The 72089-nt window shown below is 42.7% G+C and overlaps 2 protein-coding genes and 1 non-coding gene across 4 annotated transcripts; 1 reads left to right on the top strand and 2 right to left on the bottom strand.

The window, feature by feature from the left end:
* Nucleotides 1-21349: 21349 nt before the first annotated feature.
* Nucleotides 21350-52089, bottom strand: Dcaf13 (DDB1 and CUL4 associated factor 13). 2 transcript variants are annotated; one of them, XM_037197745.1, is made up of 11 exons: nucleotides 48613-49175; nucleotides 46318-46517; nucleotides 45743-45850; nucleotides 41802-41891; nucleotides 39589-39744; nucleotides 35653-35730; nucleotides 33668-33750; nucleotides 29400-29564; nucleotides 24617-24752; nucleotides 23368-23531; nucleotides 21350-21533 (listed from the first exon to the last, which is right to left on the bottom strand). In XM_037197745.1, the coding sequence occupies exons 1-11, from the start codon at nucleotides 48644-48646 to the stop codon at nucleotides 21446-21448; spliced, it is 1302 nt and encodes a 433-aa protein (XP_037053640.1). In that variant the 5' UTR covers nucleotides 48647-49175; the 3' UTR covers nucleotides 21350-21445. The 2 variants fall into 2 exon arrangements, with proteins under 2 accessions (XP_037053640.1, XP_028735070.1); XM_028879237.2 differs by lacking the exon at nucleotides 48613-49175 and adding an exon at nucleotides 51890-52089 and having other exon boundaries at nucleotides 21355-21533.
* LOC114699937 lies at nucleotides 32787-32916 on the bottom strand. Its single transcript, XR_003735619.1, has one exon.
* A 148-nt stretch (nucleotides 52090-52237) lies between the features above and the next one.
* Slc25a32 (solute carrier family 25 member 32) lies at nucleotides 52238-69467 on the top strand. Its single transcript, XM_028879236.2, has 7 exons — nucleotides 52238-52599; nucleotides 60819-60969; nucleotides 64063-64148; nucleotides 64508-64668; nucleotides 66669-66782; nucleotides 67055-67200; nucleotides 68327-69467. The coding sequence occupies exons 1-7, from the start codon at nucleotides 52446-52448 to the stop codon at nucleotides 68463-68465; spliced, it is 951 nt and encodes a 316-aa protein (XP_028735069.1). The 5' UTR covers nucleotides 52238-52445; the 3' UTR covers nucleotides 68466-69467.
* The last annotated feature ends 2622 nt before the right edge of the window (nucleotides 69468-72089 follow it).

The raw sequence follows: 72089 nt of genomic DNA, 5'->3' as shown, positions 1-72089 counted from the left end.
TATCCACTAACAGAGGTGCGTGACTTTCACAATAAAAGCATTTGATATGTGTAACAGCTGAACTCAGTCTGAGTATTACTGGAGATGCATACATACATGCCTTGCTGAGAACTGCAACACATACTTGTGACTTGCTTTCCTTTAGGCTCTTGCTTGATTTAAAAAAAAAAAAAGTGTGTGTGTGTGTGTGTGTGTGTAAGAGAGAGCGAGCACACAAGCACACTAGTATACAACCTCGGGTGTTATTCTACAGTTGTTCACCTTGGTTTAAGACAGGATCTTCATAGGCCTGGAACTAGCCATTTTGGCTTGGCTAGCTGGCCAGCAAGCCCGAGCATCTGCCTGCTCTGTCCTCCCCGCACTGGGATTACAAGTACGTGTCCCTCTGCTCATGCTGTTTCCCCATGGATGCCAAGGAGAAAACTTGGGTCCTTATGCTTGCAGGCCAAGCTCTTTTCTGACAGGCTACCTTACCAACCTCCTTGCTCTTTAAGAAAAAGAAACAGGGAAAATAAGGTGCCATTAACCTTCTACTGCTTGGGTAGTTCTAGGTGTTAATGTCAGTCATTGAACCTTCTGGACAGCTGGAGGTGTAACAAACCCAAAGGGTAGCCATCCAGTAAAGGAGCTTTGCATTAACAGAACAAGATCTTTTTAGACATGTAACTACAACTCTCCTATAAGACAGATGCTCCTGGCTATTTGGAAAACACTTTTATCCGGGTTTTAAAAGAGAAAAGGGATATATATAAATGATCAACGTACAGACCCTCTATGTGGAAATCAACTAATATTTATGGGAGTATTGTCATAAAATTGGCAGAGAAAAGCATACGATGGCCCTTACTATCTGGTCTCATCACAAAGACACGCCTGCTGAGTTCCTACCATGTAGCAGCAGCAACAACTGCTCCTTTCAAGTAGCTGAGGCACCAAGAGAGAAGTTGATGTAAATAGCCAGTGTTGTAGACACGTTCTGAGCTTGGCCTCCTAGCTTACAAAGCAGTCATTTGTGACTTAACTTTGTACTGGATAAGTGTCAACTAAACTGGAACAATTTTGTAAGAAGCGAAAAAGAAAATATTTCTCAACTCACAAAGATACTCTACTGAGAAAATTACATGTGGGACTCAGTTTAGACAAAAGACTTTCATTTCTTTGAAACCTTAGTAGGTTCATCAGGTACTAAAGGCAGCTAAATCTCTATATTCCCAAGTCCTGGCTTCATTTATTAGATAGAATTTCGAGAGGGCCCCACTGCTCATTTCAAAGTTTTATCTTACATCTTACTAATAAAGACTCTGCCAGTGAACGATATGTACTCAAACAGAAAAGAAACTAAACTCGTTCATGTGGTAATGTGTTAGTTTTCTGTTCCTATAAAACTATCTGATATATCAGCTTATGAGGAGAAAGGGCTTATGTTGGCTCATTTCAGACATTCCAGTCCTTAACCAGTCGGCACCACTCTTTTAGGGTTTATGGTAAAATGACACTTTGTAGCAGGAACATTTAACAGAGAAAAACCATTCACATTTGAGACAGGAAGCAAGGTAAACAGGCACAGTGGTGACCACAGCCCCACAATCGCCAGTGAAGGTGCGGTCACAGCGACTTACCCTTCAGGTGCCACCTCTACAGGATCTAAAGTGTCCTCACAGTGTTACCCTGAGGACCAAGCCTTCAACACACGACGAGTCTTGGGGGCACATTTGAGATCTAAACTATATGGAAAGTATCACAATGTTTTCAGACACAGCAAAGGGTGATGTGGCTACAAGCCTTCATCTGAGGAAAGTGGGACCTTGTCACTACACCACCCGCCTGCCTTCCAAGCGCTTTGCTGGCCTTATTATTTTGTCTTTTTCTCACTTAGATCATCAGCTAATCATGTCTGTTAATTAGCTGTTAAGAGAGCAACGTGATGTCTAGGAAGCCGAATCCAGGACCAACTTCTAATTATACTCTACTGGAAACAGAAAGGTTTTGTGTCAGGTGATCTCTAGAGAACATCAGTACATAAATTGTACTCCTTTTACTCTTCTTTTTAAAAAAATAATATTTCTTTACTTATTTACTCTGAGTGTATATGTGTGTGCATAGTTGTGTGTGTGCATGTACATGTGTGTGCATGTACATGTGTGTGCATGTTTGCAAGCATGCGTACACACACACACACACACACACACACACACACACACACACACACGCAAGCACACAAAGATCCACCTGCCGGGTCTGGTGTGTTCTTCTCACACCTCCTGAGGCCCAGGTTTTGAACTCAGGTAGTCAGGTTTGGGAACAAGCTCCCTCACCTGCTACGTCATTGTGTCCCAGCTCCCTGTTTACTTTTCTAAGTCTTTCATGTTGTGCTAACTTCATAAAAAATTATTTTATGTTATAAAATCTTAGAAGAAAGCAGTGATTAGCCTTCATGACCTTGAATTTGGCAATGCATTCTTAGATGGCACCAAATGTATGAACAAGAGCAAAAAATAGATACATTGGATTTCCTCCAAATTTGAAGCTTTTATATATCAAAAGACATTATCAAGAAACTAAAAAGGCATAACATCCTTGCAAAGCTGTGTCCAATAAAGGACTTGGACCCAATAATTCATAAAAAAATTTTCAACAGCCTAACTTTAAGTAATGAGCAAAAAATTCTTGTAGACATTTCTTAAGGAAGATTGCTAAATGGTCAGCAAGCACATGACAAGAAGCTTACTATCACCAACCACTAGGAAAGCAGAAGTCAAGATCCCATTAAGACGCCAGTTTATGCGCACAATGATGGCTCTCATTCTTTATCAAACAAACAGGTGTTCATACATATATAAACACATAGGAACCCTTGTATATTGCTCGTGTGTGTGTGTGTGTGTGTGTGTGTGTGTGTGTGTGTGTGTAAAATAGTGCAACTGCTGTGGAAGGCAATGTGGTGGTTTCTCAAAAAGCTCAATATAAACTACTATATATGATCCAACAATTCCACTCTTGGGAACACAGCTGAAAGAATTTAAAACAGGTAAGAAAACAAATGCTTGCACATGAATGTCTATAGCAGCAGTATTCCCAAGTGAATGTTATAAATGGGTAAACAAAATGTAGCATTTGAAGACAATGGAATATTATTTACCAAAAAAGAAATGAAAGCCGGGCAGTGGTGGCACACACCTTTAATCCCAGCACTTGGGAGGCAGAGGCAGGTGAATCTCTGTGAGTTCGAGGCCAGCCTGAGCTACAGAGTGAGATCCAGGAAAGACACAAAGCTACACAGAGAAACCCTGTCTTGAAAAAAAAAAAAAAAAAGATAGAAAAGAAACGAAAAGAGAAAGGCAGTGGGGCTGGAGAGATGGTTCAACAGTTAAGAGCACTGACTGCTCTTCCAGAGGACCCAGAGTTTGACTCCCAATACCTACAGGATAGCTTATGTTTACAATTGTCTGTAACTTACAACTGTCTTGAGAGGTGCAGGACAAAAGTTGGTAAGTAAAATTTATACAGAGGGGAGTGAGGGGTAGCTCAGCAGTTGTATTGGATAGTGTCATGTCAACTTGGCACAAGCTACGTCATCTGAGAGGAAAGAACCTCAGTTAAGAAAATTATCACATAAGGTTGGTTTGTATGAAGGCCTGTAAGGCATTTTCTTAGTTAGTGATGGATGGAGGAGGGCCCAACCCATTATGGGTGGTGCCATCCATAGGCTGGTGGCCCTGGGTTCTATAAGCACCCTGAGCAAGCTGGTAAGCAGCAGCCCTCCATCCCTCTCCATCAGCTCCTGCCTCCAGGTTCCTGCCCTGTTTGAGTTCCTGTCTTGAAGTCCTTCAGTGATGAACAGTGATGTGGAAGTGTAAGCAGAATAAACCCTTTCCTCCCCACGTGATAGTGTTAGATGTTGACGTTGAGAGATGCAGTACATTGGACAAACTAGAAACCAGATAGATGTACCAGAAGTACATCTAATCCTGTGGTGCACAAATCAGGGGGAATCCACAGGAGAGGTGCTTGAGAAGACTTCAACATCTTTCTACTAAAACAGATGTGTCTGTCAAGAGAATGAGTTCTATTTTGGAGATACAGAATGAGGGTAGGAGATTCAGGAAGTATCCCCAGGGGGGTATACTTTCCATTTTATGAAAGTCAATTTCATTAACTTCTACAGAGAATGCCTTGATGCATGACATGGGCACAAACTACTCAGACCCCTAATTAAAGGGATTTGCTGTAAACTTCCTTCTTCCTGGTGTGTGACTCACCTCATTTCCAAACTGGTTCAAAGCTATCATCACCCTAAGGATGACTCTTGAACTTGGGTGCACATGCATTTTGATATATTACTAATACATAATTACATAATACCAATTACATAAGATCAAACTAGGGTTTCTCTTCCAATTATTAGAAAAGTCTAGCTTATTTTAATTTTTGGTCATGAGCCTAACCTCTAGCCCCTAGCTTATTTTTAAATGGGAAAAAAAGAAATGTTTAATGATGATTACATATGGAACAGTTCCATCTAATATAGACAAAAAATAAAATAAAAAACATTCATATAGCCTTGGGAGTGGGGGTGGGGTTCTCAGACTGAAAAATCCAGCACATCTTCCATTAGGATGTTGTCTTGACTTTGAGTGTACAGAAAAGTCAAACTAACAGCAGATTAAATGTGCAGGTTTGTTTAATATAATTTGAAGAGGTGACAAGAGGTTATCGCTCTTGCTTAATCATGCCAAAACTCCCCTGGTGTTTTCTATATCTCCTTTCTAACAAAAGAATATTAGAAGATATGGGACATTAGAATAAGGATATGAACAATAATATACTATATTATATATTATTATATGTAATATAATAACATTTAATATTATAGATAATATATGATATATCATAACACATATATTATTAATGTAATATATTATAACATATTAGTATTATATAACATATAATAAATAGTATACTATATTATATACAGCATAATAGATAATATATTCTACTAATATATTACGTAATATATAATATATAAATAATATAAAATAAGGATATTTTAAAGTCTCATACTTCTGGATGCAGGGTCACCACATGCCACCAGGGTGGCAGATAGCCTGCATACATTTAAGATATAAAGAAGTGGGGGTGGGGGAGAGGAAACACCAACCACGCTGTTCCTCCATCAGGCATGGTAAGCCAATGTCACAATAGACATCTGCCTCTGCCTCTGCCTCTGCCAGAACATATTTGCATGCCCACCTCAGGACACAGGGGAGGCAGAAAGAAAACTTTTAGCATTTCCACCCTTTAACAAGTAGAAGGCTGGTAGCTGGGTGGTGGTGGCGGCGGCGGCGGCGCACGCCTTTAATCCCAGCACTTGGGAGGCAGAGGCAGGCAGATCTTTGTGAGTTCGAGGCCAGCCTGGTCTACAGAGTAAGATCCAGGAAAGGCACAAAACTACACAGAGAAAGCCTGTCTCAAAAAAAAAAAAAAAAAAGAAAAAAGTAGAAGGCTGGGAACAGAGGGAAGGCCTGGGAATGGAGTTTTAGGTTAGTCAATTTAAATTTGAGCAGTTTGCCACTTTTTCTTGTAAAATGTTAAAGGTGTTCTTAGATGAGACACTCTGTTAAAAAAGACTTTATTTGTATAGAATTTTAAGTGTGTGTGTGTGTGTGTGCACGTGTGTGTGTGTGTGTGTGTGTGTGTGTGTGTGTGTGTGTGACTGCACATGCCCTTGGAGACCAGAAGAAGGTGTCAGATAGCCTGAAGCTTGAGTTACACATGGCTGTGAGTCACTAGCTGTGGGTGCTGGGAATCAAACTCATGTCCTCTGGAAGCATAACCTCTCTTAACCTGTGAGTCCCCTCTCCAGTCCCAGGTGAGACCTTCCCAGTTATCAGGCGTAGCTGAGTTTTTGCCTGATAAACAAGAACACTAGAAAGGTGTCAGTTCTAAGTCAATCTCATAACCTGGGAAGTACATAGTTGCTTAATTTTCACACTATCACATGTACCAGGCTTTCTCTTGGCCACCAACCCGCTCCCAAATCATGACACGGAGACTTCTTATTAGTTATGAATGCTTGCCCTTATCTTAGCTCTTATTTTAATCTGTTTCTCTTTATCTGCATTTTGCCTCAGGGCTTTTTACCTTTCTGTCTGTCTGTCTTACTTTCCTACTTCTCATGTCCGGCTGGCTGGTGACTGCCTGGCTTCTGGCCCTGGGCCTGTCCCTCTCTTTCTCCCTCGTTCTCTCCTCCCTCTTCTTTCTCAAACTTAGACTCCTCCTCCTCCTCCTTATTCTCTCTGCCTGCCAGCCCCGCCTATCCCTCTACTGCCGAGCTATTGGCCAGTCAGCTTTTTATCAGACCAATCAGGTGCCTTAGGCAGGCAAAGTGAAACCAATGTAACACACATCTTTACACAGTTAAACAAATGCAGCACAAGCGAATGTAACACACCTTTACACAGTAATTTCCACAACAATCACAGAAAAAAATCTGTTACTTTACCCTTTATGACTTGAGTCATTTCTATTTAAAACATCCAAATATATATTGATTTGTTTGATTTTAGTTCATTTAAAGACCTTGAGGGCGCGGGATGTAAGAGATCAAACAAGCTACAAAATGATCTATTTGCCCTGATGTAGTAATTCAAGGAGTTTGAATTAGAGCTCAGGAGATATGACAATAACTTTTAATTTGAAATTATATTTCCTCTACTACCCTCCTTTCCTTTAAACACTCAATTAGTCACAAGTACTTATGTGGACACACACACACACACACACACACACACACACACGTAGAATCAGATGAGCAAAGGGGAGGGAAACCATTTTTTAAACCGTGGCCTGGGTGAGAGAAGGTCATAACTAAATGTCTAAATCCCAGGAAATTATTATTTTCCTAGGGAATACAAATCTATTTTAACTTCTTACACCTGAAAAACTGATTTATGCAGCAATATTTCAGGGACGAGTGGTCAGATTTATGATGACAAAAAAAAATCAGTTTACAAACAAATCCAACTTCCTCTTTGTTACTCACCAACCCTATCTCAGCCAACCAGGCAAAAGAAGTCTAAGCGTGACCAGCTCTCCCCCTGCAGAAACGCTTTGTCAGCCGGCAGAGATTCCCGGCTGAGGATCTGTAATTACTTCCTGAATTTCGAAGAACAGATTAAATGGCTATGCACAGAACCGAATATTACCATCTACAAATCTTCCTGCCAACTGATTACCATGAGTTATTAAATGAGTTTCCCGTGTTCCAAAAGATTTCCTGTGCTAGCACATCCTTTGTGAGAGTGTGTATTGCCTCTGACAAATGATTCAAAAAATTAATTATGAGCGCCAAACAAAATGAAGCCAAGGATGTGGTAGAAGAGATTTCAAGGAAGATGCAGATCTATCTCGTGGGGAAGAACTTTATAATACATTTTCTAAGGCATAAAGGGCATCTTTTCACATTTACTTATAAATATTAAAATTCATTTGCCAAAAGAACAAAAGTCTTCATAATGTATAATGTTTATAGTTTTGAGCTTTAATAACCTGGGCTACAACTGTGATAAAAAAAATAATCTGAAAATATCACTCCAGGGAAAATGCAGTCTCTTCTATTTGGTTGAAATGGACTTCTAATTTGCTGGCCAAAGGACATAGTTTAACTATCTCTATGGCAACCATCTTTTCCATTTATTACAGCATCTGGAGAAGGAGCATGCTGTGTATGACTGCATAATGCAGTCGTTCTAAGCGTTAATAAATTTTCTCTGATATGCTGTTTTACAGATTGCCATCACATCTACAGTCTTAGTCATGAAGGTTACAAGATACACTGCGTCTTATAATGTTCTTCTACAGACATCTGGTTGTATCAATCCCCTTTGGCAGACTCCTCCAATACAATGTGTTGTGTTTGGAAAGTACATTCACTTCCACGTATCTTCTCAATATCCATTATGGATGGAGTCACCTCTAGACAGGTTAAGTGATGGTTATTATGGAAGGGAGAGGAATCTGCTGGCCTCTCGTAGAGACTCTACAACAGTTCAAGGCAGAGAGAACAAGTTGCCCTGTTGCAAATGTCAGGCAGACTTCAGAACCTAGAATTAGAACTCAAGGAAAGAGTTAGACCCGAGTCCTACCAGCCTGCACTTTGGTGAATGTGGTGTCTGGGCATTGGGATGGTAGTCGACATACTCTACAACAGTCCAGCGGAAAAGATATAATTATCTCCATTAAATATGTGTAACATGAATCTAAAAATGACTGAGTAAATGATGACCTTTCACTGAATATTGTCACAGTGGGGAGTAGCAGAGACAGTATCTACTATTGGTATTGACCCTTATTGGCATAATCTTGTTTTAATTTGGAAAAAGGAGTAATCATATTTTCTTTGTAGGACTATTGTGGAAATGCATTGACAGAAAGTCATAAAATACTAAGCCCTCACCTTACAGAACTATCTCTGTGCTATGGTTTGACTCTGCAAATTCCCCCCAGGCTCATTTTGAATGTTTGCGTCCTGACTGGTGGTGCTGTTTTGGAAGGTTCTAAAAATGTTGGGAGGTAAAGGCCCAGCTAGAGAGCCTTTAAAGATTACAGCCCACCCCTGGCTCCTTCTTGGTCTACAGTGACATGATCAGCTTTTCTCAGCCATACGAAGTTGTTTCTCCCAGGTATTTTGGTCACAAGGCAAAATTAAGCAGCACCTTGTAGCACAAGGCCCGTGTTCAGGGAATGACGGCACCCAAGGCTCCCATGCAGTGGGTTGTGTACAAAGGCTGTCCTGTGACAGATTGAAGTATCGTGTGACTTGCCCGACACCTCTATAAGGCAGGCACTACCATTATAACATGAGAAAACTAAGTCATGGGTAAATGCTGGGAATTTACTACATAGGAGGACTTGTCTCAGAAGAAGAAGGAGGGGGCAGCAAGATGGCTGAGCAGAGAAAGAGGACTTAAGTTTGATCCATGAAACCCTTGATGGAAGGAGAGAACACCCAAAAGTTGTCCTCTGACACACACACAACCACCAATAATAAAATCCTTAAAAGGAAAGGGGGAAATGTAAAGATATTCAGGATGTTACGACTAATATAAAGACCAAGCCAATGGAATGTAAAGGCAGAAGTCTAACACCAGAATGAACTGGTGGACTGACGCCATCCTGTTGCTGGACCAGCAGGATTCAGGATGAAGGAATGGCGGCTGAAGGAGAAGGTCGGAATGCTGGGGTCGCATCCAAAGGAGGCACCATGCGCGTGAGCAGAGTCTTCAAGAAGAGGAGCTCTCTGGAGCACCTTTGGTACTTTCAAAAATAGTTCTGGACCATTTTACTAAATTTCACCACATCTGTCTGGGACTTACTGCTCAGAACAGAATTTGAGGAAATAGAGTTGGTCCCCATACCCATGGCCTTTCCATCTGTGGGTTCCACCAACTGTGAACTGAAAATATTTTTTAAAGGTACTTCTACAGAATGTGTATGACTTTTTAAAAATGTCATTCCCTAAACAATACAACACAGTAAATATCCACACAGTGCTTGCATTGAGGTAAGTATTGTGAGTAATTCTATCGATGGATTACAGCATATGAGAGGAGAGATGTAGGTCAAACGCAAATCCTGTGCCATTTGTTACAGAGGACATGAGCATCCATGGAGTGGGAACTAATCCCTTGTGGATAATAAAGGGCGCCTGTGTATTAGAACAGAGAAGAGTAACTGTTAAATGTATCTATTAAAGACATATTAAGCCGGGTAGTGGTGGTGCACGCCTTTAATCCCAGCACTCGGGAGGCAGAGGCAGGTGGATCTCTGTGAGTTCAAGGCCAGCCTGGGCTCCAGAGTGAGTTTCAGGAAAGGTGCAAAGCTACACAGAGAAACCCTGTCTCAGAAAAAAAAAAAGAAAGAAAGAAAGAAAGGAAGGAAGGAAGGAAGGAAGGAAGGAAGGAAGGAAGGAAGAAAGAAAGAAAGAAAGAAAGAAAGAAAGAAAGAAAGAAAGAAAGAAAGAAAAAGAAATATTAAGTTAGAGCCTTCTTTAATAGCTCAAGTTTGAGATGAAATCTCTTCTACTTGAACCATTTTGCAAGCAGTCCACAGCACCCCTGAAACTGTCTGACAAAAGGTCATTTGTGGAACTAGGGACTTGGTCGTTAAAGTGCTTGTGCAAGCATTGAGGACCCAAATTTGAGTCCCAGGATCCATGTAAAAAGCCAGATGTCAGCCAGGCAGTGATGGCGCACACCTTTAATCCCAGTACTTGGGAGGCAGAGCCAGGCAGATCTCTGTGAGTTCAAGTCCAGCCTGGTCCACAGAGCGAGTTCCAGGAAAGGCTCCAAAGCTACACAGAGAAACCCTGTCTCAAAAAACAAAACAAAACAGAAAACAAGTCAGGTGTCACCATACACACCTATAATCCCAGTGTTGTAGAGCTAGGGACAGGGGGTGGGGGTGGGGATGGGAGGGTTGTCTCCGGGGCTTACCTGAGACCCTGTCTTAAAAAACTAAAGCAGGCCATGAAGATGGTCAGTGGTAAAAGTACTTGCCACACAAGGTTAACAGCCTCAGCTTGATCCCAGAGCCTGAAATTCCAGCACTCCAGTGGAGAGATGGGAGGTGGGGTCCGGAGCATCATCCGGGAGCTCAAGGGAAAGCCTGCCTGCAGCACACAGAGCAGCAGCAGAAACCAAGGAAAATGTGCCTCAAAACAAACAGAAGGAGAGAATCAACTCCTGTCCCCCAAATTGTTTCCCGACATCCATGCATGCGCTATACCTGCACAAGCACACACAATAACACACACAATTAAACTAATTAATTAAAAAATAATGTGGACAGTGAGTGAGGAAAATACTTGATGTGAACTTCTAGCCTACACAAGCATGGGTACACAAATGCATACACACTCACTCACATACACACACACACACACACACACACACACAATAAGGGAGAGAAAGAGAGAGATTATTTGTAAGATTACTGTTCCCATTCTTGAATCTTTTTCTTTTCTTTTCTTTTTTTTTTTTTTTTTTTTTCGAGACAGGGTTTCTCTGAGTAGTTTTGCGCCTTTCCTGGAACTCACTTGGTAGCCCAGGCTGGCCTGAAACTCACAGCGATCCGCCTGCCTCTGCCTCCCGAGTGCTGGGGTTAAAGGTGTGCGCCACCACTGCCCAGCTTCTTGAATCTTTTTCTAATGGAAAATCAAATTATAAACAATGGATAAATTCCCAGAGTGGCTTATAAGAACTTACTTTAAACTTTAGTGCTGCTAGAATAGAAATATATACAAATCATCTTGAACAGATACATCATAATTCTTCAACAAACTCACCCAAGCACCTACAATACAGCAGACGTGGCGTATGTACTGAGAAACCAGCTATTGAAGTGCAAAGTTCCTTGCAGTCTGTTGGGTAGCGCTCCTCTTTAATCCCAGCACTCGGGAGGCAGGTGGATCTCTGTGAGTTCGAGGCCAGCCTGGTCTACACAGCAAGCTCCAGGACAGAAGAGAGTGCAGTTTACTAAATAGAAATGGTTGGGAGGAGTAGAGTCCCGTGTGTTTTTAAGGTGTCTGTGGCCCTGGGTTCCAGACCCAACACTGAAAATTAAAAAGTAAAACAGAAATGTGGTAGGGTTTCCTTCTCTCCCTTCTTGGCTTCCCACTTGTCCAAAGAGTCCCTTCCTTTGTTCTCATTTTCCCTACACACCTTCATCCTTAGTCAACTGAGGCTAACTAGTAGTCTGTCAATAAAGGAATGTAAGGTACAGCGGGCTTAGGACCCGAGATAAAAAGGTCTTGAGAAGAACAGGGCAAGTGACAAAGATAAAGGATGTGCACGGCCCTAACAGGAGAAAAAAATTCCACCCAAGCCAGAGCGAGGCAGTTGCTACCCAAGATATTTAGATACTAAATTACACAGGGCTTCCCCTTCTGTATAGAGTCACGTAGTATATTAATTACCTTTCTGCTTGCTGCATCAAAATCCCTGACACAAGCAACTTAAAGAAGAGATTTAGTTTAGTTTAGTTTAAAGCCCATCGCGCTGGCAGGAGAGTGAAGCATTGGTTGTGTTGTATCTGTAGTTAGGAAGCAGCAAAAGATAAACGTTGGGTTTGGCACCACTAGGACCCAACAGGCAGAGACGGACACACATATGCTAGCCCAGGGCCGTTTGCCTTGGGTGGGGAAAAGAGGCGCGGAGGCCGCCTTGCGGTGCCTGGTGGTCGGGCACCGTTATGGTGAACAAGTATGTGACGGGGTGTGGGAGAGAGGCGGATCTGGGGAGGAGAAGGCAGTGAAGGACGGGGCGGAGGCCTGCTTGCCACCCTGGGCCACGGTGATGTCCGGTTCTGGGTGTCTGAGTCTGTGGCCCTGCCGCCTGCAGCCTGTGTGGAGGATGTCCGTGACTGCTGTTGCCACCGTGGGTTGTGGGGATGCCCGGGTCTGGGCTGCCACGTGTGACCACATTGTTCCCCAAGGGCCATGCCATCACAGGAACCTGGTCTGAGTGGCCTGAGCCGTCACCTAGAGCCATGGAGATGTCCTGGCTGAGCAGCAGCAGAAGGCCATGTATGGTCTGTGGCCCTAGCGCAGCCAAGGTCTGTGTTAATATCCATGGCGCCTATCAGCATCGAGGGTCGTGTGGATGCCCTGGGGTCTGGACCCCCATGTGGGACGGTGTTGGTATTTGAGGACCACCCTGCAGCCAGAGTGATGCCAATCTGAGTGGCCTGCACTGCCACTGGTGTTGTCCAGCCCCGAGCTGCTGTGGAGGACCATGTGTGGGTCCATGGCCCCAGTGTACCCAAGGCCTGTGTTCACGGTTCCGGTTACCACCAAAGACAGTGCAGATGCCCGGGGTCTGAGCCGACACCTGAGGCCATGTTGGTGCCTGAGGGTCATGTTGTCACCAGTGCCATACAGATCGGTGTGGCCTACACTGCCACCCGGGGCCATGCTGACATATGGCGGGACTGTGGATGGGGGCCACATCTGGGTCCGTGGCCCTTCCGAAGCCAGGGTCTGTACTGAGGTCTGTGGCTCCTGTTTCCATTGCAGGCTATACAACTGGTCTGAGCTACCATCTGAGGCCAATGGGACCACATTGTTACTGGACCCATGCTGATCTGAGAGGCCTGCACAGGGTCATGGTGACATCCGGGCACAAGCTGCTGCTGCTGGCCATGTCTGGGTCTGTGGTCCTCCTGAAGCTGGGGTCTATGTCCATGTCCGTTGCCTGTGTTGTCACAGGGGTCCATGCAAAACGTGTGTTGAATTATGTGCTAGACCACGTGTTGAGGTGGGAAGACTGTGCACAGCTGACCCTACCCCTCACTGGTCTGGGGAAAACTGCCCCCCCCTACATCCGAGAGCTGACCCCTGCCCCTTGTGGGCCCTGAGATAGCAACCTTGATGACCCCAGAAAGGGAGATCTGGCCCCACCCCAATAGGAGAGCCCTCATACATGTGGGAGAGCTGACTCCACCCCTTACCATGGGTGTGGGAAAAATGGCTCTGCCCCTCATCTGAGGGGGGTTCTCCCAGCAGCCAGGTCAGACCAACTCAGCTACCAACCAGGCACACATCTAGGACTTTGAATTGGCTTACCCCAACATCTACCCCATCTATGACGCACATGAAGGGACTGGTCCTGTTGAACCATAGCCACAGGATCTCGATGACTCTGAGCAACTGCAGGATGTCCAAGAGGAGTTTCAGTCAGGGTCCAGCACTGATGGTATAGCGGAAGCCAGAGGCCGTGAACCAGACCAACAACACATGACAATGAACATTTGCAAGCAAAGCTGGCAAAGAATGTATGACACACTGCAGCTCCCAATGCCAGTAAGATGAGGGGAATGAGAAGTAGGAAAGATGGAAGACTGCTGTGGGATGTCTTTCTGTACACTGTGAATATGTGTTGCTCTCATTGGTTGATAATTAAAGCTGTTTGGCCAGTGGCAAGACAGAATAAGGTTAGGTGGGGCATTCAAACTGAAGATGGAGATGAAGGGCAGAGTCAGAGCAGACACTGCTCAGCAGCCCAAGAAGCAAGATGTGAAAGGACCAGGAAGCCATGGACCACATGGTGGTACATAGATTAGTAGAAATGGCTTGACTTAAATATAAGAGCTGGCTAGTAATAAGCCTGAGCCATCGCCCAAAGATTTATAATCAATATAAGTCTCTGAGTGGTTATTTTAAAAGTGGCTGTGGAACCAAGCGGGACACAAAAGCTTCTGAATACAGAGGAGGGAAGTGTTGTTTTTAATTAATATTCTTGTTTTTATGTTTTAACCTTATTTTTATTATTTAGTTAGTTAGTTAGTTTTCTGTTGTTGAATAGTCTTTCTGCACACTATGAAGAGGTGTCATTCTGACTGGAGTCACTAGCCAGATGGAGAGGAAGCTGCATGGACAGTATAGAGTAAAGATAATAAAACCACAAGACAAAAAGTAGATTGAGCCGGGCGTTGGTGGCGCACGCCTTTAATCCCAGCACTCGGGAGGCAGAGCCAGGCGGATCTCTGTGAGTTCGAGGCCAGCCTGGGCTACCAAGTGAGTTCCAGGAAAGGCGCAAAGCTACATAGAGAAACCCTGTCTCGAAAAACAAAAAAAAAACAACAACAACAAAAAAAAAAGTAGATTGATAAAAATGAGTTAATTTAAGTTGTAAGAGCTAGTTAGTAACAAGCCTAAGCTATCAGCTGAGCTTTTATAATTAATAGGAAGTCTCCATGTTGTGATTTGGGAGCTGACTGGCAGGACAGAAAAACCTGCCTACACCTGTGAGCATGTAAGAGGCCCTGGACTGGATCTCTGGTACTGGGGAAAAAAAAAAAAAAACAGAACAAAAAATGCTCATAATTAGAATCCTTTCTGATGTAACTAATAAACTATAAGGCTATATGCTTGGTTATACCACAGAAACGTTTTCTAGCTTCAGAAGAAAGGGATTTGTTGGAAAGGTATACAATAATTCACAACGGACTGACTGGGATTGAATTCCAAGACTGGTAACTGCATAGGAGATGCATAGGGAAGATAAGGGACTAGGAATCAGGCCAAAGTCTCCTTGCAGCCATGGTGGCTGGAAGGTCTCCATGACTGCCCACACTCAGCTCTGGCTAGATGCTCAAGTGTTTGAAAACTGGCCCTATACAAAAGCTTTCCTAAACTCAAATTCAAATTCTTCAGCAGGAACATCCAACTGCTTTTGTCCAGAGGAAGTCTTTAAGCTCCATCATTTCTAAGAATCACACAGCATGGATTCCATCAGAATAGATTCTGGGTCATCAAGACAAATACAAATGTTTACTGTATACTGCTGTGACAGTTTATCAAAGTATTATTGTAATGAAGACAGAATTTCAATGGAAGTTTTCAGAACTGTTTGTAAGGGCAACAGCAAAGGTCTGCTCAAGAACTACCTCCTTTGGAACAAGTGGCTGTGTGCTGTTTCCCAGGCCCAGTGACGTCTATAACACCTCCTGCACTGAAGCTCAGGGGCCACTGAGGAAGAGGGGTAGTAGAGTGATTGGAAGAGCTAGAGGAATAGGAAGCTTGCTATGAGATTGAGTCTCCTAGAAATGTAGCCACACCCATGAAGTTTCATCAGCATGGCTGCCTAAACAACACCTGAGCAGGGACAAAACCAATTGACATCCAAATTTGGAAACGGGGGAAGGGGGGGGGCACAAATCAAGTGTTTCAGCTTCAGGCAAAAACTATAGGGGCATCTAAGAGGGAGAAATAGTCTTTCCCATGGCAGAGCACACCAATAAGTTATTATGTTCAGGCCTGAAAATATACATACAACTACATTATACATACTGGGCAGAGTGTTCATATATATATATATATATATATATATATATATATATATATATATAATATGTGTGTGTGTGTAACAACAATTTAAAAAAAAGAGGCCATGAATTTGAAGGAGAGCAAGGTGGGGGAGGTCCATGTGAAGAGTTGAAGGGAGAGAGGGAGGGAGGAAAGGAAAGGAGGGAAATGATTTTTAATTTAAAAAAGAAGTATCATCATTGGTCAATTCATACACTGCTCTAGACATCCTTGATTTGTTTCTTATATCCTGAAGCAAGCATCTTCATCAAGATTTCTACTTACTGGGAGAATTTCATTTTTTAACCATCTATGTAAAGATGTAGGAATAACCACATTGACACACCCACATGTCATGTGACATGTCAGTCTCAAAGGAGGTACTACAGGCAACTTGGTTATTATGGAGTACAAACAGATTTGGAACAATTAGTTTCTTCTGTTTTATTTACTCTACTTAATCAAAACTTAAGTAAAAATTATCAAAGATATAATTTCCTGTAGGAAATTCTTGATGCTTATTTTTATGAGTGATAGCAATTTGAAAGACACAGATGGCTGACTAGAAGATTTACTATAAATGAAACTGAATTCATTCATTATAAACCAGGTTGCATAATGCTATTCAAAGCTTTACATTTCACTTGGAAAGAAAACTAATTATTAAGATTGCTTCTTACAAATCAGTCTTCTGGCCTGTTTCTTTACAGAATTGAGACTAGACTCACAGATATTTGTTCTGACTTAAGTTATATCTGAGCTTGAAAATTTTATATCTGGGCTTCTGCACATACTTTGATAATACTTTTAAATCCAAATGCATTTTTAAAGTAAGATTATAAAATTTAAGAACAATAATTTTAGAGGAACACCTTTACCATTATGCCAAACTCAGTGTTACTCCCTGGCATTTCTAATTATTTAAAGGAATTTTCATATTACCTAACATTTTCATTTCTCCAGCACTTCCATTTTATCCCTGCAAAGGCAAAGATAAAATTCTCCATCAGATAATTATGAAGTCTGCAAAATTTGTGTCCTTATTGGGTGTATAGAATGTCAGACTCAGTTTGGGTCTGGTAAAATGGGCTTTGGTAGTTGAGAAAACTAGTGAGGTCAGCATTCAATGGCTTCACAGACTTGGTCAGAATTGCAAGGCTCATCAGTGGGAAGGTAGATGGCACAAGGGTTGTCAGTGTGGTTGTTTGGTTCAGCATTAGATGAGGCAATTACAGAGCCTATTATTCAAATGACCAGTGTATGGCCAACTGCCACGATGAAGCTGATTTAGGATAGAGGGTCTCAGATGGCATAAAATGAAGAGAGGATGGAAATAGAGGTCTACTCCTCGAGTGGAAGACACTGAGCATCTGGGAACTTACCTGATCCCAGACTCTCATATCTTCCCCATCTCTTAGGAAGAACAGAGACCAGAATGCACCCAGGAGAGTATTTAAGGGTGCACATCCAGAGACCTCAGGTAATGAGCTAGAAAAATAGGCAATCAAAATGAACTAATGTTGACATTCGGTCTCCTTTCCCCATGACCTTTCATCAGCTGAGCAATGACCTGTCCCAAGATATTTGGAATGACATGTCAGTATCAGAGGAGGTACTGAGGACAAGTCATTCCAAATATCTTTACATTTTCCTTCATGATATAATGATGTTGCTATTATTCTGATGATTAGGTAAAATGTACTGGGCTAGTGCCACTTTGAGATCTTTGGCAGCAGTTAACTCTGCAGCTCACACACGATTGAGCCTGTATGATAATGAGTATTCAGAGACAGGTAATTCCTGGGGGCGCTCACCAACCTAAGACAGAGTGCCTATGTGGCCTGGGCAGGCGTCTCTATGACGGGTAAGGTGACCTGCTGATGTCCCACACTATCTCAGTCAGAAGCTCATTTTTTAGTAAAAGGGGGACCTGTAGGGCCCTGGCCCCTGTTTTGGGTAGCTGTTGCCTTGCTTGCTGACCTTGACCTTGATATCCTCCCTATGCTAATTCCTTGCCAGGTTCCACCCTCCTGAATGCTTAACAGAAGATCCTTGTTTGTGTATCTTAAATAATGGACGTTAACAGCTTAGATGCAAGATTGTAAAACATCGGTAGCAGAACTTCTGCCCTCCGGGGTTCTCCCATTGTGCTGTAAGCCTGTATTTAAGACCTCCTCCCTCCTTCAATAAACTGCATTCAGTATTAAAAAAAAGAATGTACTGGGCTTGTTTACCCAGGTATAGCCAGCTTTTCTCAAGGTCCTCACTTCTAGATCACACTAAGCCAGTGGCCAAAACCAGACATCTTAGCTGGTTATTGAGGTTGCTCTGCTTTAAGGACCCAATTCCAAATAGCAGTTCCTTCCGTAAGCACTGAAATGGAAGCCAGTTAGAGAGCCTATGAGTCACTAGAACTAGAAAGTGACATCAAGTCAGGCTAAGGCAACTGCTTTGAGACATGGAGAGCTGAACTTACAAAAGGCCAGAAGTCAGTGTATGGAGATCCCAGGCTGTGCAGGACTCAGCTCAGTCGGGGATGTCTGCTCCAGTGTATGGAAATCCTGTCCCCAGGATTCTGCCACTCCTCCCCAGACTTCAACTGCCTTGTGGCAAATACTCATGGAAACAAAATGATCCCCGTGTATTAACTAGGGATTGTTTTATCTTTATGTTGTCATAGATGTTTTATTCCAGTCCCTCTCTCTGTGTGTATGTGAGAGACTCACTAATTGTCCTTAATCACCTGATTCTCTTACCTCAGCTTCCCTCCAGCAAGCAAGCTGATTCATGAAGTATGTGCCACCATATGTGGTGGTATTGTGTTCCCCAAAATATTGTGTACTCTAATAAATTTATCTGGGGTCAGAGAACAGACAGCCACTAAATACAAAGGCTAGAAAATGGTGGCGCTCACACCTTTAATCCTAGCATTCCAGAGATAGAAATCCCTCTGGATCTCTGTGAGTTCAAGGCCACATTGGAAATAGCCAAGCATGGTGACACGCCTTTAATCCCAGAAAGCCAGCCTTTAATCCCAGGGAGTGGTGGTAGAAAGCAAAAAGATATATAAGGCGTGAGGACCAGAAACTAGATGGTTTTGGCTGGTTAAGCATTCGGGCTTTTGAGCAGTAATTCAGCTGAGACCCATTCCGGATGAGGACTCAGAGGCCTCCAGTCTGAGGAAACAAGACCACCTGAGGATCCGGCGAGGTGAGATAGCTGTGGCTTGTTCTGTCTCTCTGACCTTCCAGTACTCACCCCAATAACTGGCCACAGGTTTGATTTTATTAATAAGAACTTTTAAGATTCCTGCTACAACCATAGCCATCTTCCATCAAGCTTCTGAGTCTCCTGTACCACCTGGAATTCCAGGCATGCACCATCACACTTAGTTTATGTGGTGGGGATCAACCTAGGGCCTCCTATATGGAGGCCAAATTCTACCAACTGAGCCACCACATCTCCAGCTTACTCTGAAAGCTGGCCCTGCAGCTGATTTTCTCCTCTAGCGGTGTGCACTATGGGATAACGCTCCAAAGGCATGGCTCCCTCCCTCTTTCCGCGGCTGGGCTTCTCTGCTCCTTTGCAAAGGATGAACATGTGTATACACACACTAGAGACTCGGCTCGCTGTCTCCACTTTTTACCACACCACGTGTGCTGTCCACCCTCTGCTCTAGGCTCCTGGATGTGTAAGTTGAGCTTTGTGATCCATTCCTCTCTACTACCTAACAAATCACTTATCCTCCAACCCCCTTCTCTCTCGAAGCAAGACTATTCACCCTAGCTTTACACATAGACCTGGAACAGAACGTGTCTAACACAACATTGCTGAAACACGTGTCTTCCTTTCCTCAATGAACAGTAGCACACGGAGGTCTTGAGTTGACTTCCAAAACATCCCTCTTCCACTTCTACTCCTCCTGACAACAGGCCAGAATGGGCCGGCATTGAGAAACGCTGCTCTTCTCTGGAGGTCTAGCCTTCTCCAGCAAGCAGCCTTTCCCATTGTGCTACTGTATTATCCTACTGAGACATCATAGTGCTCTGCAATTACCTATCCCCTTCGAGACTGACCCCTTCAGATTATGTAGATTGAGTACAGATCACAAATCGTAGTAAGGCCTCCTCCCTTTGGGAGTTCTTATGAGAATTCAAGGAAAATTAATTTCAATTACGTGCATGCAAGACACACTGTTTAGTAAACAGCAGGGCAGCAGCTACTATGCTACAATTATTAATAAAGCCTGTGTCTTAGAGAGAACTTTTTCCTGAGAATCTCTGTAGGTGGTAGGCATGCTATGCAAACAGAATGCAAGAGATGACACTGAGGGTTTGGAGCAAAAGAACGAGTTCGTTTCCTGACACTGGCTTAAGTGCTAGGAAGAAAATCAGCCAGAGCTGTTCCTGCCCTTGACTTAAAAGGCTCATGTGTGGGAGTGCATGCATGCGCACGCGCGCCGCTCACGAGCACACACACACACACACACACACACACACACACACACACACACAGTGTTGGGGGTACAAGAGCATATGCACAGTGAGCCCCTGCCTGATAGGGATCAACACAGGTTGATGAAATCCAAGATTATTCATTCAATAAATAACCCATCCACTCATAATACCCAAATACTAGCAGACACCGATTCATCATGCTCCAAAGTCCCTGCCATCAAATACCTTGGTACTTTATATGTGCCTTTAAGGTCTCCTGTGAAGGAATCAACAGTGTTCCCTGGGCTGCAATTCATTTTGAATTCACTACTCGAAAGACCCAAGCTGACCAGGACAGGACTGCTCTCTAGACACCTGATTACCTTAGCCTTTCTTGCCCATGACACAGTAAGACAAAGGGAATTATAAACAAGCTCAGGAGCAACCTGCTTTGTTTCCATCAAAAAGGTCGCAGTGGCCAGGTGGCAAGACTGAATAACAAGGCATTTGATACACACCCTTTCTTCCCCGGGGGCTCCTCTGTGCTTACTTACTTATGTTCTTCTGGCTCTTACGCAGGTTCTCATTACCACCATCCTTACTTCCTTGGAGTTCTACCCTGACAACCTCACTTGTGAAAAGCTATCTATGCATCTTCTTACAAGAGACTGCGAACCCCCAAAGTGACATTTCAAAGTGGTCAGAAACATGCTGTGTCTGGATCAGTCTAGGCTCCAATTACAGGAAATTGCTCACATCTCTGACTAGTCAGGCTCTGTAAAGTGTGGGACACTGAACCATCACCATGGAAACCAGGTGGTGGCAGGAGGTAGTGCCAGTGACTCAGCAGGTGTCACTTCTCTTCATCGCTGGAGCTCCCGATGCTCTGACAGGACACCGGGCACACACCACAGTGGCTTCATTCACTACACAGTGAACTGAGAGTTGACTGTGTGGTACAGCAGTCCTTACAGCAGCCTGAACATGAGTGCGGACGCAGAGGAAGCGGAGTCAGGCAGTGGAAGGGAGAGAAAAACACACGACTGCAGTGTTTACTACTAAACCAGAACCAGGACTTTTATTTACAGAGTTTCCAAATCAGAAGTAGCAAATAATTATAGATCAAGCTCGGTAGGAAGACAAAACATTATTTCACAACTGCCACTACGTGTTTCTTCCTCTCTGACACAACTGGCACAGATCCAGGCTTGCTATGTTTACGACGATTCATTTCCCTAGAAATAAACAAAATACATAAAATATGAGCAAGTACATAAGAAATCATCTCAGCCAACGGAAAAAAATTTAAATCATAAAGCGTTTTCTTTCACTAGAAAATCGACTGGAAAAAAGAATTCCTCAATGAGAATAAGGTAAAAAGTTCAATTCAACTTTTGTTATTTAGTTGCTTTGTATTTTATGAATGACCAGTGTCTAAGGCCATACCACCTTGAATGCACCCGATCTTGTCTCATCTTGGAAGCTAAGCAAGTACTTGGATGGGAAACCACCTGGGAATACATGGTACTGCAGGCTTTTAAACCAGGTGTGGTGACACACGCTTTTAATCCCAGCACTCAGGAGGCAGAGGCAGGCAGATCTCTGAGTTTAAGGCCAGCCTCGTCTACAGAGCGAGTTCCAGGACAGCCAGGTCACCACACTGTGAGACTGTTTCCAAAACAACAAAACAAAAACAAAAACAAACAAAAAACCCAGCATCCTTTACGAAGTTTAAAAATGTAGCACAGTTAGTTACTGAGACATAAATATGATTAAATCCCAACAAGTATCCACAGAGCAGAATAACAGTAACCTATACAGTTGAATAAAAAACAAACCCCAAGGCTCTAAGAACTCCAACACTGCATTAATCTACAGGCTCAAAGAGTGTATTCCACAGCAGGACGGGTGGCTGGGGAAGTTCTGCTTTGGACCACCTGAGCCCAGGAGCTGAAGACACTTTAGGAATCACAGTGAGTTCCTTACCTCAAGAAACAAGACATTAGATCTCGGATGTTATGATAAAACATATGAGAATGTTTTAAAGAAGTGATTGCTAAATATGAATTTTTAAAAAATTTTAAAATTCTTTGCAGTCCAGGCTTTGAACTCATGATCCCAAGTACTGGGATTATAGGTATTTGAGTTCATTTACAAAAAAAGACAAAGTTTTGTAATGACAGCTCCATTAGGACTGATTTTTTTTTTTTGGTTTTTCGAGACAGGGTGTCTCTGTGTAGCTTTGCGCCTTTCCTGGAACTCACTTGGTAGCCCAGGCTGGCCTTGAACTCACAGAGATCCGCCTGGCTCTGCCTCCCGAGTGCTGGGATTAAAGGCGTGCGCCACCACCGCCCGGCCTAGGACTGATTTTTAAAAGCATCTTGTGTCTGTAATTTTAGTACTGGAGAGGCAGAGACAGGAGGATCCCCGGAGCTCACTGTTCTAAGGCGGTCAGATGATGGCGATATGGTGGGACACCTGCCACGGGCCTCTGGCCGCATACTCACAGACATGTGCACATTCACTCACACATGCACAGACCCCACACACGCAAGAGAGAACTTGTCTGGGTGGACATTTCAAAATTTGCGCTCCACCCTCGAACAGGAGCTCGGCTAATGTTCTGTGTTGTTCCCATATTACAACACCTACCGCCACAAGCACGACAAACCAACTTCAACACCACTTGGATAGTTTAAAATGTGAGTTCTTCCTCCACTCCTCCCTTCCTCTCATCCACGCTGGTAACTGGACCAGAGTCTCACGCCCCAGGTTCTTACTCAACAACCGCACTATTCCCAACTGAGAAGAGTTTTCTTATTTTGAGAACTCATTTTTTCATCTGCCCTTTAAACATATTCTCAAAAGTAAACAATGGGGATTCTCATATTCTTAGATGACAGTTCCCCGTTTTGGTAAAAGAGGAGGAAAGCCGAGAGCAGCTGACAGAGGCATGTGCCACACGTTAGTACACAAACCACTCTACAAGAAAGCTTCCGTTTGGTTCTGTGAAGATAGAGAGGGAGGCACTGGAAGGACTGAGGTGAGGGTCAAATGTTCTACACGTACTTGCGGCGACGAGCCTCCTTCATGACGCGCTGCTCCTGAATCTGGCTGTAGATAGGTTTCGGGAGATGGCGATGGCGAGCAATTCGTTTTACTTGCGGATGATACTGGAACTTTTCCTTTAACTTCTGGTTATAATCATTCGCTGCTTTTTCTCGTGATGTAAGCTGAAAACAAAGTGCATTTGGTATCTTGAATTCCTTAGTTTTTTTGAGTATAAAAATCTAGGAAGCACTCCTTTCACATAAACATGCTGCGCGTTCCACACAGAAAAGTGGAACGTTAGAAATGTCATCACAACAAAAATAAAACCACAAGTCAAGCATTGTCGTACGACCAGCTGTAGCTGTATTTTCACGGCAGCCACTTTACATTTAGGTTTCAGGCCTCTGACATCAGACGGTCTCTCAGGACTTTCAGCCTTTGATGTGCTCAGTCACTGCTGCTCTAAGAGCAGAGGTGATCCTCCAGATCCTAAATTTCTAGTCTTTCTATCATCTCTCTCTCTCTCTCCCAACAAAGACGAATAAGAGCCAGGAACGCACAAGCAGGACCAGTCTGAACTGATAAAACCTTCCAACGCTGGGCGGTGGCGGCACACACCTTTAACCCTAGCACTCAGGAGACAGAGGCGGGTGGATCTCTGTGAGTTCGAGGCCAGCCTGGTCTACAGAGCGAGTTCCAGGACAGCCAGGGTTACACAGAGAAAGACTGTCTCGGAAAAACAAAAAAACAAAACAAAAAAACCCCCACAAAAAACAAAGACAACCCCCACAAAACAACACCCCCACCTTCTGAAAGTGCCTTTGTGTGCGTGCACTTCTCCAGCAGGTGCCTGTGAAGGCGGGCCTCCACATGGGGTCCTCCTCCACTGCTCTCTGCCTTGTTTGTTGAGACAAAGTCTGTCTCTGAACCTGGACTTGCCAATTCAACTAGCTGGCCAGCCAGCCTAGACAGTGAGCCCCCCTGGTCTTCTTGCCTCCTCCAGGACACTGAGTGTACTGGCCTGTTGCTATGTCTGGTTTTAAAAAAAGACAAAAGTATGCTCTGGGGATAAAACTCAGGCCCTCCAAACAAGCCATCGCCCAGCCTCGCATGAAAACAGTATCAGTAATTTGTCCGTTTTGCTGCTTAACTTCCCATCACACTGGTGTTCATCGGATTAATTATAAGTACCTCAAGAAGCTTTTACAATGATAGCCACTAAAACTGAACCCCGGTCTTGTGGCCATCAAAGGAAAAGGGGCCTTACCACACCCAGCTTTTCCGAAGCATTGGCCTTCCACAGGCGGATGTTCATTTCATCTGATCCACACATGATGTACTTGCTGTCAGAGGTCCACTTGACACATATGACGTGCTGCATTCGTTTTGTGTGGTACACTTCCCTGTAGAAAGGAATTAGGTGAACATCTTCAGGATTTTTACAAGACTTTTTTTTTTTTTTTAAATCACTGCCTACTGATGAACAGAAAACCAAGGAAAATTTAATTGCATTTCATTTAATTTTCATTGAACTTAACTAATAAGGTTCTACTCTAAGTACTTGGAATTAAAACAAACAAACAAAAATGGATGAACTAACAGACTATCTAGAATAATAATAATATATAATAATATATTTTATATATATATAATAATAGAAATAAATATAAATACTAAGAAAAACCAGACATAGAAAGCTTCATAAAACTGTTGAAAGCATAAGATATGAACAAAATTTCATTTTAATTCAGGGATAACTTTGACCCCCTCCCACACGTGTTTTCAAGACAGGGTTTCCCTGTGTAGCTCTGTAAACCAGGCGTGGTCTCAAAGTCAGAGACCAGCCTGCCTCTGCCTCCTGAGTGCTTGGGATTAAGGGAGTGAGTATGCTACCATGCCTGGCTAGAAATGGCTTATTCTTAGTAAATACTTTCTCATCCCCAATTTAACTTAGGTTAACAGCCACCATGCCCTCAATGACATTTTACTGGAAAATAACATGAATGCAATGGTCTCCAAAGAGCACACTCTAGCACACCGAACCTAGCTCTGACTTTTGCTTGGGCACGCTGTTTTAAATGCCTAATTGAAGTGAGAGTTTATTTCCATGTGTGAAAACAAGGGAGGGCTGCGAGAGTGTCTGATTAGCTGAGGTCAGAATCATCTAATAAATGGCGACGTCAACTCATACCTATTTGGAAATGCTGTGAAACACGCTAAGTGAATTCACAGAGATACTAAATTGGGGAGTGTTAAGAAGGGCATTTCAAAGCAAGTCAAAGGTCAAAGAAATTAAGATGAGACTTCTTAATTCCAAATATGGAAAAAATGAGTCAAAATGCAGACAGTATGATAAAAAAGAAGCAAGTCCAACAAATTATTCACAGTAAAATAAAAACCACAGACAACCAAATCAGACACAACTCACATTTACAGACTATCTCTAAAGTGCACTCACACACTAGCCTTGTTCACTGCTTTTGAGATATATACTAAACACTAAAACTGCAAGAGATTTATTTTTAAAGAGGACAATGGTTATTAACCGAAGCTTAGATGAGAGACTTCTTCTAAAATGCCCAGCTTTTTAAAAAACATGTTGATCTCTTATGATTTCCACTTTCTTAAAAGCCACCTGCCACACACACAAAATTCTTCAGGGGTGGCATGAGTTTATGTCTGGAATTTCAATTAAGTTTCAGTAACAATCACAAATAACTCGCTCAGGTCCATCAGTCAAATCTATGGCTAGGCATTGAAGCAACTCACAATCCTCTTTAGTGGTCAACTATGTGGCTTCAACCTCTTGTTTATAATATGCTAGATGTATTATTAAGTTCAGTAAAAGTTGTGTTAGGAGGCATTTTTAAAAACTTAAAATAGTCTAAATAAACCCATTTTCTCTTGTGAATGCTACTGAATTCATTTGTTTGCTTAGTAAAGACTGAATCGAATCTCACTCACATGAAAGCATCGAGATGTTTCAGTGGGTTAAAGAGCTTGCTGCCAGTCTGACAAATGAGTTCAGTCCCTGGGACCCACATTGTGGAAAGACTGAACTGAGTCCCACAAGCTGTTCTATGACCTCCACAGGCACACCATGGCAGATGCACAGGCATATATATATATATATATATACACACACACACAACAAATAAACAAATATTTTTAACTATTAAAATAAATTTCCTCTTTAAGGGCCAGCATGATCTATATACCCCATCCTGAATTACTCAGTGGGCTGGGGAGATAGCTTGTTTGGCATACATGAAGGGAATATTACAGGCATGGTGGTACATGCCTGTAATCCAGGATTTGGGAGGTAGGACTGGGGAGTTCAATATCATCTTTGGCTACATTGCAAGTTGAAGGCCAGCCTGGAACACAAGATTTTTTTTTTCTTCCCTTTTTTTCTGAGACAGGGTTTCTCTGTATAGCCTTCCCTGTCCTGCAACTCGCTCCATAGACCAGGCTTGAACTCAGAGATCTGCCTACCTCTGCTTCCTAAGTGCTGGGATTAAAGATGTGCCACCACTGCCAGGCACAAGAAACTCTTAATTTAATACAAGACAAAACTAAACCTCAGAGCTAAAGAGTGAACTTGGACCTCTTTAAAGTCTTTCAAATAAAGGCATTCAAAGTTGTCTAAGTGTGGTGACACATGCTCTGTAATGTCAGAAAGGAAGAACAGACCATGGAAAACGACCGGGGCTGCTCTCGAGCAGAAGGAGGAGGAGGAGCATGTATATCTAAACAACAGGAAGTGACACTCCCGAGACTGTAGCTTCACACGACACCAGGACAAAATCCTCCAGTAACAATTCCTGTTTACATTTCCTTCATCAGCTGAGCTTTCTAGCTAGACCTGCATTAGTTAGCCCACGGGGCTTTGAAGTAACTCATCCTGAGCCTGTGGGCTCCTGATCTACACCTAGTACCAGCCATTCCACTTCTCTGATTCTTTCCGTCCATTCTTTGCTTACACATCATATTAGCACAATCCTGCTACCTTTAAAGGCTAAATGCCAAACAAACAATGGAGTCTTCTGGTTCTTCATACTGTTACAAGTGTGAGAATCGTGTAGGAAATTGTGCAAACTGCGCAAGAATGTGGGGGAATTCCAAGGTCACTTAGGAGCCAACACCAGTAGTGTACAGGGGAAGTGTGCAATGGCAACGGAAACCCCCAGGACACTCTCATTCGTATGCATGACTAAGTCATACCTGGATCGCAATCATCTGCTGGTAATGAACACAAGCTAGAGTCATCTGGGAAGAGGGAACCTCACTGAGAAATGCCTCCATCAGATTAAGCTATAGGCAGATCTGTGGGGCATTTTCTTGATTAATGACTGATGTGTGACGGCCCATCCCCTTGTGGGTGGTGCCATCTCTGGATAGGTGGTTCTGGTGGTTAGAAAAAAAAAAAAAAGCAGGCTGATCAAGCCACTGGGAAGCAAGCCAGTAAGCAGCACTCCTCCATGGCCTCTGCTTTACTTTTTGCCTCCAGGTTTCTGCCTGAGTTCCCATCCTGACTCCCCTTCCTGCTAGACTGACTAGGATATATAAATCAAATTAACTCTCTCCTCCCCAAGTTGCTTTTGGTCATGGTGTTTCACCACAGCAATTGAAAGCAAATCCAAACATCCTGGAACCTACACTCTTCCTGCTTCTACCTCCTGAGTACCACCAAGCTCAGCTGTCCTAATTCTGATGGGATCGCTTGTTTCACTTTCCTTTGGTTTATGTGTCCTGACAGCACATGTCTAAGCATTACTAAAGAACCGTGAGAATGTACATTCAAGTTCTTTGTAAACCACAGCACACGAGTCAGGCTTTAAGGCGGAGTAAATGATCTAGGGAAGAACTCACTGGCACAGAACTCGCACAAGGGCCCAGGCTGAATCCTCAGCATCACAAAGTCAGCCAGCGAAGCAAAACATAAAGTCCAAAATTTCCCTGAAGTCTCTGAAAATGCCACACTTTTCTATAAATTACCTCAACATAAAAAAACATGCATATATAAATGCTATACTCAATTACATAAAACAAGTAGTAAAGTTAAGCTGTAGGAAACACTCAAATCTTAAACAGGAATCCTACTAAGCATGCTCACAGACCGCTCACATCTCCTACCTCTCAGTTCAACAGAGGATAGAGGTGACATGACCAAGTAAATGCCATCTTGTCCCCACTATATTTCATGTCTCCCTAGACTCTGCTTCTTAGCCTTCCACCCCCGTCAGCAGCCACAGCAGCCTTGGCAGCACTTTGGGGACTGTCCATGACCCTAACCGTGGTCTAGACATATTAAACAAAATATTTGGTATTTGTGCAAGCTTAAACATAAACCTAAAATAAATTAGAAATAACTGTCATGTAGTGTCTGGAATATACTGAGCTTCACAAGAGAGCAGGTGTTACTAGGTAATATACCCCCTGCCCCCAAAGGCACTCCCTACACACTGATGTAATTGGGATTTTGTCTTTTAAAATGCTGTACCTCTGAGCTTGGTCACCAAGAGATGTTTCAGAGACATAAGTCTGCTCTTGGTCTGGCCATTAGTAAAATGTCTCAAAACTTTTAACTGGTTTAATCAGCCTCGTAACTACCTTGTATGGACCTCTTCACGGGACCGAGTAGCCTAGAAAGGAAGGGAATGAGCCCAACAATCTAAACTGTTTCTTCCTCTCATCTTTGCCTGGTAGAGTAAGTTGGATTTGAATGTGTGGAAAACAATACCAGGGAGTATTATTCATTGCTTTTAAAACTACTTTCAGAAAAAAAAAAAAAAATCTGAGTTCTTAACCATCAAACTAAATTTTTTAGTAAATTTATGAACTATATGGAAATAATCTCCTAGTCAATAAAACAAAGCCCCTGATTTGCCCTGACATGACTCAGCAGATGTCCACACTCCATGTCACAATACTTGGGTGTAAGTCCTATCATATACACACAACCACCCACCTTCTAAGAAAAAAACCAATGATTATCAGGACTAAAGAAATACCATGCAAAAATAAGTGGCTTGCTGGCAGTCACATACCTGCTTCGGCTTTTGTCCACAGGAAAGATTCTAATAGATTTATCAAAACTGGCAGACACAAATTCTTTCCCAGTGGGTGAGTAGTCCACATCTAGTACCGCAGAGACGTGATCCATGTGGACCATAACAGGAGTGTCCAGCGCACGCATATCAAAAGTGTATAAGCTGTAAGACATTGTCAAATATTTCATTCAAATTTATAAAAACGCCACATGTAGTATTACAAGACATTAGGAAAAAACAAGAACATCAGCTAAATGATGACTCTCTTAATAAGCAGTCTGATTCTGAAGACAGTTAAGGCAGGTAAGACACAGAAAAACACCAACGATTCTTACTGCTTTGTAATATGACACAAAATCAAACAGCAAGCCACTGAGATGGCTGAGTAAGGGTGTCTACACCAAGACAAGTGGACCTGAGTGCAGTCCCCAGAACCCACATAGTGGGAGAGAACCAACTCCCACGAGGTGTCCTCTGACCTCCACACGTGCACTATGGGCTGTGCATGTGCACACGTGTGTGCCCTCTCTCTCACACACACACAAATGTGGAAGGGGCCAGAGAGCAGCCTGCCCTGTGAGGACAGGAGTTGGTTGCCTGCATTCTGGAAGAGGGCCCTCAGTGATCCTGATTATGTTGGCAATTCCCAAACTAGTATAAAATAATTCTCTTTGCTTAAACCACTCAATCTATGGCAATTTGTTAGTTGTCTAGACCAAGATAATGATAGAAGACAATACATGCAGGCAAACACTTACAAAAATTCCTAATATTCTTCTCACAAGACAAACCACTCTGGGTAGGGTACTTCCGCCTTCATGCCTGTAGCCTCCACAATCAAGAGACTGAAGCAGGAGCTCACAAACTGAAGGCAGGCCAGCCTGAGCTAGGGAGCAATGTAGCAGGAATCTTAAATGATCTTAGTAATAAAAACAAACCTGAGGCCAGTTATTAGGGTGAACTCTGGAAGATCAGAGAACCAGAACAAGCCACAGCTAACCTCACCTCGCCGGATCCTCAGCTGGTCTTGTTTCCTCAGACTGGAATCTTCTGTGTCCTCATCCCAATGGCTCTCAGCTGAACTGCTGCTCGAAAGCCTGAAGCTTAACCAGCCAAATGCTTCTAGTTCCTGGTCCTCACGCCTTATGTACCTTTCTGCTTTCTACCATCACTCCCTGGGATTAAAGGCTGGCTTTCTGGGATTAAAGGCTGAGTCACCATGCTTGGCTGTATCCTTGAACACATGGATTTCTGCCTCTGGAATGCTAGGATTAAAGGCGTGTGCTACCACTGCCTATCAAGTATCTAGTGGCTTTTCTGTTCTCTGACCCCAGATAAGTTTATTAGGGTACACAATATTTTGGGGAACACAATACCACCACAAAGCAAGCTCTAGACCATGCTGAGCCTATCTCAAAGAAGATCAAAACAAACAGTCCAAAGCACTGCTCTTTTCAGAGCCTCCAACAACCCCTAGGTGTGGGAGCCTGGGTCTACTGATTCTGAGGTTAACTTCTGACTTGACAACTACAACACATTGCCTGCCTAGTAGAGTGAGTCTCAAATTTTCTTTTCTTTTAGCAAACTGCTTTTTAAACAAATTGTATCAACAATCTGTGAAGGAAGAAAAATTGCAAATTCAATCCACCCGGACAGGTGTGCCTACCATTGTGAGTTACGACAACTCTTCAGGCCGGCATCTACTCTTCGCTGTCCTACAGACAGTACAGCCACAGCACTGAGCTGGGTTACACGGCCTGCCCACTGCTACAGCAACAACTGAATGCCTTCGATCTGCATCTGAGTTGTAATGAAGACTTACTGGACTATTCAAAGAAGAACAAAGACACACGAGAGAGCGAGCTACCACAGCAGCCCCTTCTGTCTTCGAGAGGCTCTCATGCAGCCCTTGAGCCACTGAGCCAAATTTTCTCCATAGCAGACAACCCTGAACTCCTCACCCTTCTTGCTAGTGCCTCCCCAGTGCTAGGACTACAGGCATACACCAGCATACTCACCAAGAGATTTGAAAAATAAGGACAGTTATGAAAAGTAGCAGTCATTTCTTATAAGAGCTATGTCTTGTTTTAGGAACCGTATATAATTCTTCCCAAGGCAAGAAATGAGGAATTCCAAGAAGGCTCTGAAAAAAGATTATCTTGGCAAAACAGCTAGTTCCCAATGTACTTTAGAAATCTTAGCAGAGAGGGCACTATGCTGCTGAATTATTCTTGTCTTTTATTGTCTTCAATTGCAACAGCACCATTTCATTTCAAAGCATCTATTACAGAAAGTAAACTTCAATGTGGTTAGTACTGCTAATGACTCAACTGCGCTTGTTCTCAGTACAGCAATCCGAAGAGAGAACTTCAGGCAGTGCCACTTAGGTGCCCCTAGTCCCACGTATGAGCTAATACACCATGTACACTCTCACACACTGGATACAGTGAGAAACAGCCTTCTTACTTATGTGTCTGTGTGTGCACTTCTTGTCTGTGTGTGCACTACATATGTGCAGGGGCCTCCAGGAGCCAGAAGAGGGCATCAGACACCTGGAACCAGACTTACAGGTGGATGTGAGCTGCCCAGTGGGCGCTGGCAACAGAACATGGGTCCTCTGCAAGAGTAACAAGTACTCTAAACTGCTGAGCCATCTCTCCAGCCCCTATGAGCAGATTTTCTTTTTTTTTTTTTTTTTTTTTTTTTTTTTTTTTTTTTTTTTTTTTTTTGGTTTTTCGAGACAGGGTTTCTCTGTGTAGCTTTGCGCCTTTCCTGGGACTCACTTGGTAGCCCAGGCTGGCCTTGAACTCACAGAGATCCGCCTGGCTCTGCCTCCCGAGTGCTGGGATTAAAGGCGTGCGCCACCACCGCCCGGCAAGCAGATTTTCAATACAGACAATCTAAAGTTCAAATCCACCAACAAGCTTGTACCTTTCCAAAAAGTACATATTAAGAATGTACTTAAAGCCAGGCAGTGGTGGTTCAAGCACTCAGGAGACAGAGGCAGTCAGATCTTTGAGTTCAAGGCCAGCCTGGTCTACAGAGCAAGTTCCAGGATAGCCAGGGCTACACAGAGAAACCTTGTCTTGAAACCCCCCCCCCCTCACAAAAAGAATGTACTTAAAAGTAATAATAAAATGCATCAAAATATAGCAAGACTAATATCTAATTTTCACTAGATTAACCTAAAAAGATGAAATGAGACAGCCAATGTATAATATTTCAACAAGAGTAAAGCATTACATAAGGAATCATAAAATCTCCTAGTTCAAAGTCTGCTCTGTCAGTTTTGCTTGTTTTTTATTTACTGAAAGAAAAAAGACAGCAAATCCAAGTTATGGGTAGGGAGACATTAACTAACTTGGTGTATCTGAATATCTAAGAAATTGTCTGCCCCGTATCTGTCCATGACGATTTCACTCAATTCGTCCTGGTCATTGAAAGGCAATTTATTCTAGGGAGGCTAGTAACAATTAGAGCCGTACTTCTGCCCAATGTGTGTATCACTCTCCCAGTGCTATGTCAGCTTTACAGGCACAGAAAACATCTGCACTCTTAAGCTAACAGAGTCAACTATCACTTTCTGTTGGCTTTAATAAAGACAGCAAACAGACTACATGAGCGTCAGCTTCTTGAGGAGTCACAAACACCTGTAAAGCACATACTGCTTCCAACAAAGCATGTATGGGCCAAGCATTGCTTGCTCATGTTTGTGTGTTCTGAAACAGTGTCTTCCTACACAACCCAAGCTGGCTTTGACATACCATGTAACCCTGGGCAGCCTCAAACTCCATCCCCCTGCCTCGGCCTCTGGAACACAGACATGTACCACCACACCTGCTGGTCCAGTTGCTACTTAAAAGGTCTACATCAGAGATCATCCTTTTTCTTCTCTTTGGTCAAGTAAGCCATCAGGTCTTTACCGTAACTATCCAATACAGGCATCACAACATAATGCAGCCATACCAGTAAACACACCCAAGTAAACAAGCATGGCCATGTTCACAAACTGCTGTACAAACAAGATTTACCCAAAGATGCCAGCCTACTATTCTTTGTCTAAGTTACTTTAAAATCTGAGAAAATATTTTTTCTAAAAACCTCTTCTCCAATTTGGGAAATTATTTTTAGCAAAACAAATGAGAGCTTCCAAACTTGCTTATGAAAATGTACTTACCAAGGGAAACATACTATATTAACAAGGCAATGCAATGCAATGGAGCCATTTTTGATAGGAGTAAGTTTCTAAAAAGAGAGACACTTACTTATAATCTTCATTTGCTGCAGTAAAATTGAAAGCTTCCATAGGGTTCCAACAAATTGTATTTGTTCTCATATCCAAGATAACCTGAGAAAGGAAGCATACATTTTATCTCATTACCACAAAATTAACATATACAAAATGAATACATTTTCTACTTTCTTTTTTTTTTTTCTGATTCAAGAAAATATTTTCATATGCACAGTACACAATTCAGAGCAGTCAGGAAAGAAATCAAGGATTGTTTCCTGAGAACAGAGTGGTAACTACAAAAAGACAAAACAATGTCTAACACCTAGCCCCTGACCTTCAAATGACTTCTTAGTTAGGAAATTGAGGCATATATTTCAACAACAACAAAATGAAGATACAAATAATAAAGCAACAAATGATAACACAAAAGGCACAACATTAACAGTGAGCTGAGGGCTCAGAAGAAATGTTTCCAAAGGGAAGCAAGGTTTGAAGGACCCTTCGATGACTGCTAACTCCCAGTGTTTCATCTGCAATGGTACTGGTGTTTGGGGAGGAAGAGAGTAAAGAAATCCATATTTACAAAGCTTAGCTCTCAACTTCTTTCCCAAAGATAAAGAAAGGTAGCCTAGTGGATTAAAATAATAACAACAATAATAAAGTTGCACATAGTGGTACATGCCTTTAATCCTAGCACTAGGAGGCAGAGGCAGGCAGATCTCACACTGAGTTCCAAGACAGCCAGGACTACATAGTGAGATCCTGTCTTGAAAATAATTAATTAAAAGAAAAGGCAAACAAGATAAAGTAGCAGTGTCTATTACTATCTACATGTGACAAATCCAATTAAGCATTGTTTTACACTTTAAAACAACCAACAAATGCAACGTAATTTTTTTCTTCAATTTACAGCTGATCTAACTCCACTAAAAATGGACTGTGTGTGAAGATGTGTGTATTTGTCAAAGACTACTATTTAGTAAACCAGACCTTCATGTCAGCATTCCGGTAAATGCTAAAAAGCATCATATCTCATTTCTATAAATATACCGCAAGGTACTGGTTAATACCATCATTTTACAAAAGAAATACAGACAGCAAAGTTTACATATCACATGAATAAATAGCTAAATTTGTACTTTTAATGAATATACTAATCTCATTCTCCCTACTTTTAATATCTGAATCTATCAACACATTACAAAAAAAAATTTTTTTTTTACATTCTTTTGACAGTCTCATCAGCCCAAGCTGGCCTGGAACTCAGTGTGTTTCAAGGATGACTTCGAAGTCCTGATCCTCCTGCCTTCACCTAGCAAGTGCTAGGACTGCAATCCTGGACCACCACATCCAGCTGACAGATTTTATACGTGAACTGTGCCAACGCACGCCTGGTGCACGAATGACATCTAGCCCGTCTTGTGCCCTGACAACACTGCAAATGCTTGATACCAACTTCACACTCTTCTTAAAATGGTGGTCCATTCCGTGTACAACATTATTTCTCTTGTAAGTCAGCATAAGGATGAATTATTAGCTTTGATATCTAAGTCCTGCAATGACCATGGTGAATGCAAAGACAATGAAAAACCTCTCCTTGACAAGATAGTGCTTGTCTAAGCAAAGAGTCAAACTGGCATCAGCATGTAATTAAAATAGTTGGTTATATGAATGAATCCTAAAACTGTTTTGAATAAAATAATGGATATGTCATATGATAATCAATCCTTCCCCCAATTAGTGCATATTAAGCAATGCAATGAAATATCTTTCATTTTACAAGTTTCAATTTAGCAAGTACTAATTAGATGCCTAAAATGTACTGGCATTATTGAAGTCACAAAGAAAGAGAGTCTAAATCAATGGAAAGTTGAAAGTTATTACCATCATTCGGGGGTTAAAGAACAGCTCTATGAAGAAAAACATAACTGTGAAACACTGGTTTCATTTTTTCAGTCACTTGATATACAGAATGCCTTAACAATTGTATAAAACAAAGATAAGACTGAAACCCACCTTTTTCAGAGGAGTAGCTTGACGCATATCATACAGTACTATATTTCTATCAGAAGCACAACTTCCCAAGAGAAATGTCTGAAAATAATTGTAACAATCACCAATTAAATGCCAGGCTTGGGAGCAAAGCACAAATTATTAATCTTTAATATTTACGTTAAGCCCTCAAACTGTAACACTGAATATATTCCATTTTACGAGGATATAATAAATCACTCATAATCTCAGCTAAATCAAGTATTTTCATGGTTAAATCTCCATGCATGTATTTTAGGTACCAGCAATAACAGTGTCTTATTTATAGCAGAATGTATTTTACTTACCTGCTCTCCAAAGTAAGATTTAGTTACTGCTTTTGACTACTATAAATAACACTTCAGTAAACATTTTCAGACATTTAAACTCTTCTTCTGAATTGTTCCCTTTACATAAAATTTCAGGAGTGGTATTAGTGAATCAAAAATGTAAACAATTTTATGACTTTTGACATTTAAGGCTGCTTATTTTTTAAAAGTGATATCAATATCACTGTAATGTGAGAATGGACCTTTTATTACAACTGGATGAATCAGTCAGTCATTTAAATGCTCTATACGACAATATATCCTAAACACTCAAAATTTCTGCTTCATTAGAAGGTAACATTTCCTTTTATTTGTGAATGCTGCAGAAATTTGCCCTGTCCTTTGTCCAACTCTGTGTGTGTGTGTGTACACGTGCGTGCCCTCGTGTGCTTGTGTGTGTGTATGTTTAGGTATACATGTTGTCTACATGCATGTGTGAGTAAAGGGGCATGTGGAAATCAGAGGTCAATGTTAGATGTCTTCCTCTTGTTCTCTACCTTACTCTTTGTAATAGGACCTCTTCCTAGGCCTGAAGATCACTGTTTGGCTGCCGGGCTGGTCAGCAAATTCTGGGACCTGCCTGTCTCTGCTCCCCAGAGCACTGGGGTTTCAGACATGCACTAGCATTCCTGGCTTTTCCATGAACACTGGAGATGCAAACTCAGGTCCTCATGCTGCTCAGCAGGCACTTGACTCACTGAGCATCTCCTGAACCACGGTTGTGTGTCTTCCGTCCGTCCATCCGTCCGTCCGTCTTGGACTCCAGACTCTTGGATTACAGGCATGCACCGCCACACCTTGCTAAGTCACTTTTGAACACACAAAGCACTTAGGATAACCTTTGCCGATGAGTGAAAATCAACTATCATCTAGTAGAGCCTGATTCCACTTACGCGGTGTGGGGGTGGACCTGCCTGTCCGTGAATGCCAGAGGCAATTGTGTTCCTCTATTGCTCTCCACATTATTTATTTAGTGCATGCACATCATCTCCAAGGGTGTGGTCATCAGGAAACAACTTTATAGGAGTGAGTTCTCTCCTTCTGCCATATGGGTTCCAGGAACTGAACTTAGGCTTCAGACTGGTGGCATGTGGGCAGTGTGCTTACCTACTGAGCCAGCTCCCCATCTCCTCAGCCATATAAACATCTTTGAAGATTCGTTTTTTAAAATGTGAACGACTGTTTGCCTCCATGTATGTCTAAGTACCACATGCATGCCTGGTGCTGATAGACGCAGAACAGAGTGTTGGATACATTGGAACTGGAACTACAGATGGCTGTGAGACACCATGTGGGTGCTGGGCACCAAATCCAGGTCTTCTACAAGAACACCAAGTACTCCTAACCACTGAGTCACCTCTTCAGGCCCTCTCCCCACCTTATTTTCTAAGACAGTCATTCACTGACCCTGAAGGTCACAGGCACGCCACCGTGCTCGGCTTTTACAGGGGCTGGGGATCCCAATCCAGTCCTTGTGCTCACACAGCGGGCACTTCCACCCCCTCAGCATCTCTCTGCAACACTGTTCTTCCTGATTCATGGTTCTAGATACCACACTCTTGGCTTCTGCCTAACGTTACTTCCTATTGCAAATGGAGAAGGAAGAAAGAGTTGTTTACTAAATAGCCGTATGGCCAGCTAGTGCCTACTGTGTGCACACAGTTTAATGAAATATCACAAACTAATGTTAAAAACACGATCTGGATTCCACTCTTTTCAAAAGCCTGTCTCAATTGCTGCTTCTGAGACCTCTATTAGTTGCCCCTTAACCTCTTAACCTTTAGTGGCTTTTCATTATGTTATCTTTGTGTAAGACCATGGTCAATTTCTAAAACAAAGACTTTGATCTACACTTGATCTTAGCCAAAAGGCCGAGAAGCAATAAGACTTTGATCTAAACATAGCAAAAAGTTCCAGCTAGACTGAATTAAAACTTTCACACTGCAAAACGTGGCAATCCTCAGTATTAACTTCTGCCTTTACCAGAATTTTAGGCTTCAATATTTTAACAATTAATTATTAATGAATAAAGGAAATAACTACTCTATTTGTTCACAGCAATCTGCCCTGCCCTTTCCATTAGCTTTAATACAGAGGAAGAGACATGCACATCATTTGCTTTTATCACTAAGTCAATTCATAAGATTAGAAAAAGGCAGTGGACAAATAGAGCTATTAAATAGGCAAGTTTGAAAACCATGGTCGACAGGTCATGACCAGTTATGGTTTTACAATTAGCCATTAGCTCTTCTGACATGTTCATCAAAATAGGAAAGCAAAACATTTGTCTGTCCCTTCAAAAAGTAGCAATCACTATCTCTCTGTGTTTACTGTTGTGTTGATGATGACAACCAAAGTGAAGACAGATGGGGAAGTAAGATGCAGGATGCACCAGGAACACACAGCTCAGACAGAGATCAAGACTAGGGATCAGCGAACCTTTCCATTAAAAGCCAGAAAAGAAAGTACTTTAGGCTTTATGGGCATGTGATTCCCAGAGCAATTATTCCAATTTTCCACTATGGTCTACAAGCAGCTGCAGACAGTATAGTAAGAGGGTCTGCTTGTGTTCTAGTAAGATTCTGTAACAGTCAGTGGACACACTGGCAGTCCCTGCTAGACTTGTATAAAGCCTCATGCAGAAGTGTGTACACAGGCACATGCTGGCGGCTGGGGAGCCTTGTCTGCCTGCCTCTTGGCAATACGTGGAGCCCAAGTTCACGCTGTACTGCAGTACATCATGTCCCAGCACATCACATGAAGATTGTTCTACTCTGCTACTTTGGCTTAACCTTCCCTCCCTCTCTTACCATGCTGGGTCTCAGAAAGTATGAGATTTGCATTTCAAGAGTTTCCCTTACAGAAATTAACATAATAGCTTCCTATTAACACTGAAAGAAAAAGCATCTTGACTGAGTCTTCTGGACGATGAGGGTAATTTATTCTTATGTATTCAGAAAAGATCAGGGAAAGGTCTGGAATCCAACAGCCATATTAGCCTCCAGGCCAGCCTGTCTTCCCAAGTTCCCATACAAATAGATAGTATGCAACAGCCTACCTCCACATCTGCACTCAGACCAGGAAGGAACTAGGAATAAGCTCAGATTTCAGAGCAGAGCACAAAGCACCTATAATTGTAATTGCCATGCAGTCCAAGAGTGGTCATGCATATGACTGCGGCACAGGCACCCGTATGACTTACAATGAGCATGTTCCGTGCTCATTCTCGTGATCTCCAAGAAGCTTAAGAAAAAGGGACCTCTTCCTCAAAGTACAACGGTAAAATCTGATGGAACACAAGTGTGGAAAGCATGTAAAGGAAAGCTAATGAGAGGCTTAGGCAAAAGGATCACAAGTTCAAGACCGTCGGAGCTAGCCAAGGCCTGTTTCAAAACCAAAACCAAAAAGAGGCAAGTATTTACTTGGACTCTACTCTGACGACCAGCTGAGAGTTCACAGAACCCAGATATAACCTGGAAAACTTATCAAATGCTTGAAAACTGTTCAAATGTAGAAAATGGTTCCTAAACAGAGCTAAAAGTTCATGTTAAACAATAAACAGAACATAATAATATTTTAAAAAGAACATTACCTCAATAGGGTTAAATTTAACACTGCTTATACTGTCAAATCCCCAGTTCATTGAGCATATAGGGTTGGTTCTCTGTTCATCCCAAATGTCTACTTGCTGTCCACATGTGGCAAAGGCAGGGTCTTTCCAGTGATGATCAATGCCAGTGTACACTGTCTTTGAAAGCAAAGAGGGTATTACACATGTCACCTCACTAATTCTTTAAATCAGCATATTTTAAGTGGTTTGTTTTTTTTTCTTTTAGAAATCCTTGCTACAAAGAAACTTCTTTCCTCTTCTCCCACCACTCTTCACCACAGACTGTGCAACCGAGTTTCCTATATTTGGGGGAAGTTACAGGTTGGCACACCCAGAACATAATAGGTAAACTTTACTCTGGGAAAGTCACCTTACCAATCATGCTATCTCCCTTTTGGGTAAATCTAAAGGAACTTCTTTGAAGCCCTTCATTAAAGGGCAAAAAAGTGCTGGATGGTGGTGGTGGTAGTGGTGGTAGCACCAATCCCAGTACTCAGGAGTAAATAGGCAGGAAGATCTCTGAGTTTGAGGCCAGCCTGGTCTACAGAAGGAGTTCTAGGGCAGCCAGAGCAACACACACACACACACACACAAAAAACCCTGTATCAAAAAAAAAAAAAAAAAATCAAAAGAAAAAAAAGTATCATAAAATGCTAAAACATTTTATGCAAATGAAGTCAATTTTGCTTTTTGAATTACTAACTTATTATCACTTGGAAATTTTTTCCATCTTGTACACATATCCTACCCCCATCTCCCTTTAAGAATATTCTGAGCCTGGCGGCACTGGTGGTGCGCACCTTTAGTCCCAGTACTTGGGAGGCAGAGGCAGGCGGATCTCTGTAAATTCAAGGCCAGCCTGGTCTACAGAGTGAGTTCCAGGTCAGGCTCCAAAGCTACACAGAAAAATCCTGTCTCGAAAAACAAAACAAACAAACAAACAATATTCTGAACTTGTTGAAGCCTGAAGCAGCACCTAAAGAAATGCTAATATGTGCAGCAGCTTTAAAAATGCATATATTTAAAGATTAAACTTAGCTTCAGAATTTTGTCTGCTTAATGTAAGAATGTCATCAGCATCACAAACATGTGTAAGCCAAATGTTCTCAATCACACTTAGGCTGTAACTTAGAGAACAACTGTCACAAGTGTAAGATTGTACAAGAAGCACACACTACTCATGTCTTTGCATCCTAATGAATTCTTTAGGAAATTTTGAGCTCTGTGTAAGATCTACGACGATATAAACCAGACAGAGACTAAGCCATTGCTCTTCTAACATTTGTCTTACCCAGTTCTCCCATGGCTTCCTATAAGAAATCCTTCACTACATCCTCTCTATGACCTGTACTGCCTACTATGGCTGGTCCAGCTAAAGAGAAATCAAACTCTACTACAGTGAGCACCACATCACTACATCCTCTCTATGACCTGTACTGCCTACTATGGCTGGTCCAGCTAAAGAGAAATCAAACTCTACTACAGTGAGCACCACATCACTACATCCTCTCTATGACCTGTACTGCCTACTATGGCTGGTCCAGCTAAAGAGAAATCAAACTCTACTACAGTGAGAACCACATCACTACATCCTCTCTATGACCTGTACTGCCTACTATGGCTGGTCCAGCTAAAGAGAAATCAAACTCTAGTACAGTGAGAACCACATCACTACATCCTCTCTATGACCTGTACTGTCTACTATGGCTGGTCCAGCTAAAGAGAAATCAAACTCTACTACAGTGAGAACCACATCACTACATCCTCTCTATGACCTGTACTGCCTACTATGGCTGGTCCAGCTAAAGAGAAATCAAACTCTACTACAGTGAGAACCACATCACTACATCGTCTCTATGACCTGTACTGTCTACTATGGCTGGTCCAGCTAAAGAGAAATCAAACTCTACTACAGTGAGAACCACATCACTACATCCTCTCTATGACCTGTACTGTCTACTATGGCTGGTCCAGCTAAAGAGAAATCAAACTCTAGTACAGTGAGCACCAAAGAGCTGGTCATAGTCTTAAGCTTCAAAGGACTGTAATTACATAAAATGTTGCTTTTAAACATTGCTTTAGCAGGACAACTATTAAAACTAACCCCTCTCGGTTGTTACATTATTTTTCCTTTGGTAATTACAAACAAAGAAAGGATTTTAACAGGCTAATCACCAGTCAATGTATTTGTGTACCTTCCCTAATATTGTATGCAATGGCTCCTCTTCTTCTCCGTAGGCTGGTCCATCCATTTTCCACTGCTTCACAGTTTTGTCATCACCAACCTGGAGACAGTTATTTTACAATGACTAAAGACCAGTAGTTGTAAACACATCTATCGAATTATATGTATCTCATTTCAAATAGTAACACATACCATTCTTTCATTTTTACATTTACTGACACATTCATTTTCTACTACTTTATCATAACAAAAATTTGTAACAAGTACATAAAGCATATAAAATCAAAAACAAAAACAGTATGAATAAAGCAAAAGGCTAAGAATAGATCAAAGTTAGGTCATATAAGAATGGTATTTCAAATCAGGAAGAAAAATGTATAGTAATAAAATGGGTATTAGAATATAAGATTAATCACTTAGAAAGTTTTGAGCCTGGCAATGGTGGCACACACCTATAATTCCAGTATTCAGAAGGTAAAGGCAAGAGGATGTGAGCTGGAGGACAGCTCACTATCCTATCTCAAAAACCAGCATGGTAGGGGCAGATTTCCAGTATCTGAGTCAGAGAGCTCACACCTGCCTCTACTCCGAGATCAGATGCTTCTTCTGGCCTCACCTGCATGCATATCATCCACCTGCATATACTCAAGGCACACACATACACAGAAGATAGTTTTCCTTTTAAGTCTCTTTTGCCAGTGTGGGGGCACACACTTTTTAATCCCAGCTCTCAGGAGACAGAGGCAGATGGATCTACCTGAGCTTGAGGCCAGCTTGGTCTACATACTTAGTTTCAGGCAAGCTAAAGCTACATTGTTAGACCCTGACTTAAAAACAACAAAACCCACTCACACAAAGCAGGGGCTGAGGAGAGAGCTCAGCAGTTAAAGCATCACCCTGCAAGCAAGACCAGTCCCTAGAACCCATGTCAATGCTGTGTGGGCACAGCAGCTCGCTAGTTATTTCAGCCTTAGAACTCAGAATCAGAGGAGCCCGAGAGTAAGATTGCGAGGAGGACTAGTCCTTTAGTCAGAGCTACTGAGGAAGATTCTTAGTATTGATACTTTATGATACCGAGGCCTCTACACATATGCTAATTCATATGAACACACACATACAAAGATAAACAAGTCTGAACCAATAAGATGCCATATACAATAAATTACAAATTGTTTCAAATGCAAAGAAAAAGGGAAAAAAAAGATGAAAATGCTTGCTGGAAGGCATTTTTATAACCTTAAGGTAGACAAAACACTTCTCTTCAAGTTACAAAACTCCAGAAACCATTAATTTAGAAGCTTTCAAAGTGAACTACAGACCTCTGGAGAAGGTCTCAACATCCTACAAGATCATTTCTTTTCACTGGTGCTGAAGTTACAGAGATACTGAAAACATGATGACATCACCGGTGTTACCTCAGCCCAAATCAGTGAATCCAAAACTGTGGTGGATTAGACTTGGATATCTGGCAGACATGTTCAAGACAGATGAAGTAAAAACTCAAACTAGAAATGTGTACTCTAATGTGGCTTGTGGTTAACAATGTAAAACAACCATGTATGTGGTACTACACAACACTTAGTAGCCTTTGGAGCACTTACACACAGGTCCCTAACAGGAGACTCAAGGCAAACCTCACACCCATTACCTGCAGATAATGTCATACAATGGTTGTAATACTTTGTATTTGAAGCAGGTTTTAGGCATGAGTCTCCCACTTCTGGCATCATGCTGACGGCTCCAAAGATCTGGGGGTTTTGAGTGTTCTAGACCAGATTTTTTTTTTTAATTAGAGATGTTCAAAATGTACTATATTCCTGGTTTTAATTTAAAATGTGCATTTCTATTAATATATTACACGCATTTACTCTTTCTGCCTATCTGAAAGTTTATATTCTTAAAACAACATCTTCTCAGTCTCTACCTCTCTAAAGCCACTGGAACCTAGGAGTAAGATGTTTGATCTTCCATAGTCTATTTAAAAGTGAGATTCTGGCCAGGCTGTGGTAGAGTATGCCTTTAATCACAGCACTCAGGAGGCAGAGGCAGGCAGGCATCTTTGAGTTTGAGGCCAGCCTGGTCTATAAAGTTCCAGGACAGCTATGACTGTTACACAGAGAAACTCATCTCGAAAACAAGAACAACAACAAAAAGAGATTCTGTAGTGTTTTTTGTGGCTGGCTTATATCACCCAGCATAACATCCATCCACAATGCTGCAAAAGACAGGATTTCCCCCTTTCCTTATGAAGAGTATTGCACTACATCTATACATCAATTTTTCTTTATTTGTTGTTGGACACTTAGACTTTATTCATTTTGAATTCTTAAAAAAAAAAGCAAACCACACAAAAAATCATACAGTAGGGTTGAAAATGAAATTTAGTGAGAGCCTTGAGTAGCATGCACAATGCTTGGTTTAATCTCCAGCTCCATAAAAAAGGGAAAAACATATTGCAAATATTCTGGCTGGGATATTATTACTTTATCAGTTCAGACATCTGGAGGGAAGCCACCGGAAGAACAGAAGCCTAGCCGCCAGCAGCTCCGGCTCACCACCCCTTCCGTCTACTATAGATGGTAAAGTCACTATGTCATGCAGGTCTATCTGCTCTGCTGCTACGATGTTTTCCCACGCAGAGGCATCCTAAAGTGCCACTTCCGTGACACCTTTCTATTTTTACATTTTCCTCATACCCACGGCATACTATAATCTCAATCATTAGTTCTATACTGATGATGTCAAGGTTAGTTCTGACTTTTCTTCTGAGTCCAGAAGGACAGTAACTTCACTCAGATAACCTGCAGCGAGTCTAGCTCATCTCAGTAGAGTGTTCCCCTCCCCTAACCCACCGGTAACTGCTGTCTTCTCCTCTTCCAGAGCAGGAACGGCCGTCTTCCCATGTACCTTTCAGTCATCTGACAGGCTCATCAAGCCTCCAAAATATTACTCAACCTGACCACTATTTTTTACAGGTTTTATTTACCAGGTAGGCCCCTATTATTTTGTGCACCCAATGAGAACTGCCTACAAGCTGAGGATTCATCGCTTTCAAAGCAATCATCTCAAAGCACAGCAAGGAATCTGTCGTTCACCTGTTAGAAAACCATCAATGAACGTGAACTACTATTTATACACCAATCTTCATAGCCGTACTACTCAAAATAGCAAAGAGGTAGAAACAAACTAAAAGTTCATTGGCAAGTGAATGGGTTTAAAAAAGTGGTATCTATACATCACTGTTAATATTATACAACTTCAGAAAAGAAATTATAACATATGCTATATCATGGATAACCTTGACTTCATCATGCTAAGTGAGTAAAGGTTAGGCAATTATGCATACAAAGATCGTATGGTTCTACTTATGGGGAGCATCTACAACAGTCAAATTCAGAAAAACAGAAAATAGTTGTTACTAGGGCTGAGAGGAGAGCACAGGAGCTATTACTTAATGAATATAGTATTACTACGGCAAGTTAAGTCTGAAAGTGGATAATGATGACGGTAGAATGATATGAACATACTGAATGTCACTAAATTGTATACTCAAAAATGGCTGAAACAGCAAATATTCTATGAATTTATTCTTCCCCATACACATATTTCAGTGATCCCTTACTGACAAAATAAAAATTATTCATCTTAGCACTAAAAATTTTCCATAGTAAGTCACGTGATCATTCTCACCTTAATTTCCATTAACTCCACTTCTCAGTGTTCAGGATAACAGTTCAATGGCATTACGTATTTATTTATAAAAATGCAAAAAATAGTAAGTATGGGTAAGGCTGGATCAAAGAAAGGTAGGACTTTTCAAGGCTTAATAAACTCTTTTGTACTAATGAGCTCCGAAGGTCCTTGGAACAATTAAATGACCTTGAAAATAACTTAAGCAATTCGATCTCCTGTGCACGTTGGAAAGCTTGACTGAGCCAACAGTATACTTACAGTAAAAAAGGAAGTCCCACAAAAGCGAGTGCATATCCCTCTTACAAAACCTTCATGTGCTTGTATTGTTCGGACACATTTTCGTTTAGTCAGGTTCCAAATTTTAACCTATAATAAAATATCGGAAATTTCAGTGAACTCTAAATGTGAAATATTTCAGAAACCCCACACTGAAAAGGCTATGAATCACTCTAGTCTTTTGGATTAAAATAATGTACTGCATGTGGATAAATGTATCAACAAGCAAAAAATTCAAACTGCCAAATCCTCTGTTGACTCTAAAGCATTTCAAAGTCTTTTTTCCATTACCAGAATGGAAAATGAAGTGTCAATCATCATTAACAACTTCTGTGAAAAATTCAAATACCTTTATTAGAAATATGATAAGTTTATGTACTGTCAAACTGAACCTTACACCACTGAATTGATACCATTTTTAGGTTAGAAAAAACTACTAAATATTATTTCAGAGTTTAGGCTCATGAATTAAACTGAAGTCAAACAAGAGTAGCCAAAGTAAAGAGGTTGTTAGAGAATGTGCTCATTTAAAACAGCAGATTCAAAGTGGAACTTGCCTCTCCATCACATGCCCCAGAAAGGACGGTAGTCAGGCTCTTTGGATGCTTTGCCAGGCAATTGACTCCATCACGGTGACCATCCAGGGAGGCAAGGAATGGTTTTGCAAACACTCGTTCCAATTTGGTAGCATTTAAAGCTCTTACATATTCTCGTGGGACTTCAAAAGGATGTAAGGTAGGATCATAGTTTCTTGGAACTGGAATAAGAATAATCTCTCTTAAAATAATTCACATTTACTATTTCCTGTGAAGCTAATCATGTAATCTGTTGCTCAGAAGGTCTTTAATTGGGGATACTGTTTTCTGTCTAGCACTCTGAAAGATACAAAAGTACACCTGTTACCTACAAACCTTTTCAAAATTTCGGGGAAATCATGGTATACATAGTCTTGTACAAGTAGACTATATATACACACATAGCAATATATACATACATATATACATAGACTATAAACACATGTACACAGCTTTCCTTCTATACATCTTACCATATTCAACTGGGTTGTGACCTTCATGGGGAGGGGGTTCCAACACACTGTTCATTTGGACGCCTATGCCTAGCACAGTGTCTGGAGCAAAGCCGAGTACTCTGATGAACTATGCTCAACTACACTGCTTGTGCTAGCTGCTCCAGGATACTAACACTGCACTGACACACACAGGTTCTGACTTTTAACTACACCACACAGCGACTAGTGATTGAGCACTTCCTACATTTGTTTACTTACATGGAAAGCACTGAAGTAAGAGCTCACTGAGTCCCAGACACTATTCCAAATACCGAATCTTAACTCACACAATCTGCACAGCACCGTTATGCTCTACTGCTATCTTCCACTCTATAGTTGAAACTGAGGCACACAGATGCTAAGTAACCTGCCTGTAAGCATGTTCTTAACTAGTCTCCTTCTAAGCCTGTGGCTAACCAAATTCAATGTGTAACAGGAAACACATTTTCCCTTCGACTTCACCCTGCTATCACATCCAACATGCAATCAAGTGCAAACCTTGGTTATTCCCAAATTCCACCTTCCATAGTCTCCAACCCCCAAACTCAAACGCTCATCTATTGGAGAAATTATTTTGGCCACTCCACATAGTTAAAAGGATATTTATTTAATGGCGAAACTCACAAATTAAGTAATGGATAGGTCGCAGGGTCTGGGGAAGGTGTAATGCAGTCCAACGGTGTTCTCCGGAGCTCTGCACAGTCAATCTGCACTGGTCAGCGTCCCGGCACGAGAGAGCGCCCAGAGCGAGCGCTGGCCCATCCAGCTCCCGGGTCCCTAGGCGCCTCCCCTCGTCCCGCCTCGTAGGCGTGACAGTTGCCAGAGTCTCAATGGGGGTTGGAACTTCCAGAACCAAGTTGGAATGGCTACCCACTACACTCATCCTCTCTGAAAGCCATTCTTCACTTTCCCGAACATCTACTAACTTAGTGCTGGCCCTCAACACCTTATGCCCAGACCACTATGCTATCACCCCTACTTGATTCGGCAGCAAAACAGTTACCAGATTAATCAAGCGCATGCCATTCCCACAACTAACAATGTCTACAGGCTCCCGCAGCAGTTGTCAATCCTTTGGATTTGTCTCATTGTAACATGGTCCTTGAGCCGGTATATTTAATATAAGCATTATTAAAGATGCTTTGTTTTCAATAAAATTTTATTTCCAATTAAGCTTCCTGAGAGAGAAATTAAAGGCCCCCAAATGTGTGTTTCAACATCTGGTTTTAATGGACAAAGATTCACTGATTTCCACACAGTGCCATGTTAATGGTATACAAACGCACTTACGTAGTACTCACCTCTGGACAGTGCCGTGTTAATGGGATGCTAACATACTATAATCAAGCACATGCTGGCACATTTTTCTGTGGTGATACATGTGATTGCAGTCACTGAGAACCTCTCACTGGTTCAGTTAATATGGTTTTGGACAAAGTGAGGACTGTACTTCACAAAAATAAGCAGATCCAAAGAGAAGATGTCTACAGCTGGCAATATTCATTTAGCTATATTTACTTTTTGGTCATATCCACCAGGTTTTCCAAAGTTATTTCTGAAGTATGTTTTGGAATGTTCTATCTACTCTGATTCCTACAACTAACTGATATAATATCTAAGTAAAAAGGAAAATAGATCATGCTCTTTCCAAGTATTTTCACACAGACAAAATCCATCATCATTATAAACAACACGTTCGAGTTTTTAAATAGTAAAAACATTTCCAAACATATATTTTCAAAAGAATCTTTGAACAGCCCAATTTTTAAAGCAATTTCCTCACTTGTCATTAAAATGGACTTGGAAAAGTTGACCATGGTGCTGCACCTTTAGTCCCAGTGCTCCAGAAGCAGAGGCAGACAGCTCTCCAGGAGTTCGACGCCAGTACTGTCTATATGGAAAATTTCAGGCTAGCCAGGGTTAGAGATGCTGTCTCAAAATCAAATAAACAACAGGGGAAAGGGACTTGGAGCAGATTATATGCATTATTTTCTTTTAAAAGTTAAAGAAAGCATCTTAGTTAATATCCTTAACTAGAGAAAAGTTTACCAGTTTCAGAAATACTTAATTTAAAGTTAGGGTCTTCAAGAACTTTGCCTTGATAAAGCCAAGGTATTTCTGTGAGAGCGAACATTTTTATAGTCTTTCCCTTCATTCTACAAATTATTACACCCCCAGTAAGTAAACTATAATATGTTACAATATTCGAAAGGTAGAAGCAAGTCCTCCCTTGTCTGTTCCCCCCCAGACCTGGGATACTTAACAGTTGGCTGAAATGATGTTGTATTAACTATTACATAAATAAAATTTAGAGAATCTTGTTTGTTTGTAAACAGGGGTCACTGTGGAGCCCTAGCTGTCCTAAAACTCACTCTGTAGACCAGGCTGGCCTTGAACTCACAGAGATTCACCTGCCTCTGAGTGCTGAGATTAAAGGCAGGTGCCACCATGCCCAGCTTTTGCCTCTGCCTCTGGAGGGCTGGGATTAAAGTCTTGAACCACCAAGTCTGACTCAGTTTGTTTAAGATAGGAAGTAGACACTGATGTTCTAATTCTGATGTTTTCCCCATATTGTACTGGATACTCTAAACACCCGCTTTTAGAGGTACAGAGTTGAGTTCCAACCCCTTTCTGGTCTTCTAAAATTTGGTCTCACTGTTTCATCAGCTTCAAAGCCTTTTGGAAGTTGAGCTCCAACAGGTTTATTCACTGTCATTTAAAACTACCTGCACAGCCAGGCAGTGGTGGGGCACACCTTTAATCCCAGCACTCGGGAGGCAGAGCCAGGCGGATCTCTGTGAGTTCAAGGCCAGCCTGGTCTACAGATCCAAGTTCCAGGACAGGTTCCAATGCTACCCAGAAAAACCTTGTCTCAAAACACAAAACAAAAACCAAAAACCCTACCTGCGCTTTCCTTCTGAACATCCCTTCCATTAAGACTTAATTTTCATCTAAATATACTCCAACCTCATGCACCCATTTAAAATATTCACTTGAAGCCTTCTAAATCACAACCACTGTATCCACCTCCAACTTCATTCATCCAGTCAAGGACAGACCACTAACACTAATGTAGCATGCGGCATACATCATAAGCACATGACAGTACCGTTTAAAACTCCCAGAAAAACCACATGTATTTGTGCAAGGTGCTCCTACACATGAACCACCCACATCAGAATTATGGATAGTTTAAAAATTAAGGCTCAACAGCACTTACCTCAGTATTTAAATAGTGCATAAAATTTACAAGGAAACATCACTAAATAAAAATAGACAATAACAAGTGTATTTCTTGTTTTACATTTTACAGTACTCCAAAAATTCTATTTTTCCATTTTATTAACATTTCCACTACAAAACAAAAATGTTAATAACAAAAATGGCTATATCACCTAGAATAAGATTCTGTGCCCAGGCTGTCATCTGCTCATTCATTCATTCAGACATTTAGGAAGCAGCTATTTATGTGACCCACTGTCTAACCAGAGCACATATAGTCACATGATTCTCCCCCTCTTTGTAAGCTCGGTGTGATAGGAAAGCCTGCTAACCAAAATATAGTCACGAGATGCTGGGGCCCCGCGCAGCTGGAGCACGAAATCTGGCGAGGTACGCTGAGGTTAAACAGCACTCTAGACACCCAGTTTCAGTTCGTCGGGGAAGCAGCTCTCTTTATTTGTACCAACATGGGCTTATGTACCCCACTAACAGCAGGGGTCAAGGAATGGTTTCTCTGTATCCATAGGCAAGCCTGACACTGTTTTCCAAACAGGAAAAACCTCAGGGGAACTGATTCCCAGCACCCTCTGGAACCCAAGTGCACATTTTCCACACAAAAAACTTAACTGGGACAGCACAAAAAAGGGCATTTAAAATTAAGGCAGCAAACTTACTGCTGTTGACAATGAGACAATGTGATAAGCACTCACAGAAACCAAAAAATAGGTACTGGAAACACAGAAGAGGTACTGAAATGCAGGAGGGCATGTGCAGGGCATAAGTATGGAGAGATTATGGTTGAAAGAAAGCTCCCATAGGTACAGCTCACAGAGAAAGGCTGAAATGCACAAATGCACCAGTGCTGGCAAGGGTAGCATAAGCTACTTACCAGCAATACACTGATTGGTGGAAGTGGTGAAGAAAAAGCCAGCGAGGTTTGAAGGCTCAAGATAATATCAAATCCAAGTAACAAATCTGGTTTGCATTTAAGAAATTTTATCTTGTTAACTTACCTTGGGTGCAGAGACCATATACATTTTAGCAATGCTCTCTCTCTCTCTCTCTCTCTCTCTCTCTCTCTCTCTCTCTCTCTCTCTCTCTCACACACACACACACACACACACACAGACCATATATCACATTTTAGCAAAACACACACACACACACACACACACACACACACACACACACACACGTTGATAACCTCTAGTAACAAGCTAGATGTTCCAGCTCCATCTTCTACCACTTACTCTCATTAACTCTAAAGACATGATACTTCTTTCCTATGCCTTAGTTATCATTATTCCCTTCAGTTAGAATGATCTGTTCATACAAGATTGGTCTCCTGTCATTTACGTTACCAAGAACTAACTCATAAAGCGTCGGCATACTAACGGGGTGCAGACCAGGAAAGATAAATAAAACTCACCAACTTCATTTTAACCGTTCTCTCCTCAAACTCCCAAGAGTAGTAATGTGAAAACTGACCGCTTTAAATCTCTCATCTTTTTTCCTTTCCTTCTCCAGAAGTAGATGATCTAAGTGCCGAAAGCAGCAGCTAAGTTTTAAAAAAATCTCGAAGCCTTAACTCACGAGTTTGGCTCAAACTCCACTTTCCAACAGCTAGAAACCCGGACACAGAACGACGGACACAGGCTGAAAACGGGAAGCACTCCTCCTAGACGTAACTACTTCCCACTAGAGGGAAATGCTAAAAAAGTTACTGAGATGTCGTCTGCAACTCAGTTCCTCAACAGCCCTGTGTGGACACAGCTCGAAAGCTGCCAGATCCAGGTAGCCCGGGCAGGCGCTCCTTCCTCGGCTTCAGCTCGTCTCACCTCTTTGTATGTCCAGCTTGGTTTCGCGGACATAGTTGTCGGGGTTCCGGCTCAGCATTTTCACCTTCATCTCGGCGGCTCTGAGTCTCAGACTCCACGAGCCTTCGGCCGGGTTCGGCTTACGGCGGCCTCCGCGCAGACCCACGACTTCTTCCGCCTTCCGCGGGCTTCTTCCCGTCACGTGGCCCCGCCGCGCCGCAGCCGGCTGGCTCGGCTGGACCCCGCGGCGTTCCGTAGTGGCTCCGGCCGGGGCTGGGGGCGGTCCTTCCGCCGTCGCTGGCGTGACGTCCTGGGGGCGTGACGTCCCGGGGGCGGGCCCGCGGCAGCTGTGGGCGTGGCCGGGCGGGCCCGCCCCCGCTCGTGCTCCCTCCCGCCGCTCGGCCCCGCGGGTCTCCCTGCTCCGCTGCTGCCGGGCCCCGGGCTCCGCTCCCGGAAGTGGACTCGCGTCCTGCGTTCCTGGCCCCGGGCCGCCGCGACTGTCGTCACGGTGGCAGCCACTACATCTCGCCCCACGTCGGCGGCGCTAGGCGCCGTAGTGCCGACGAGCCCCGAGCCCATGACAGGTCAAAGCCAGTCGGCGGCCGGGTCGGCGGCGTGGAGCACGGTGTTCCGCCACGTCCGGTACGAGAACCTGGTGGCTGGCGTGAGCGGCGGGGTCTTGTCCAACCTGGCGCTGCACCCGCTGGACCTCGTCAAGATCCGCTTCGCTGGTAAGAGCCCGCCCACGCCGCGGGCGGCTTCCCCCGCTGTCAGCCCCCGGGAGGCACCGAACCCCCAAAGGAAACTCGGTCTCCCCAACCTCCATGCTGCAAGGAGGAGGGCCCCGAAGATGATGCTGAGTACTTGCGGTGCCCGGAGCGAAGATTTAGGAAGGGAACCCCAGTTACTGTACCTGGCCTCGGCCTTCCCCGAGCCCCGTAACCCTAAGGGCTGGGGAAAGTGAGTGAAGGTGGAGAGAAAGGAGAGCGTCCCATTTGACCCTGGTGCGTGCGAGTCATTCGCTGTTGAGGGTAATTTGAAGTCTTAGGGCAGCCACGTGTTGGGCTGTGTAAAGTCAAACTAAAGTGCAAGTCCTTGAGCTGGAGCATAGTCCTCCGCAAAGAGTAAGGACTAAGTTTGGGATAAAAATATTCTTGAAGTATGCATTGTCCAGTGAAGAAAAGAGGAGCTGCTGTACCCTAAATAACTGCATTCAAGTGCGGGTTAAGTATTTGGAAATTAGCACGGCATTTTAGGAATTAACGCCAAGTCGAATTTCACAGGTGCTCTTTGGTAACTATTTAGAGCCCATTTTCTGTTATTTTAATTATTACAAGCCATGGGGACAAGATCATGATGGGAAAAACCACAGAGACTGCTGACCCCAGCTAGTGGGAGCCCACGGACTCCGGACTGACATCTAGAGAGCTGGCTTGGGACCGCACTAGGCCCCTTGCATGAGGGTGACAGATGTGTGGCTTGATCTGTTTGTGGGTCCCCTGGCAATCGGACCAGGACGAATTGGCTTTTTTAGATCCCATTCCCTACGATGCCATGCCTTACTCAGCCTTGATGCAGTGGGGAGGAACCTGGGCCTACCCCAACTTGGTATGCCAGCCTATGTTGAATACCCAAGGGAGGCCTTACCCACTCTGAGGAGTGGGTGGGAGTGGGATGGGGAGGATGGGGAACAGGGGGTGGCATGTAATATATATATATATATATATATATATATATATATATATATATATATATATAAAACAAGCCACATTCTTCCTTGAAAAATAAAAGTTTTATAAATGGCTTTAGTAGAGTGTTTTAATTTCATTCAATCTACTTGATGTATGTATGTATGTCTTACTGTTTGAACAATAGTATCTAAGCTACAGAAGTATGAACAGTTTCTTGCTGTCAGGGAACTTAAAAATCTAATTGGCCTAACTTATGTAAGAGAATTCTACACAACATAAAGTCAAGAGCAAAGTAGAATAAATACGAATACAAAATAACAGCACAAATAGATTATATATATAAAGAAAGCTGGGGCTGAAGAGATGGCTAGCACTCCCGCAGGACCCACGTTGCGTTTCCAGCACCCTCTTTGAGAAGGTGACTCCAACTGTCTGTAGCTCCAGCTTCAGGGAAATCCAGCACCTCTGGCCTCTGCTCCCACCTGCACTCACATGCACATACCCACACAGGGACACATATAGGCAATTTAAAATAATAAAGGTAAATATTTAAAAAAGAAACATAGGTGGCTTGTATGTATCTTTAAAGGTTCTGTGACTATTAAAGTTCTCAACAAGATTAATATTTTGGCAACCAGAGAGGAGACAAGACATTCTGTGGCGAAAAATAGGTGATACTTGTGGATACCACAAAGATGTATAATTCCATGGAGTTTGACATGCATCTGTAAATAATTATTATAATAAACAGTTGTGACTATTGGCAGTAACTTTCATTGAACGTTTACTATGACTTTATTATCCCCTTTATGCAGATGATGGCGGCGGCAGTTGAGTTAGTTGCCCAGGTCACAAGGTTGCAAACACCAACCTGAGATTTGAGTTCAGCAACTTCACTCTAAAACTGTCTTGCACTTAACCGTGCTCCACATTAACTCCGAATCCCTGCTCACGGGGGCTTGAACATGAATCAAGAATTTCAGACTTCTGGAGGTGTGGGTCTGTGTCCTGGTGTCCCTCTCACACAGCCTCCCTCTAGGAACAGAAGGAGGAGTTGAGATTTTTAAGGAAAGGGTTGGCCAAGCCGGTGTTCAGACATAGCTACGAAGCTGACCAAGCCTGAGGCAAGGGAAACCTCCGTACCTGAGAAGATTCATTATCTTAAATCGAGCAGAGTGTTAGTAAGACAAATAAGGTGGTTAGAGACAGAATGAGGAGGTAAGATTAGATAGTAACCCCTAATTGAAGTCCTTCCCACATCAAAGCAGGCCTGTGCAGTAGTGAAACCTGCAGTTCGGATGGTGATAGGAAAGAGGAATTTGGGAAGATGAGAAGTTGAGTCGTCTTAGTTAGGGTTTCTGTTGCTGTGATAAAACAGTATGACCAGCCGGGCGGTGGTGGCGCACGCCTTTAATCCCAGCACTCGGGAGGCAGAGGCAGGCGGATCTCTGTGAGGCCAGCCTGGGCTACCAAGTGAGTTCCAGGAAAGGCGCAAAGCTACACAGAGAAACCCTGTCTCGAAAAACCAAAAAAAAAAAAAACAGTATGACCAAAAGCACCTCAGGGAGGAAAGGTTTATTTCTTCTTACAGCTTTATAGTCCATCATCCAGGGAAGTCAGGGCAGAGAAATGCAAGGCAGTGACCCAGAGGAGGAGCTGATGCAGAGGCTGGGAAGGAGAGCTGCTTTCTGGCTTGCTTCTCAAGGCTTGCTAAGGCTGCTTTCTTACACAGCTCAAGACTACCTGCGGGGGGTGGGGGGATGGGGGTGGCAGCCCCACCTCCACACCGTGGTCTGAGCCCACCTCCACCATTAATCAAGAAAGTGTCCTACAGACTGGCCTACGGGCATTCTAGATGAGGGCGTTTTCTCACTTGAGGTTGCTCTTTCCAGATAACTAGCTGTGCCAAATTGACATAAAACTAACCAATACAGTCATCAACAGGCATCAGTACTGAATAATTCCTAGATTCTGTGCTTTCATAGAATTAAGCCCACTTAATAAAATTATTGTCTAGCAATGAGGAGGAAGGTCAGTCCTAAATGTGTATGTTATGAAACCAAACAATTCATTGACTCCCAAATCCACTGGAGTGCCAGTGTCCACGGTTTTAACAAGAATAGAAATGTCATGTAAGAAAGGTGAAGGAACTAGTTGAGTTTCATGGGGAAGAGAACTCCAGTTGTGAGTTGGTCCTGAGGTCAGGCATAGGTCACCTGGAAATTACAGGAATGCAGAATTAGGCCTGGCAAGATGGTGGTACTCTGCAATGAAACTCAATGACAGCGTGGCGGAGACATTCTGGTTGAAAGAGGTTAGGTAGGTGATATTGTGGATGAGCTCAGGGTTGAGTGTTCGCCTAGGCACACCCGGAAGTGTTAAGCTCAACACCTAGTATCACAAAAAAAGTAGAATTATCCATTTAAACACAAGTAAAGGGAATGTATTAATTAGAAACAAGCTCTTCAGTTATGACCGAGCCAGCTCTTCAAACAGTTTGTCCCGAGGTGGTGGGACTACGTAGTATGTAAAGCCAGTATACTTACTGTCGTTCCTCAGACTGATGTCAGTGACTGCCTTCTGTTTCGGCTACTCCCATGTACCAGCTTCTTTCCTCAGTTACTGTCTCTGGCATCTTCCAGTGTTACCACCGGCTGTTTCAGTGATGTGAGATCACTGCTTGTATGAAATTCCTCAGATCATTTAGACTAAAACTCACTGCTGGTGTAACAACTTCTATTTGACATTAGGTAGACCCTCATTCAGGTCTTCATCTCAATAGTCGCTTGTTTTCTCTGCCTTCTTTGTATGTATATAATGAAATTTTTACCCCGATAGTAGGGCAACTATTATGTTTTTTTCTTTTGTTTTGTTTCAGTTTGGTTTTTCAAGACAGGGTTTCTCTGTGTAACTGCTATGGCTGTCCTGGAACTCGCTCTGTAGGCCAGGCTGGCCTTGAACTCAGAGATCAGCCTGCCTCTAGAGATCATCCTGCTTCTGCCTCCCTGTGCTGGGATTAAAAGCGTACGCCTCCATGCCTGTCTGTTTTGTTTGTTTTTTTACGTGAGGAAAGGAAAAGAGGAAACAATTTCCTCTCTCAAAACATCTATGTGATTCTTTTAGACATAATGGACACAAATTTGAGAAGATAATGCCTTGAAATCACAGCCAAACTTAGGTGGGTTTTGGATTTTTTGGGGGGAGGGAGGTTTTGTTTTGTTTGTTTTAGAAACTTTGTAGTTAGGTGAACTGCAACAAAACACCACTAACAGACAGAATGGCTTAAACAACACCAAGAGTGTTTTCTCTTGGGGATCTGGGGACCAGAAGTCCAGGATCAAGTGCTAGTGGGATTGGTTCCTAGTGCGAACCTGACCTTGGCTTGCAGATAGCCTTTCAACCTTCACTCCCCAGAAAGGCCGGCTGCAGGTGCTGTGACATTGAGAACTAGGGTCTTACGTGAGCTTTGGAGATGATAGAGTTCTCTCCACAGCCTCTGCCCCACCCCACCCTTGCTTCCACACTAATTCCCTACCATTTCTTCCTCCACCAGCCCAACATTGGTGTCACCAAATCTCCAGTTCTCCTCCCAGATTGCAGGGTGTGGGGCAGCGTGCTTGTATTTGCTGTTCAGCTGTCTAGCTGTAAGCCTTTCCCATCCTTCTAGAGACCGGCACCCCGTCATTGTTTCCTGTTTTTCACCGTTATTACTAAGATTAACTCTCCAGCAGTACAGCAAGCACTGGCTGTACCTATGAAAAGCAGAGGAACTTCGTTTTGCTTTTTTTTTTTTTTTTTTTTTGGTTGATTTTTTCGAGACAGGGTTTCTCTGTGTAGCTTTGCACCTTTCCTGGAACTCACTCGGTAGCCCAGGCTGGCCTCGAACTCACAGAGATCCGCCTGCCTCTGCCTCCCGAGTGCTGGGATTAAAGGCGTGCGACACCAACGCCCGGCTCGTTTTGCTTTTTGTCTGAAAGTTTGTATCTTGTGTAAATGTATAAAATGTAGGAAATAGATGATAGTATACCCACTTCAGAAAGGAGCTCAGAGGGGTTAAGACCATGTAATTAACAAATGAAATTAGGTTCCCAGGCCAGGCTCCCCACATAGCCCAGTGCACTTTAACCTCAACTCCTAGTGTGACATGGACAGGTTAGTGAGGAAGGGAACCGACTGCTTGCCCCCGCTTTGCATGGCACTGTGGCAGTACCGGCTCTTCTTTGCCGGGCCCCAGTCTGTACAGTAGCAGGTGGGGGCAATGCTTGCATGTAAACGACTGTAATTGGTGTGAACTTTTTGGAAGGCACTTTCACTGTGTATTTCTAAATTTGCATTTATATACTTTGACCCGAATCACTTCCCTTTCTAGTGGCTGATGGTAAAGAAGTACTAAGAAACCACACAGGATATGTGTGGTTTACAGAATATTCTTAGGAGAACTTTTTACTAGGAAAAAGATAAACAGAACACCAGTCGGTGATGTTACATACCTTTAATCCCAGCAGTCTGGAGGCAGAGACAGGTGGATTTCTGTGAGTTCAGGGCCAGCCTGGTCTACAGAGTGAGTTCTAGTACAGCCAGGACTACACGGAGAAATTCTGTCTTGAAAAACAGAGAGAGAGAGAGAGAGAGAGAGAGAGAGAGAGAGAGAGAGAGAGAGAAAGAGAGAGAGAGAAAGAGAGAGAGAGATGAGCAGACCAGAGAGAGGGAACAGGGCATATGAAAGAGAGTAGTGGGAGAGAAGGATGAAACAGAAACAGTGTAATGACACATTCATGTAAAAATGCTGTAATGACACCCATTTCCTTACATGCTAAACCTAAAACATTGATTTAAAAGATGAGAAATGAGGGGCTGGAGAGATGGCTCAGAGGTTAAAAGCACTGTATGCTCTTTCAGAGGACCTGAGTTCAATTCCCAGCAACCACATGGTGGCTCACAACCACCTGTAATGAGATCTGGCGCCCTCTTCTGGTGTTCAGGCAGAACATTGTATACATAATAAATAAATAAATCTTTAAAAAGATGAGAAATGGTTCACACATCAGAGAGGAGAGCGAGTGTAGAAATGACAGGATGATGTGAGATGATGACAGCAGAGAGTGTGGAAATGACAGATGACGTGAGATGATGGACAACAGAGAGTGCGGAAATGACAGGATGACATGAGATGGACAACAGAGAGTGTGGAAATGACAGATGACGTGAGATGATGGACAACAGAGAGTGTGGAAATGACAGATGACGTGAGATGATGGACAACAGAGAGTGTGGAAATGACAGGATGACGTGAGATGGACAACAGAGAGTGTGGAAATGACAGATGACGTGAGATGATGACAACAGAGAGTGTGGAAATGACAGGATAATGTGAGATGATGGACAACAGAGAGTGTGGAAATGACAGGATGACGTGAGATGGACAACAGAGAGTGTGGAAATGACAGGATGACGTGAGATGATGACAACAGAGAGTGTGGAAATGACAGGATAATGTGAGATGATGGACAACAGAGAGTGTGGAAATGACAGATGACGTGAGATGATGGACAACAGAGAGTGTGGAAATGACAGGATGACGTGAGATGGACAACAGAGAGTGTGGAAATGACAGATGACGTGAGATGGACAACAGAGAGTGTGGAAATGACAGATGACGTGAGATTATGGACAACAGAGAGTGTGGAAATGACAGGATAATGTGAGATGATGGACAACAGAGAGTGTGGAAATGACAGGATGACGTGAGATGGACAACAGAGAGTGTGGAAATGACAGGATGACGTGAGATGATGACAACAGAGTGTGGAAATGACAGGATAATGTGAGATGATGGACAACAGAGAGTGCGGAAATGACAGGATGACATGAGATGATGGACAACAGAGAGTGTGTGGAAATGACAGGATGACATGAGATGGACAGTAATCACATTTATTCAACATCTTATTTGGGGAAATCTACCAGGAGAAATGTCTGTAAGTTCTAGAGTGGGGAAGAAAGGAACATGTGAAACTATATAAAATAAAATTGTCATTTGTATCATAGAATTATAAAATGTAGAATGTGATTTTATAATTTGGTATCATATGCGTGATATGGAATGTTCCCTATTATTGAGAATACTTAATACTCTACTTCCAGGATTAAGTTACTTCTTAACAATAAAGCCATTGTTGATACTACATTGTTCCATATTGTTTTCCTACAACCTGCCCACAGTCAAGTTAAGCATCCCTCATTCCCCCAGATTATCCTGTTTCAAATGTATTTTTCATTTCCTATAGAAGCAGAATAAAAATAAATGCCAAATTTACTCAGGCATAGTAGCACTCTGTATTTCAAAATACTACTGCTGCTTAAAAACAGATGGCAACATTTTCTGAGATGTAGACAGGTCCAAGAGAGCTTTATGTGATAGAAAAGAAAGATAAAAAGGGCCTTTCTTTCTTTTTAAGATTGTTTAATTAAAAGGAAAGCAGAGGGTGGTGACTGGTCCCCAAAAGTGTCTCTGTAGATAGTGGTGCCATTTGTTGAGCTGTGTGGGACCTAGAATAAGAACAGTGTGGGAAAGGGTGGAGGAAACCGGTTCACTTTTAGAAAATAATGTTCACGTGAAGTACTCTGGTACTTTATATTCTGACTGTGTACGTGGTGTAAAGAGAGAATGTCCAGGAGTAGGTTGTCCTTCCTCCAGACCCCTTCCCTGCTCCCCCTCAGATCTTGCTGGCATGCTTGGTAGAATGAAGCAGCTGACTATTTTATTTTTTAGTAATATTTTTATTTTATGTGTATGTACCATTTGGCCTGGTGCCCACAGAGTTCACAAGAGGGTGTCAGATCCCCTGGAACTAGAGCTACAGGTGGTTGTGAGCCATCATGTGGGTGCTGAGGATCACACTCAGGTCCTCTCTCTGCAACAGCAACAAGTGCCCCAAACCACTGAGCCATCCCTCCAGCTCCTGAGTAATGACTTTAAACATTTGAATTCATGATCATGAGTATCTGTAACAAACACACAAGTGCTGGAGCTATTTGAGGGGCACTTCCTGAAATGCTAGAGGTTTTCATATGCTCTTGGCTGAGTACTTTGGTAGATGTACTAATTTAGAGATACTAATATCCTTAAAAGAATTCCCTCCCCGGAGGTTTTCCTTTCCCCTTACCTCCGTGCGGACCTGGCTGTGTGTGGTGTGTGTGTGGTGTGTGTGTGTGACCCGTGAGCAGTCCTCTTCTCACCTCTGTGTTCTCCAATGCAGTGAGCGATGGACTGGAAGTAAGGCCAAAATACAAAGGAATTTTACATTGCTTGACTACCATTTGGAAAGTTGATGGACTGCGAGGACTTTACCAAGGCGTAGCCCCAAATGTGTGGGGTGCAGGTTTATCCTGGGGACTCTACTTTTTCTTGTGAGTAGATCTGGGGGGCCTTGACTTTAAGAGGAATCTTTGCTTTAATGTTTTCTGCTTACTACCTTTTTTCACACGTGTGATTGATGACTCATTTAATCCTTTTTTTTTTTTTTTTTTTTTTTTTTATGATTGGAAGGATTAGAAAGCAAAGTAGCTTCTTAGTTTCCTGTCTGCCAACTGTTATCAGAGATATTTAACTTGGGACAGAGTTGCTAACAGAAAGAAGGAAACATGGAGAGATGGACAAACATCCTCAGAAACTGTTGCTTTGGGCCAGTGGTGGTGGCACACACCTTTAGTTCAGCACTCAGGAGGCAGAGGCAGGCCTCTGAGTTCGAGGTCAACCTGGTCTAGAGAATGAGTTCCAGGATAACAGGGCTACACAGAGAATCCCTGTCTCAGCAAACCCCCTTCCCACCCCCACCCTTCCCAAAAAAGGAAACCATTGCTTTGAAATGTATTCAGGAAAGTTAAAGGTTCAGCTGATCGCTGTGGGCAACAGCATTAAAGAGCTTTTTGTTTTAGGTAAAGCCATTGGAAAAACTGCTAATTCTAATTTACAGTGACCTTTTACAACCTCTTCAGGAATTCTGAGGTGCTGTGACCATATTAGTACTCTGGTGCACTTTTAACAGCCAAAATAGACTAGAAAGAGATGAATTAACTGGTTATTTATTAGTGGTTTTGTAAGTGTTACAGTGGGAACCTGAAACTGTTTTTTAAGATGAATCCCACAAATTTCAATCCTTGAATTCAGTCCTTTAAGGAAACTATTTTCTTGTGTATAAGAGATTAGTTTCAGAATACTCCCCAAGTAGAAAAGTCTTAAGTACTGAAGTATCATAACATGGTTATATATTTATCCTCAGCGAGAATCCCAGTTGATGCATAATGAAGTTTAAAAGCAGGAAGGATAGACGTGGGAGTATGTGTAAGAACATGCATCCAGAAGATCCCTGTTGGGAAGGGGTAGCAATGCCAGATTCCTACAAGAGTGGAGATACACTCCACAGGCCTCTTACTTGACTTGCCCCATCATCTTCATAGCTCATTTACCTGTCAGATACTGTCACTCTTGGGAATAACACCTGGTGCGTTCCTTTTAAAGAAACCGCAGCAAGCTCCTGAGCAGGTACATCCACCTTATTGAGTATAAAAGGGCATGATCACAAAGCATGATGCTGTGGCGGGGGAGTGAGCGCTGCTGCGGTGAGCTTCTGGCCTGGGCAGTCCGCTGTGTGTCTTAGTTACTGTTCTAGTGCTCTGAAGAGACCAAGGCAGCTCGCTCTTTCTTTTTTTTGGTTTTTTGAGACAGGTTTCTCTGTGTAGTTTTGGTGCCTGTCCTGGAGCTTGCTCTGTAGACTAGGCTGGCCCCAAACTCAGAGATCCACCTGCCTCTGCCTCCCGAGTGCTGGGATTAAAGGCATGTGCCACCGCTGCCCAGCCTTAAGACAGCTCTTATAAAAGGAAGCATTTACTCTATACAACTCAAATTTATAATGCTGTGTGTGTGTGTGTGTGTGTGTGTGTGTGTGTGTGTGTGTACCCAAGAGTATTTAAGAACAGGCTGTGTGAATAAAGTATTATATGACAAGGATTTCTTACAATAGAATAGCTTGCTCCCAAACAAAATCTTTGCAGAGGAAAGTGGACATTGTGTAGCTGGAGAGCTTCTCTCTGGGTCCTGCCAAGCCCTGGCAGTCCAACAGCCCACTTATAAAATAAACACATAGATGCTTATATTATTTACAAACTGTATGGCCATGGCAGGCTTCTTGCTAACTGTTCTTATAGCTTAAATTAATCCATTTCCATAAATTTATACCTTGCCATGTGGCTCGTGGCTTACCGGCGTCTTCACATGCTGCTTGTCATGGCGGCGGCTGGCAGTCTCTCTCTCTCTCTGCCTTCCTGTTCCAATTCTCCCTTCTGTTAGTCCTGCCTATACTTTCTGCCTGGCCACTGGCCAATCTGTCTTATTTATTGACCAAACAGAGCAATTTAACATACAGACCATCCCACAGCAACATTGGGTTAAAGAAATTGGGGCCTGTTAGCACATCTCTACTCCCAGGTAGATAGGGGCAGGAAGATCAGGAGTTCAAGGTCATCCTTTACTCATAGTGACTTTAAGGCCAGCCTGGCTCACAGAAGACCTGCCTCAGAGAACCGAATAGGGACTGGAGAGATGGCTCAGCTTGCTGATCTTCCAGAGAATCGGAGTTTAAGTCCCACTCCTACATTAAACAGCTCACAACAACCTGTAGTTCCAGCTCCAGTTTCTGTGGGCACACATAATAGAAATTTTGATTTACCATATAAATAACAAAAAAACAAACAAACAAAGCGGGCCTGGTTTGTCTTTCCTGCTCAGAAACATTTAGTGGCTGTTTGCTGCCAAGCAAGACCTAAATCTCAGCCTGCCCTTCTGTGGCCTCTTTCTCCTACAGTGCATCCCTCTCTATCTATCACTAGATATCCAGCTCTCTCTTTCCCTGTTGAAACCCTGCTGCCTCAACACCCAGGCCAGGACACTCCTGCACAGGGACTTCTGGGATCTCTCAGTCGGTCTCTGAACACCTCAGGACACTGTTGTTGACACTTACTTTGTTACGGCTGTTAGTACGCCAGTGTCCTCGTCAGTCTGTTAAAGGATCCAGTGCGTGTTCACCTCTCTGCCTGACAGAACGCTGATTACTGTTGCTGAGCACGTGTTCGCCTGGTGCCAAGGTCCATAGCACCCCAGCATCTTTTCCTTCTCCCTCTTGTCTTGTGCTGCTACTAATGGTGGACGGTGTAACTAGACTATTTCGTGTGTGTGTGTGTGTGTGTGTGTGCGCGCGCGCGCGCGTGTGTGTGTGTGTGTGTGTGTGTGTGTGTGTGTGTGTGTGTGTGTGTTCCTAGGTGTATTTGTTTATGGGAGGGTAGTATAATCCACTGTGAGCCATTTCCGGCATATCTGTTGTTAAATGAGGTCTCAATTTGTGGTTTCATTATGCATTGACTTTTTCTTTAGAGATGATGCTTTAAAGTGGACCTTTGCTTTATGACTCGTGTTCAAATTCAACTGCTTGTGTTTAATATTTTTAGTTACAACGCCATCAAATCATATAAGACAGAGGGAAGAACTGAACAGTTAGAGGCAGTAGAATATCTCTTCTCAGCTGCTGAAGCTGGTAAGGCAATGATGACATCACCTTCCAAACTTAATTCCTTGGGCGGCAGCGGCGGCGGCGGGGGCTTGAATGTGTTGACCGAAGGTCTCCCTCTGTAGCCCAGGTTGGGCTTGTGACCTTTTGCCTCCAGGCTTGATGTTTCTTTCCTTTTTTTAAAACCTCCTCACCCTCGTTAAACATTAGAGGTTTAAATGTGGTCATCTAATCTTGTGAAGTTAGGAGTCTCTAGACTAAGGTGGGCCTGCTTTCTGCTATGTGCACACTGTTGAAAAAAAATGTTCTTTTCTAATGAACTATTCTTAATTTGGATTAAGTGAATCAGTACCTGTATGCTAATTAATCTTTAAATATGATTTTAGGAGCCATGACTCTCTGCATTACAAACCCACTATGGGTGACGAAAACTCGCCTTATGTTACAGTACAGTGGTGTTGTTAACCCCTCGGAGAGACAGTACAAAGGAATGTTTGACGCACTTGTGAAAATATATAAATATGAAGGCATGCGTGGACTGTACAAGGTAACAAATGATCACGGATATACTTTGAATAACTGGAAACTACAATTAATACTGGCTTTCGCTTTTGCTTTTGTTTTGGGGATGAAGTCTTGCCGTATAGCCCAGTCTGCCTTGACTCCGCCTCCGATCTGAGACTGCGGTTGGGAGGCTACAGGCACATGCCACCACACTGGCTGCTGCTCGGCCTTGCTGCCCGGCTGGCGGCTCTTTTGTTCACTTCTGAATGCCCTGTGTTTGGTCCTAAAAAGAAACCAAACTTATGCAAGAAATAACTGAATGAAGTGGGAATTTTGTTTATAATTTTGAAGTTGTTCTTTAAGCTGTGTGTCCTCTGTCTGCATGACTTTGATTTGTCAGGTGTCTTTAGTGAGTCATGCACTTAGATACCCTTTGCTTACTGTAGCCCTTGGAGGTTGTCTGACAGTGTGTGGAGAAGAAGTCGGGGGTCTCAGCAGGGTCTTGTTGTTACTGACTGTAAGTATAACATGACTTTAAAAATAACCACCAAAAGGAAGGGCAGCCCTTGCCTGGTGGTTGGTTGTCTCCTCAGCGCTGGGAATTGTGTGTGTGTGTGTGTGTGTGTGTGTGTGTGTGTGTGTGTGTATAGGTTTTTGAGACAGCGTGTCTCTGTTTACCCATGGCTGTCCTGGAACTCATTCTGTAGACCAGGTTGGCTCCAAATTCACAGAGATCCTCTTGTTTCTCACTGCCCAGTGAATGTAGTATATTTGAAATTTCTTCCTAATGGCAGCAAAATCTGTTTCCAGTTTTGTCCTTTTTTCTCTTGCCTTAATTTCTCTTTCTATTAGTTACTTTGTATCACTCTGGGCACAGTGTGTGAGAGAAGGAGAACTTAGATGGCTTGCAGGGTCAGAGGTGTCGGTCACGGTCTGGGGTGGTGATGGGCAGAGCAGCCCCACGCTCCGGAAACAAAGGACCCATATGCAGGAGCTGCCCTGGCTTTCTCCTTTTCTGTCTGACCCGACTCCAGCTCTGCTTCTCACAGAGTGTGTGTCTGTGTGCTGGGTGTGTGTACACCCCTCACATGCACACCTACACCGCCTCTCCCAGTCACTGACGAGAGGATTAACCGTCACCGTCCTTTCCTGTCTTCTGTTTAGGCTGAAGGTTGGAAAAGTAGGAAATTTTACTTTATTTTTTAAGAATTATGTAATAGCTTTAAAATCACTAGCATTATAAACTCGAGGTTATAGATTACTTACTGATCTATCTATAGGCAGTTTTGTTTGGAATTGTATCATTCAGTTCTGTATTTTCTTTCCTCACTTCTTACCCTTTTCTCTGAGAATACCTTTGTATAATCCTTTAAGATAGCATTAGCTTGTTTCTGTTTTTATTTTTTTTAGTAAATTTAACCTCCTATTCAAACCCCAGTTATTGATAGTATGGGTCTTTTTCATGTTCGTATATATAGTATTTGAAGAAAGACAACCCATGAAAAAAGAAGGCAGTGCTGTTCTACTGTTCTTCTTCTTCTTTTTTTAAAGTGATTTATTTATCCTATGTGCATCGGTGTTTTGCCTGCATGTATGTCTGTGTGAGGGTGCTGGATCCCCTGGAACAGGAGTTAGAGACAGTTGTGAGCTGCCATGTGGGTGCTGGGAATTGAACCCAGGGCCCCTGGAAAGAGCAGACAGTGCTCTTAACCACTGAGCCATCTCTCCAGCTCCTGCAATACTGTTCTTTCTTTTTGGCTTTTTGAGACAGGGTTTCTCTGTGTAGCTTTGGAGCCTGTCCTAGATCTCGCTCTGTAGACCAGGCTGGCCTGGAACTCACAAGATCCTCCTGACTCTGCCTCCTGAGTGCTGGGATTAAAGGCGTGCGCCACTGACACCCGGCCTGCAGTGTTCTTAGTACCATGTATTAAAATGGGATTTATGTAAAACGTAGGTGAATTTACATAAAATAATATGAAAATATTTTAAATCTGTCTTTCATTCAAGCTGTTTAATTTTGCTTTTCTTTACCGTTCCCTTTAGGGATTTATCCCTGGGCTGTTTGGAACATCACATGGCGCCCTTCAGTTTATGGCGTATGAACTGCTCAAGTTGAAGTACAACAAACACATCAATAGATTGCCAGAAGCCCAGCTGGTGAGAGGGTCCCTGTAAAGTAATGTGGGCACTAAATGGGTGGAAGATTTTTAATATGTTTACTTTGACAGTATTGCTATCATAATAAATACTCTGTCACTAATTTAACTAACAGCTAAATATTTTATAAGTTAATGGCACAAATGTTAAATAGAACCCCATATTAAATAGACCTGTGTTAAAGAAGGAACAGTATTTTTTTATTTATTTAAATGGTTTTTTGTATGTAATTTTTTGCTTTTAAAGAAATGCTATTTATGTTCTTATTTTAGACCACGGCAGAATATATTTCTGTTGCAGCACTATCCAAAATATTTGCTGTAGCAGCAACATACCCATATCAAGTTGTGCGAGCCCGTCTTCAGGACCAGCATGTGTCTTACGGCGGCGTGATGGATGTGATCATCAAGACGTGGAGGTGAGAGCATGCCTAGACTGTCCACTCCATGATAGGTTTTTAGGATTGACCAGTATGCTGTGGAAAAGGCACGGTTGGCCGTCCTTACTTTCATGTTCCCTGTGTGTGTCACAATACGTCTCTGAAGCCTGAGTTCTTGATTGGTAAAATCAGACTGTTCAGGCCTACAAAGTTGTCATAAAAACAATGAAGCAGGTGTCAGTGCTTTGAAAACTTACCAGCACAGAATTTAAGTCAAGAAATATTTGACTGACATTGGATATAAGAAGTCAGAAAGCTAGCCGGGCGGTGGTGGCGCACGCCTTTAATCCCAGCACTCAGGAGGCAGAGCCAGGCGGATCTCTGTGAGTTCGAGGCCAGCCTGGACTACCAAGTGAGTTCCAGGAAAGGCGCAAAGCTACACAGAGAAACCCTGTCTCGAAAAACCAAAAAAAAAAAAAAGAAGAAGAAGTAGTCAGAAAGCTAGTTAAATATGTTTGAGGCCTGTACCTGCTACTGGCCCTGTAACTTTTGCAAGGACTTGTCTCTGTATGTAGAAGAGATTATGCATGAGAATAAATTATTTTGAGCATTAAGGAAATAAACTTTTCATGTGAGCTACATTTAGTTTTTTGTGTCCCTGATACCAGTTAGGAGATGGCGGACATACTGCTGCTTGCTGGTTTGTCTGTAGAGTCTCTGGATGCCGTTCTCACTGGCTCATTATCGTGGTACCTAATGTCTAGTCCAGAGACTTCAGACTCGCCACAGTCCCTCCGGCCTCAGCCTCCTCCAGGGTGCTAGGGTTAGAGGCCTGAACCCCCACAGCCGGCTGCCATGAGAGACGGCCAAGTGCCTGCCTTAGATCTGCTCAGCCTCCAGCACCACCGTTCTTGTAGAACATTCGGGTGACTCATAAACAGACGGCACTGTCCATTCTCCTCTGAGGTGTCCTTACCTCTTCCTTCATCCGTTTATAAAAGTTACATGGATGGCACGTCAATCAAATTCCTTCAGGGCATCGTACGCATGGTTTGTACACACCCACGTGTAAGTAGGGTGAGGCTTGACTGCTCATCTGTGTTAATGAAATGTTGGTGTGTTCACACTGGCACTTAGGGAATTAAGGTGTCTGTCCCTCCTTTAGGAAAGAAGGCATCAGTGGATTTTACAAAGGCATTGTCCCCAACTTGATCAGAGTGACTCCGGCCTGCTGTATCACCTTTGTGGTTTATGAGAACGTCTCACACTTCCTGTGTGACTTCCGAGAAAAGAAAGTAAGGTAAAAGAAGAGTCCAGTGTATCTGCTTGAGGCAGCAACCAGCTCCTTTGTGTTTGAAACACAATACTCAGAAGAATACAATAGCATCACACCTCACGCTCAGCATGACTCTATCAGAAGTCAGAGGACTGAAAATCTTGATGTTTTCTGCCCTGGGCTTCTCTTATGTGTGGAGTTTGGCTGCCTCTGCCTGCAGTGGACACCATCAGCATAAACGTCGACGCTGATAGCCAGTATGAGAATGGACAAGGTCTTCCATTTCGTTGTTGAACTAGAAGCTAATTTGCAATATTTTTTTTCTGAACTCTCTTGCCTGGATTGGCTTTAAAACTGACCCACGTGCAATAGCAGGGAGCTGGCTTCTTACAAGAATGGCTGCCTTTCAGGGTAAATTAGACGCAGGGGACTTAGGAATAAGGTGTTATACAGATCCAGCCCATTGTGAATGGAAAGGTTTTGTTAGAAATAAAGTCCATTATAAATGTGCTTTCATTTTAATCCAGTGGGACACACTAACTACAGAAACTGGAGGATTCATGTGTTTACTCTGAGAAATAGCTGCCATCTTTCGCCGTTCCTTTTCTTAATTATTTAAAGTGTGATTCTGCATCCCAACCTTGTTTTTTGGCCATAAACAATACGTGCTTGGAGTATATAAAGTCTGAGCTTCCAGGATCCAGTGAAACCTTCATGTAGCATGTGTGGTTATAAATCACTCATCAGGAATGCCGGGTTCCATTTCAGAGAGGGTGTGTTTGCTGTGAGCTTGTTAAAAAACTAAAGAAATAAACATTCTTTTTTTGTCTTAATTTTTAGATTTGTGAATCCCTCTACATTGGTTGCTCAGATTCAGGTTGAAATACAAATTAGGTTTGAAGATCCCCAGGTATAAAGGCCTACCCCCAAAAGGCTGCTGAAGTAGCACTAGTTTCTTCTCATAAGCAGCTGCAATGCTGTTGTACTAACATCTATTATTTTTGTAAATAAAACATTATAATCAAAGCTATATTTAAAGAGGTCTTTGAAAATAAGCCTATTTTCTATATTTGGAAATGGCATTGTTTTTAAAATAAAAATGAAAAGATAATTTATATTTACAAATAATTGTGTTTACTGTAATATTTTTACCCTTTTTTAGTGTTTTTTCAGTGACAATGGTGCATTTTTAAATTGTGACACACTGTAACAAAAAGCAAGTTTCCAGCAAGTTTTCTAAATTCTTGGTGTGTAACTCTTTAAGATTCAGGGACAATAAGTCAGTATTCCCAAGAATTCTTAGAAATTTTAAAATTACTATTTTATACATAGTCATAACCATACACTTTATTTGTATAGCTCATATTCTTGTTTAAAGAATAAAATACACTGAGTTTAGTAGTTTACAAAAAACTATAGCCTATGGGAATATTTAAACAATGGAAAACATAATTTAAAATTCATATCTCCCAGTAAAGGAAACTAGAATTTTGGTTTTTTGTTTTTGTTTTTCAAGACAGGGTTTATCTGTGTAGCCCTGAATGTCCTAGAACTCGCTCTGTAAACCAGGCTGGCCTCAAACTCACAGAGATCCACCTGCCTCTGTCTCCCGAGTGCCGGAATAAAGGCTTGTGGCACCACCGCCCAGCTAGAATGTTTTACAAATCATGCATTTCATCTGAGTTATACTGTAATTTGCATAAGATTGACCCTGATGCCCGTGTCTGTATGGAGAGGCAAGCTACAGTTGATGTTAAAGTTTTAGAGGTATCATAGTCACTCGAATCCTCCTAAGTACCCTAAATTAATAGCACAATTCTTGTCCTCTGAGAGCTTATAAGCTTGCATAATAAATGACTGGGAACGTGGAGGGTCATACAGTGCTCTGTAAGAGCTCTGTTAGTCATTCAGCAGCATGGAGGCATCTCTGTCAGGGGTACTGATGACAGACGTTAGCAAACCAGTTGGATTCAGGCCATTGGAAACGTTTACACAGAGTTCAGTTGTTGGCTATTGAAGGCTGTGAGGTAAAAGCAGCAGTGAGGGTGATGTGAGGTGTAGGACAGTGAGAAATAGGAGGCCTCAGAGCAGGAAGTAGTTCACCAGAGGAGAGCAAATTGAAGATGGGGCCATTGCGGTGAGGCGAGGTCACAGGTTGGAGAACCTGACTGGCTTCAGACATCGGCTTTGGTTTTCTGTTTGACCTAAGACACATAGTTTCGCTCTTGTCGAAAGCGCCTTTATCTGTAAAATGGTGTTAGATCAGTACTAGTGATTCAAGGAGGAGCTACTTGTTGAAATGAAGGAGGGTGTGCTCTAAGAAATCTGTAATGTAAGACTGGGCCCAGTGGCACACACCTTCAGTTCCAGCACTCAGAGGTCTGAGTTGGAGGTTAGCCTGGTCTACATAGAGAGGCTACATAATAGAGAGCACAACTTTAGCCTGACACTACAGAACATGAGGAATGGATTGGGCCACAGAGATGGTTGTGTAGACCAGGTTGGCCTCAAACTTGGTGAGATCCTCTAACCCTGCCTCCAGGTGCTAGGATTAAAGGTGTGTGCCACCATGCTCAGCCCATTTGCTTCTCAAAGCAAGTGGTCATTGACTTACGAGAAGCAAGTTGTGTGGGGGAAGGTGTCAGGGTACTACTAGCAAGGACAATCAGAGTGGACATGTATGTTGTGGGATATTTTGATCACACTCTGACACTCCCCAGACTGCCAATAAAATTAGACCTTGGATGGGGGGAGGGCAGTGACTAGATGACCAGAATTAGCCATAGAGAAGCTAGCAATTTGGATAAAGAAGACACACAGGAAGAAAGGGGCAGGGACTAGAGTTTGAAGTTCCTTTTTGGTTCTGGGTTGAGGTAAGAGACACAGCCCTTGTGTTGTCTCTGGCCCAAAAGCAAGGTCAGCTAGTTGCTACTCAACCTCTCTGGGCTAGCAGGTTTTCACTGCAGCCTTTGACTCCCGAGTCTTACTGATAAATGCAATGATAGAGATTTAATTTAAATTTACATATCTCAGTTGCAGCAGAACCAGGGCCAAGGGACCAGAACCCTCACCAGGCCTTGGCCTGAGTGGCCTGTGGGATGCTGACTGTGGGGCTGTGGGACAGTAGACAATAATGAAAATATCAGTAGTTTCATGTGCAGCTCATAAGCTGTGAGCTGTTAGCTAGTACCCATCCCCCCGAGAAGGGGATCTGAATGTGTCACCAGCAGTATGTGTTGCAAATGAACAAGTTTAAAGTACATAGCTGTGCTTGGACAGAATTAAATGAATCCAAATAAAGAGCATAATGCAGTAGCTGCGATAACTAACATTAACAGAAGCAGATCTTGCCCAGTCCTGTAGCCTGGTAATAAATTTAGACTGGGAGATCTGGATTTTATGGACAAACAAGTAGGAGATAGCAAGAAAGCCACCAGTTAGGATGCTTTGAGTAGCTAGTCAAGAGCTAGTGACTTGAACCTGCTGCATGGAGTCAGAGAGGATGATTGACAGCTTGCAAGGAACTGGAGCAAGATTTCCAAAGGACCATGGGTTGGGCTTAAAGGAGTTTATTTTGAAGAGAACTGTGTCAGGTGACAGCGGAGGTGGTCTGTTCTGGGTGGTGAATTATCAGTATGATAAGTGGAAGAGC

This window comes from Peromyscus leucopus, chromosome 20 (assembly GCF_004664715.2).
Source record: "Peromyscus leucopus breed LL Stock chromosome 20, UCI_PerLeu_2.1, whole genome shotgun sequence".
Lineage (NCBI taxonomy): Eukaryota > Metazoa > Chordata > Mammalia > Rodentia > Cricetidae > Peromyscus > Peromyscus leucopus.
This window is presented reverse-complemented; position numbering and strand designations above follow the sequence as displayed.

What these genes read in the sequence shown, in the direction of transcription:
- Dcaf13 (XM_028879237.2), bottom strand. Translation starts at nt 51,959, where the DNA reads ATGAAGGTGAAAATGCTGAGCCGGAACCCCGACAACTATGTCCGCGAA. An exon ending in CAAGCTGGACATACAAAGAG is followed by an intron (nt 46,518 to 51,889) that starts GTGAGACGAGCT and finishes TTCTTATTCCAG; the next exon opens with TTCCAAGAAACTATGATCCT. An exon ending in GTGGACAAAAGCCGAAGCAG is followed by an intron (nt 24,753 to 29,399) that starts GTATGTGACTGC and finishes TCCTTTCTACAG; the next exon opens with GGAAGTGTACCACACAAAAC.
- Slc25a32 (XM_028879236.2), top strand. Translation starts at nt 52,446, where the DNA reads ATGACAGGTCAAAGCCAGTCGGCGGCCGGGTCGGCGGCGTGGAGCACG. An exon ending in CTTCTCAGCTGCTGAAGCTG is followed by an intron (nt 64,149 to 64,507) that starts GTAAGGCAATGA and finishes ATATGATTTTAG; the next exon opens with GAGCCATGACTCTCTGCATT. An exon ending in GTGATCATCAAGACGTGGAG is followed by an intron (nt 67,201 to 68,326) that starts GTGAGAGCATGC and finishes TCCCTCCTTTAG; the next exon opens with GAAAGAAGGCATCAGTGGAT.